The sequence below is a fragment of the Pelobates fuscus genome, chromosome 1 (genome assembly GCF_036172605.1).
Source record: "Pelobates fuscus isolate aPelFus1 chromosome 1, aPelFus1.pri, whole genome shotgun sequence".
Classification (NCBI taxonomy): domain Eukaryota; kingdom Metazoa; phylum Chordata; class Amphibia; order Anura; family Pelobatidae; genus Pelobates; species Pelobates fuscus.
Window position 1 is genome coordinate 162,580,683 of NC_086317.1, and position 72,089 is coordinate 162,652,771.

At 44.7% G+C, this 72,089-nt stretch overlaps 1 protein-coding gene across 1 annotated transcript; it reads right to left on the bottom strand.

The window, feature by feature from the left end:
- Positions 1-16,885: 16,885 nt before the first annotated feature.
- On the bottom strand, positions 16,886-40,763 carry LOC134608604 (acidic mammalian chitinase-like). The gene is made up of 11 exons (XM_063451566.1): positions 40,709-40,763; positions 38,841-39,042; positions 38,020-38,076; positions 37,777-37,942; positions 35,509-35,633; positions 35,086-35,209; positions 29,190-29,372; positions 21,067-21,183; positions 19,948-20,077; positions 17,229-17,258; positions 16,886-17,186 (listed from the first exon to the last, which is right to left on the bottom strand). Exons 1-11 carry the CDS (start codon positions 40,761-40,763, stop codon positions 16,903-16,905), a joined length of 1,473 nt encoding a protein of 490 aa, XP_063307636.1. The 3' UTR covers positions 16,886-16,902.
- Between the last annotated feature and the right edge of the window lie 31,326 nt (positions 40,764-72,089).

Genomic DNA, 72,089 nt, shown 5'->3' on the forward strand with positions numbered 1-72,089 from the left:
TCTATGCTACAGACCACTAAAAATGTATATATTACATGATATATCACTTTGCCTCTTACATTGCTTTAATTAATATGTAGGCCATTACGCTAGTCTCATTAACTCAATGTTCATAATAGTGCAGTGGCATCTTGAGAGAGGGGTCTGCCGCCACTTAAAAAATGCTCCAGCTGGTTTACTTACTGTCGTTGGAACGTTTGATTGCATAGAAGGCGCTATAGGCGTGGGGCTACCTAAGCCTGCTTAGATATAATCGTTAAACGCATAACCTGGACAGAGTGTATTACAAATGCTATAGACAACGCTTGCATCTTATATGTTATGTTTTCCCACTGTCTAACCCTCGTACCATCAAAACCAAAAATCTGTGCTGTCTACTCATTATCATCTTAGGGGGCGACGCAACGATAGACCAAACAGGATCGATGTCATGAGTAAAATTCACCCTATGCAAACCTGTACACTTAAGTTACAGGTTACGCAACACTACAGGCTACACGTACCATTACTGTTCAGTTACTATTTTTGCAACTTGTTTTTTTTGTTTTTTCTTCAATACCAAGCTACAAACTAGATAACGTAGCCATATAGCTAACTAGTCTAACATGTTTATTGCAAACTAGCGAGGTCTCATAACCAGTCTTTATTCAGGGGCTGAACAAAAATGTTACTGTTTAAACTGCTAAACTTCGCGATGAAAATCTTGGTACTACTTATTGTCTTATATAAATGGAACGTAAACCTGAGAAACGAGGATGCCTAAAGGTAGACCTAGCGTATACAGAGTTAGAGCTCCTCATTCAGCTGCGTAGCCTGGAATAATCATAAAACCCTAGATAGGTGGCAAGGAATGAGGAAACCAAAGAGAGGCTTATTTATATGTACTTATGTTCACTACATCATTGTAAGATTCTCTCCAAAGAGGGCTTCTGCGCAAGCCTAAACATTACAAAAAATCTTGCTGTTCCTATCTTGTGTAAAAACGAAGAATTATAAAAATGTAAAATCCTTGATGGGAGGCAAGTGATACAGGAAGTATAAAGTGGCTTGTCAGGTGTGCTGATGTTAATTATTATGTTTACACAATTGTTCTTTGTATTTCGGCTTCTGCGCAAGCCTCACAGTTGTATTCCTCTTGCCTTACCTATCGTGTGCAAAAATAAAGAATTAAAAAAAAAAAAATGGAACGTAAACCTATACTGTCAATTTCCTTACCAAAAAATGTGCAAATAGGCCCATTGATTTAAAAAAAAAATTTTTTTTTTTTTTTACACACTACTCTTAGGGTTGCCAGGTATTTCTCATGTATTTCTTATGGTTGCCAGGTATTTTTCAGAAGTATTTCCCAGGTATTTGAGGCTGCCTAGCCGGTGCCGGTATTGCAGTAATACCGGCAATACAAATGTCTGTCTCAGTATAAACAGAGTTTATTCTGCAATACCAGCGCCGGCCAGTAGGGGTCGGTGTTTGTGTGGAGAGAGGCAGGGATAAGAAGTTACAGTATCTCCCTCCCTGACTCTCTCTACTCACTGATCCGCAGGGGAGCAGCTCTGCACAGAGAGTCCAGACAGCAGTTTCAAGCCTGCGAGACATGGGGACAGTGAGAGACTTGGGGACGCTGAGACATATGGACACTGGGAGACATAGGGACACTGGGGAACATGGGGACCCTGAGACACTAGGGACACAATGGCCCCATGTCTCCCAGTGGCCCCTAGTCTCTCAGTGTCCCCATGTCTCCCAGCCAGTGTCCCTAGTGTCTCAGTGTCCCCGTGTCTCCCAGTGTCCCTGGTGTCTCTGTGTCCCCAAGTCTCCCAGTGTCCCTGGTGTCTCCCAGTGTCCATAGTGTCTCAGTGCCCCCTAGTCTCTCAGAATCTCCTAGTATCCCAGTGTCCCCATGTCTCACAGTGCCCCCAAGTGTCTCAGTGTCCCCTAGTATAAAATAAAAAACATATCAGGCACTCACTGTGATAGATTTAAGCAGGTGTATTGGACACTGCAATGTTTTGACCTGTACCCAGGTCTTTATCGAGTCTCCAGTGTCCCCTATATATCACAGTGTCTCAGTGCCCCATGTCTCCCAGCAGGGCCGGACTGGGAAAAAAATTAGGCCCAGGCATTTTTCAATCAGAACGGCCCTCTAACGGGGCGGGGCGAGAGAGGGTGTGTTTTGTCATCACTAATTACAAGCACACCCCCTCTCAAAGTGAGCATGTTGGTTCAATGCACAGAGCCGCGCTGAAGAGCTCTGGCATTAGAAAAAGGCCCTGAATTTGTTCTGCGCAGCGCAAGCAAATTTAATAACATGCTTGCACTGTGTTTGCTTCTAAATTGTCTCTGGTGTCTCCACAAGTGGGATACCAGAGGACAAAAGGGCCAGGAAAGTGTATGGTGCATGTGTTTGGAGCCTGCTTGAGGGATTGCGTGTGTGTACAGTGTGGTGTGGTATTGTGTAAATAGGTCAATTTAATTTGTGTTTGTGGTGTAATATGTGTGGCTAGAGGCTGTAGAGAGTGTGTGTATAGAGGGCATAGTGTTATAGAGGATGTAGCGAGTGTGTGTATACGGGCTGTAGTGTGTTTGTATAGGTGACGTAGTGTGTGTAGGGGTTGTAGAGAGGGTGTGTTTAGAGAATGTTGTATGTGTTTGCTGACAAGGAATGCAGTGTGTGTGTGTGAGTGTGTGTAGGAGTTCTAGTGTGTAAAGGACCCAGAGTGTGTATAGGAGATTGTGTGTGTGTGTGTGTGTATAGAGGATTAAGAGTGCATATATATATATATATATATATTTGGACGTATTGTATGTGTGAGGGGCGCAGTGTGTGTGTATGTAAGAGGGGTGCTGTGTGTGAGGGTGTTTTTATCTGCCGTCACATTCTAGGTTTTGAATTTTCTTTGTTAACTCACTGAGGGTTATTTTATATATATATATATGTGTGGGAGTGTGCTGTGTGTGTGAGCGAGGGTGCTGTGTTTGAGGGTGCGCTGTGTGTGTCTGAGGGTGCTGTGTGCGTCTGGGGGTGCTGTGGGCGTCTGGGGTGCTGTGTGCGTTTGGGGGTGCTGTGTGCGTCTGGGTGCTGTGTGTGTGTCTGGGTGCTGTGTGTGTGTCTGGGTGCTGTGTGCGCGTCTGTGGGTGCTGTGTGCGTCTGGGGGTGCTGTGTGCGTCTGGGGGTGATGTGTGCATCTGGGGGTGATGTGTGCGTCTGTGGGTGCTGTATGTGTCTGGGTGATGTGTGTGTCTGGGTGCTGTGTGTGTGTCTGGGGGTGCTGTGTGTGTCTGGGGGTGCTGTGTGTGTCTGGGGTGCTGTGTATGTCTGGGTGCTGTGTGTGTCTGAGGGTGCTGTGTGTGTCTGAGGGTGCTGGGTGTGTCTGGGGGTGCTGTGTGCGTCTGGGTGCTGTGTGTGTGTCTGGGGGTGCTGTGTGTGTTTGGGGGTGCTGTGTGTGTTTGGGTGCGTCTGGGGGTGCTGTGTGCGTCTGGGGGTGCTGTGTGTGTTTGGGTGCTGTGTGTGTTTGGGTGCTTTGTGTGTCTGGGAGTGCTGTGTGTGTCTGAGGGTGCTGTGTGTGTCTGGGGGTGCTGTGGGTGTACAGTGTGGTGTGGTATTGTGTAAATAGGTCAATTTAATTTGTGTTTGTGGTGTAATATGTGTGGCTAGAGGCTGTAGAGAGTGTGTGTATAGAGGGCATAGTGTTATAGAGGATGTAGCGAGTGTGTGTATACGGGCTGTAGTGTGTTTGTATAGGTGACGTAGTGTGTGTAGGGGTTGTAGAGAGGGTGTGTTTAGAGAATGTTGTATGTGTTTGCTGACAAGGAATGCAGTGTGTGTGTGTGAGTGTGTGTAGGAGTTCTAGTGTGTAAAGGACTCAGAGTGTGTATAGGAGATTGTGTGTGTGTGTGTGTATAGAGGATTAAGAGTGCATATATATATATATATATATATTTGGACGTATTGTATGTGTGAGGGGCGCAGTGTGTGTGTATGTAAGAGGGGTGCTGTGTGTGAGGGTGTTTTTATCTGCCGTCACATTCTAGGTTTCTAATTTTCTTTGTTAACTCACTGAGGGTTATTTTATATATATATATATGTGTGGGAGTGTGCTGTGTGTGCGAGCGAGGGTTCTGTGTTTGAGGGTGCGCTGTGTGTGTCTGAGGGTGCTGTGTGCGTCTGGGGGTGCTGTGGGCGTCTGGGGGTGCTGTGTGCGTTTGGGGGTGCTGTGTGCGTTTGGGGGTGCTGTGTGCGTCTGGGTGCTGTGTGTGTGTATGGGTGCTGTGTGTGTGTCTGGGTGCTGTGTGCGCGTCTGTGGGTGATGTGTGCGTCTGGGGGTGCTGTGTGCGTCTGGGGGTGCTGTATGCGTCTGAGGGTGCTGTGTGTGTCTGGGTGCTGTGTGTGTCTGGGGGTGCTGTGTGTGTTTGGGGGTGCTGTGTGTGTTTGGGGTGCTGTGTGTGTTTGGGTGCGTCTGGGGGTGCTGTGTGCGTCTGGGTGCTGTGTGTGTGTCTGGGGTGCTGTGTGTGTCTGGGGGTGCTGTGTATGTCTGGGTGCTGTGTGTGTCTGGGGGTGCTGTGTGTGTCTGAGGGTGCTGGGTGCGTCTGGGGGTGCTGTGTGCGTCTGGGTGCTGTGTGTGTGTCTGGGGGTGCTGTGTGTGTTTGGGGGTGCTGTGTGTGTTTAGGTGCGTCTAGTGGTGCTGTGTGCGTCTGGGTGCTGTGTGTGTGTCTGGGGGTGCTGTGTGCGTCTGGGGGTGCTGTGTGCGTCTGGGGGTGCTGTGTGTGTCTGGGTGCTGGGTGTTTCTGGGTGTGCTGTGTGTGTTTGGTTGCTTTGTGTGTCTGAGGGTGTTGTGTGTGTCTGGGGGTGCTGTGTGTGTCTGGGGGTGCTGTGTGTGTCTGGGTGCCGTGTGTGTCTGGGTGCCGTGTGTGTGTGGGTGCTGTGTGTGTCTGGGTGCTGGGTGCATCTGGGGGTGCTGTGTGTGTCTGGGGGTGCTGTGTGTGTCTGGGTGCTGTGTGTGTCTGGGTGCCGTGTGTGTCTGGGTGCTGTGTGTGTGTGTCTGGGGGTGCTGTGTGTGTCTGGGGGTGCTGTGTGTGTCTGAGGGTGCTGTGTGTGTTGTGTGTGTCTGGGGGTGCTGTGTGTGTCTGGGGGTACTGTGTGTGCCTGGGTGTGCTTTGTGTGTCTGGGTGTGCTGTGTGTGTTTGGGTGCTTTGGGTGTCTGGGGGTGCTGTGTGTGTCTGGGGGTGCTGTGTGTGTTTGGGTGCTGTGTGTGTTTGGGTGCTTTGTGTGTCTGGGAGTGCTGTGTGTGTCTGAGGGTGCTGTGTGTGTCTGGGGGTGCTGTGGGTGTACAGTGTGGTGTGATATTGTGTAAATAGGTCAATTTAATTTGTGTTTGTGGTGTAATATGTGTGGCTAGAGGCTGTAGAGAGTGTGTGTATAGAGGGCATAGTGTTATAGAGGATGTAGCGAGTGTGTGTATACGGGCTGTAGTGTGTTTGTATAGGTGACGTAGTGTGTGTAGGGGTTGTAGAGAGGGTGTGTTTAGAGAATGTTGTATGTGTTTGCTGACAAGGAATGCAGTGTGTGTGTGTGAGTGTGTGTAGGAGTTCTAGTGTGTAAAGGACTCAGAGTGTGTATAGGAGATTGTGTGTGTGTGTGTGTATAGAGGATTAAGAGTGCATATATATATATATATATATATTTGGACGTATTGTATGTGTGAGGGGCGCAGTGTGTGTGTATGTAAGAGGGGTGCTGTGTGTGAGGGTGTTTTTATCTGCCGTCACATTCTAGGTTTCTAATTTTCTTTGTTAACTCACTGAGGGTTATTTTATATATATATATGTGTGGGAGTGTGCTGTGTGTGCGAGCGAGGGTTCTGTGTTTGAGGGTGCGCTGTGTGTGTCTGAGGGTGCTGTGTGCGTCTGGGGGTGCTGTGGGCGTCTGGGGGTGCTGTGTGCGTTTGGGGGTGCTGTGTGCGTTTGGGGGTGCTGTGTGCGTCTGGGTGCTGTGTGTGTGTATGGGTGCTGTGTGTGTGTCTGGGTGCTGTGTGCGCGTCTGTAGGTGATGTGTGCGTCTGGGGGTGCTGTGTGCGTCTGGGGATGCTGTATGCGTCTGAGGGTGCTGTGTGTGTCTGGGTGCTGTGTGTGTCTGGGGGTGCTGTGTGTGTTTGGGGGTGCTGTGTGTGTTTGGGGTGCTGTGTGTGTTTGGGTGCGTCTGGGGGTGCTGTGTGCGTCTGGGTGCTGTGTGTGTGTCTGGGGTGCTGTGTGTGTCTGGGGGTGCTGTGTATGTCTGGGTGCTGTGTGTGTCTGGGGGTGCTGTGTGTGTCTGAGGGTGCTGGGTGCGTCTGGGGGTGCTGTGTGCGTCTGGGTGCTGTGTGTGTGTCTGGGGGTGCTGTGTGTGTTTGGGGGTGCTGTGTGTGTTTAGGTGCGTCTAGTGGTGCTGTGTGTGTCTGGGTGCTGGGTGTTTCTGGGTGTGCTGTGTGTGTTTGGTTGCTTTGTGTGTCTGAGGGTGTTGTGTGTGTCTGGGGGTGCTGTGTGTGTCTGGGGGTGCTGTGTGTGTCTGGGTGCCGTGTGTGTCTGGGTGCCGTGTGTGTGTGGGTGCTGTGTGTGTCTGGGTGCTGGGTGCATCTGGGGGTGCTGTGTGTGTCTGGGGGTGCTGTGTGTGTCTGGGTGCTGTGTGTGTCTGGGTGCCGTGTGTGTCTGGGTGCTGTGTGTGTGTGTCTGGGGGTGCTGTGTGTGTCTGGGGGTGCTGTGTGTGTCTGAGGGTGCTGTGTGTGTTGTGTGTGTCTGGGGGTGCTGTGTGTGTCTGGGGGTACTGTGTGTGCCTGGGTGTGCTTTGTGTGTCTGGGTGTGCTGTGTGTGTTTGGGTGCTTTGGGTGTCTGGGGGTGCTGTGTGTGTCTGGGGGTGCTGTGTGTGTTTGGGTGCTGTGTGTGTTTGGGTGCTTTGTGTGTCTGGGAGTGCTGTGTGTGTCTGAGGGTGCTGTGTGTGTCTGGGGGTGCTGTGGGTGTACAGTGTGGTGTGATATTGTGTAAATAGGTCAATTTAATTTGTGTTTGTGGTGTAATATGTGTGGCTAGAGGCTGTAGAGAGTGTGTGTATAGAGGGCATAGTGTTATAGAGGATGTAGCGAGTGTGTGTATACGGGCTGTAGTGTGTTTGTATAGGTGACGTAGTGTGTGTAGGGGTTGTAGAGAGGGTGTGTTTAGAGAATGTTGTATGTGTTTGCTGACAAGGAATGCAGTGTGTGTGTGTGAGTGTGTGTAGGAGTTCTAGTGTGTAAAGGACCCAGAGTGTGTATAGGAGATTGTGTGTGTATAGAGGATTAAGAGTGCATATATATATATATATATATATATATATATGTATATATATGGATGAATAAGAGATGCACTCACAGGTCTTGATAAATAAAAATAAAAAATCAGTATTTTATTCTCCAAACAGGGTACACATTGTCCGATCGATGTTTCGACCCCTTAGGGTCTTCCTCAGGATCCTGAGGAAGACCCTAAGGGGTCGAAACGTCGATCGGACAATGTGTACCCTGTTTGGAGAATAAAATACCGATTTTTTTTTATTTATCAAGACCTGTGAGTGCATCTCTTATTCATCCATATGTATACTACAACGTGGGATAGCACCTAGGCATCTTAACTATTTGTTTTGGAAAGGGTGAGTGCCAAGGTACATACTTTTTTATATATATATATATATATATATATATATATATTTGGACGTATTGTATGTGTGAGGGGCGCAGTGTGTGTGTATGTAAGAGGGGTGCTGTGTGTGAGGATGTTTTTATCTGCCGTCACATTCTAGGTTTCTAATTTTCTTTGTTAACTCACTGAGGGTTATTTTATATATATATATATGTGTGGGAGTGTGCTGTGTGTGTGAGCGAGGGTGCTGTGTTTGAGGGTGCGCTGTGTGTGTCTGAGGGTGCTGTGTGCGTCTGGGTGTGCTGTGGGCGTCTGGGGGTGCTGTGTGCGTTTGGGGGTGCTGTGTGTGTGTCTGGGTGCTGTGTGCGCGTCTGTGGGTGCTGTGTGCGTCTGGGGGTGCTGTGTGCGTCTGGGGGTGATGTGTGCGTCTGTGGGTGCTGTGTGTGTCTGGGTGATGTGTTTGTCTGGGTGCTGTGTGTGTCTGGGGGTGCTGTGTGTGTCTGGGGGTGTTGTGTATGTCTGGGTGCTGTGTGTGTCTGAGGGTGCTGGTTGCGTCTGGGGGTGCTGTGTGCGTCTGGGTGCTGTGTGTGTTTGGGGGTGCTGTGTGTGTTTGGGTGCGTCTGGGGGTGCTGTGTGTGTTTGGGTGCGTCTGGGGGTGCTGGGTGCTGTGTGTGTGCCTGGGGGTGCTGTGTGTGTCTGGGTGCTGTGTGTGTCTGGGGGTGCTGTGTGTGTCTGGGGGTGCTGTGTGTGTCTGGGTGCTGTGTGTGTCTGAGGGTGCTGTGTGCGTCTGGTGGTGCTGTGTGCGTCTGGGTGCTGTGTGTGTGTCTGGGGGTGCTGTGTGTGTCTGGGGGTGCTGTGTGCGTCTGGGGGTGCTGTGTGCGTCTGGGGGTGCTGTGTGCATCTGGGTGCTGTGTGTGTGTGTGGGTGCTGTGTGTGTCTGGGTGCTGGGTGTTTCTGGGTGTGCTGTGTGTGTTTGGTTGCTTTGTGTGTGTCTGGGGGTGCTGTGGGTGTTGTGTGTGTCTGGGGGTGCTGTGTGTGTCTGGGTGTGCTGTGTGTGTCTGTTTGGGTGCTGTGTGTGTTTGGGTGCTGTGTGTGTCTGAGGGTGCTGGGTGCATCTGGGGGTGCTGTGTGTGTCTGGGGGTGCTGTGTGTGTCTGGGTGCCATGTGTGTCTGGGTGCCATGTGTGTCTGGGTGCTGTGTGTGTGTGTCTGGGGGTGCTGTGTGTGTCTGGGGGTGCTGTGTGTGTCTGAGGGTGCTGTGGGTGTTGTGTGTGTCTGGGGGTGCTGTGTGTGTCTGGGGGTACTGTGTGTCTGGGTGTGCTGTGTGTGTTTGGGTGCTTTGGGTGTCTGGGGGTGCTCTGTGTGTCTGGGGGTGCTGTGTGTGTTTGGGTGCTTTGTGTGTCTGGGAGTGCTGTGTGTGTCTGGGTGTGCTGTGTGTGTTTGGGTGCTTTGGGTGTCTGGGGGTGCTCTGTGTGTCTGGGGGTGCTGTGTGTGTTTGGGTGCTTTGTGTGTCTGGGAGTGCTGTGTGTGTCTGGGGGTGCTGTGGGTGTTGTGTGTGTCTGGGGGTGCTGTGTGTGTATGGGTGCTGTGTGTGTGTCTGAGGGTGCTGGGTGCATCTGGGGTGCTGTGTGCATCTGGGTGCTGTGTGTGTGTCTGGGTGCTGTGTGTGTCTGGGCGTGCTGTGTGTGTCTTGGTGCTGTGTGTGTTTGGGTGTGCTGTGTGTGTTTGGGTGCTTTGTGTGTCTGAGGGTGCTGTGTGTGTCTGGGGGTGCTGTTGGTGTTGTGTGTGCCTGGGGGTGCTGTGTGTGTTTGGGTGCTTTGTGTGTTTCGGGGTTGTGTGTGTGTGTGTGTGTGAATGTATTTTGTATTTAAATTAAAATATATATTTTTGTATTAATAATAAAATATGGGTGCTGTGTGTGTTTGGGTGCTGTGTGTGTCTGAGGGTGCTGGGTGCATCTGGGGTGCTGTGTGTGTCTGGGTGCCGTGTGTGTCTGGGTGCTGTGTGTGTGTGCCTGGGGGTGCTGTGTGTGTTGTGTGTGTCTGGGGGTACTGTGTGTGCCTGGGTGTGCTTTGTGTGTCTGGGTGCTTTGGGTGTCTGGGGGTGCTGTGTGTGTCTGGGGGTGCTGTGTGTGTTTGGGTGCTGTGTGTGTCTGGGAGTGCTGTGTGTGTCTGAGGGTGCTGTGTGTGTCTGGGGTTGCTGTGGGTGTTGTGTGTGCTGGGGGTGCTGTGTGTGTCTGAGGGTGCTGGGTGCGTCTGGGGTGCTGTGTGTGTGTCTGGGCATGCTGTGTGTGTCTGGGGGTGCTGTGTGTGTCTGGGTGCTGTGTGTGTTTGGGTGCTTTGTGTGTCTGAGGGTGCTGTGTGTGTCTGGGGGTGCTGTTGGTGTTGTGTGTGTCTGGGGGTGCTGTGTGTGTTTGTGGGTGTTTGTGGGTTGTGTGTGTGTGTGAATGTATTTTGTATTTAAATTAAAATATATATTTTTGTATTAATAATAATAAAAAAAAGTTATATCCCCCCTCCCTTCTTACCTTTAGACTGGGAGGGGGGGAGCCGTTCTGCCATGATGGGAGCCGTTCTGCCATGAGGGGGGGGGGGACCATGATTCCTTCCCTGGTGGTCCAGTGTTGAGAGTGAACTCTAACCTGCAAGCTATAGTTCACTCTTGCGAGATCTGAGAGTTGCCGTGGTTACCTGTACTTGTATATGCCACATGGAGATTTTAGGCTTACTAAAGTTTGAGCCTAGCTGAGACTATGTGAGCATTCTAGCAGCTGAATCTTATGAATTCTAAGAACTCATTGACCTGACTACAAATTATTTATCTTTGGGCTAGAGGCTCATATCTCCAGATGGCCAATATGTGAGCTGCTTTTCCTTTCTATAGTGCTTTCAATAACACTACGTATGGACCAAATTATTAATGGAATCAAGCAGGGTAGTAAGAGGCATAAGATAACAATAAAAACTTAATGAGAATCTTACTATACGCTCTTTAGAACAGTTTATGTTAGAGATAAATTTACGGCAATGGTATAAAAATTGTAACTATAAGATAAAAGATCTATATACTGGACAGCATTTGAAAAGTTTGGAAGCTCTTAGGACGGAGCTAGATTTACCCTTTAAAGAAATATTTAATTATCTAGGTCTTAAGAGTTTTCTTAAAGATCATATTATTTCCTTAGATGATGAAAAGGGTAACCTGTTCAGGAAGATTTTTTTCAGGCTTAGATGTAAAGAAGGTATTCTCTCTTGCGATAGATTTGATAAAACTCACGGGGGTCCCGGATATACCTAACAATAACTGGTGCAAAGCGTTTGTGTTGACGAGGAAACATATACATAACCTGAATATCCTTGAGACTTTCACAAAAATTTTGTTTAGATGGTATTTGGTCCTTGTAAGACTTTCTAAAATATCCATTTCTAACCCCCCAAATTGTTGGCGGTGTTTCCACCCTGAACCTTACTCCATATCTGGTGGACTTGTACCAGAATTAAACCTCTATGGAATATCATATTTGATCTCATTTTTAGAATTGGAGGTATTCGTCCTGAGTTTAAAGTGGACTTTGCACTACTCCATCTCTTTGGCTTAGAAATACAAGGTAATCTAGAATTGATGATGGTTCATTGTTTAATGGCAACTAAACCTCTAATTGCTAGATTTTGGAAAAATACGGAGATTCCAATTAAAGCTCAACTATTATATCAACTTGAGATGGAGAAGGGCCTACTCTTGAGTAATAACTTCTATAATGAGGGGCTTTGTGAGTTTTATTCTAAATTTATTGTAGACATTACAGGCTGGTAACGGAATTGAATTTGGGTACTACGTGTTTCAATTTTTGCCAAGCTGAGACGAAAGCAAGATTAGGATAGATCCTTATGATCTCTCTGATCTATTAGTAGATATTAACCCCTTAAGGACCAAACTTCTGGAATAAAAGGGAATCATGACATGTCACACATGTCATGTGTCCTTAAGGGGTTAAAGTAATTTGTTTATGGGTAATTTGACTCTTCTTTTTTTTTTCCATGTAAGACCAATTGTGAGTGTCATGTTTGTAAGCTATAGCCCATCTTTGTCCTTCTGTGTAGATGCGGTTATGCTTATTTTTTTCTAATATTGAATTTAATAGTGTAATTTGATACTTTCTGTCTCAGTTGTTGTTTGTAAGGTATTGTATGTTACTTTCGGGTTAAAATGCCTTTTTTTGTGGCATCTTGCTCGGCTATGTGATATGTTTGTGTTTTTATAATCTTTCAAAAAAACTCAATAAATATTAAAAAAAATATATATAATAATAAATACTACTCCTCCTACCAGTGCTTTTAACCCTTCAAACTGTTTGTACCAGCTTCCAAACCAACTACCTGGATAAAACCCGATCCGGATCTGAGTAGGTACGTGCATTAATTTAACCATGTAGCTAGTAAGGTCAACCACAGGTTGCCCTTGGTCATCTATATATAGACAGCAATTACTGCGATTACATTTTCCGCACACACCTCCTTTTACCGCTAATAAATAGTCAAGGGCCAGCCTATTTTGGTAAATGTGAAAGAATACTCCAGCCTCTGGATGAAAGGTCCAGAAGCTTAGGGTATGCTCTGGAAAAATCTAAAGTAAAGTCTATGTAATAATATTAATGAATAAGAAGTAACTTGCAATACAGCATCAATGTTCATAGATAGTCAGAGTCCCATAAGTGATAAAAATCTAGCCTAACGGCTACAATCTAGCCTAATGGCTACACCTCCAAATATCCTAGTTAACAAAAAATCTATATCCCCACACTGCTACAGACTGCAGACTTTAATAATATTGCGTAGGGTCTAATGTCTGTGAGCTAAGGGGTTAAATAATCAAATCCCTAAGGAAAAGGACATACAGAAATAACTAGGAGACTGGTCAGACGGCAAACAACTAGTATAATTAAGTGACACTATCGGTAGCTGTAATGTACATACAAAGGCTACCTTGTAAATGTCAGTATACTAGAGTGGGTAAGAAGACAGGCTTAGAGACAAATGTCTACAGAAGTTCCAGCACGACCATAATCAAAGCTGCTACAGTTACATCACAGAGTCAGATATAGCTATAAAATGTATCTAATAAACGCAGTAACAATTTCAAGTTTAAAGTCTATGCTGATACAATTTATTGTACCATAATGTCAGCCTACAGTGCTATATTACCCACATAGCAGATCAAAACCAGTAAAAGGAGGTGAAAAAAATAGAGAGTGAGTTAGAGTGTACTTATGTGCAGAACCATACTTAGATGTGTTGGTTACCTGCACATATCGACAGAGTGCCCTAGTGAAATGATAGTGATAGAAAGAAAAAGAAGGAACCTGACGCGCGTTTCGGTGCTTCGGTAGTGCACCTTCGTCAGGGGCTAGGACACTTCTGGAGTGTCCACTTAGGTGTTTTTTCCACAGGTGGAGTTGGCACCATATTTGGACCATCACCACTTGCGGGTTTTCTCACTATTTTGGTAAATGGCTGACCTCATAAGGGTATTCTGTTTTGCCAGGAGGTTAAGTGCTTCAGCTGTCTCATTGGTTATGATCTCAACCACCGCCTGTAATCTTATGATGTAGTTGAGCATGTAAATTGGGGTTCAGTAGCCATAAGTACTATCTTCAGCCCAAGTAGCATGTCCATAGTAATTAATAATTCGATGGGGTGGCCATTAATTATTTTTCCAATTACCTATTTTTAATGGTGCTTGCTTCTTCCTATGGTTTACAACATAGACCTTAACTACCAAGATCTCTCCTGTTTGGATTGGCAACAAGAAGAAGGATGGTTTGAGCATATCTAGCATATAGGATATAGAATGCACACCATAACAATCTCAAAAAAATATTTAAATTTTATTATGTACAAAAAAGTACCAGAATGTAAACATATAAGAAAAAATAAATATAAACAAAGTAACAGAAGTAAAGGCAGATACAATAAAATAATAGTAATAAATTACCACAAAAATCCTTACAAGCCTCAGACAGAAACACGAGTCACCAAACCCCCCCAACGTTTCGGCACCAACTGGCTGCCTTTATCAAGGGTAATTCTGAATACACCTTCTTTCCACAAATCCAGTATAAATTTTCTGGGGTTCTCCAGTTAGATGTAGCCGATAGACAGTGGTGTATTATGGTTTTGTGCTGCCCAAGGCACACACTAACAGACAAACACACACACTCACTAACAGACACACACACACTCACTAACAGACACACACACACTCACTAACAGACACACACACACTCACTAACAGACACACACACACACACACACACACAGACACACTCACTCACTAACAGACACACAGACACACTCACTAACAGACACACAGACACTCACATTAACATACTCACTTTTTTTATTTTTTTTATTTAAACCCCCAGCCTCCTTACCTTTGGGAATTTGGTGGGGATTTCCCCTCTCTCTGGGGTCTAGTGGGGCTGTTGGGCGGTCGGGCAGGTGGCGCTGGCGAGGGAGCACTTTCCTCTGAGCTGTCTGCTCAGCTCCCTCGCGCCCCGCAGAGTGATGCCGGGAGCCGGAATATAACGTCATATTCCAGCTCCCTACATCACTCTGCGGAGCACGAGGGAGCTGAGCAGACAGCTCAGGGAAAGTGCTCCCTCGCCAGCACCGCCCGGCTTGTCAGTTAGCCACAAGGCTAAAAAGACATTTGCCCTGGGCATTTGGGGGCGGCTGTTTTGGCCATGTTGTACGTTAAAGGACCACTATAGTGCCAGGAAAACAAACTTGTTTTCCTGGCACTATAGTGTTAATAGGTCCCCTCCCCCCCCCCCCCCCCCCTCCCGCCGGGCTGAAGTGGAAGGAAGGGGTTAAAATCTTACCTTCTTACTCTCCTCCTCCTTCTGACATCATCGGCTGAATGCGCATGCGCGGCAAGAGCCGCGCGCGCATTCAGTCAGTCCATAGGAAAGCATTTCTCAATGCTTTCCTATGGACGCTGGCGTCTTCTCACTGTGAAAATCAATGAGACAGCCACTAGAGGCTGGATTAACCCTCAGTGTAAACATAGCAGTTTCTCTGAAACTGCTATGTTTACAGCAGGCAGGGTTAACCCTAGATGGATCTGGCACCCAGACCACTTCATTAAGCTGAAGTGGTCTGGGTGCCTATAGTGGTCCTTTAAGGATCAGGACTGTTTTAACACTTTTGTGGTGTTTGTGCTAAGCTGTGATTTTCCTCTCTCTCATTTACTGTTCCCATACAAGTTATATATTGGTGGTTTTTCAAGACAAAAAGGGCTTTCTTTACATACCATTATTTCTATCATGTCATATAATTTAATTTTTACAAAAATAATAAAATATGGTGAAAAATTTCAAAAACATGATTTTTGACTTTTACTTGAAAAATCATCTACAAAAGCTAATGAAAAAAAACTAGATAGATTTAAAAAATTGTCCTGAATTTAAAATCACACAGTGTTTATATGCTTTTTTGCTTTTTTTTGGCAAGTTATAGGGCTATAAGTACAAATAGGAAATTGCTGTTTCAAAATATATATTTTTAAATTGTATCAATAGTGACATTGTAACACTGTTATCTGTCATAAATCTCTGAATCACACCTCTCACACCACACCATATTTTTCTAAACAACCCAGGGTATTCAATATGGGGTATGTGCAGTCTTTTTTAGTAGCCACTTAGTCACAAACACTGGCCAAAATTGGCATTCATATTTGTTTGTTTGTTTAAAGTGAAAAAAACAATTATGAACGCTAACTTTGGCCAGTGTTTGTGACTAAGTGGCTACTAAAAAAGACTGAACATACCCCATTTGCAATACCTTGGGTTGTCTTCTTTTGCAAATGGTATGCCATCATGGGGGTAATTCTCATTCCTGGGCTACCATGCGCTCTCAAAGGCAACATAACCAACCTGGCAATTTTCAATGTAATAACATTTGACCTTATATTTGACCCTGTAACTTTCAAAAAACACTATAAAACCTGTACATGGGGGGTACTGTTATACTCGGGAGACTTTGATGAATACGAATATTAGTGTTTTAAAACAGCAAAATCACAAAAATTATATCATCAGTGAAAGTGCCGTTTGTGTGTGACAAAATGCAAAAAAATCACTTTCACTGACAATATCATCGCTGTGATATGTTTTACTGTTTTGAAACACTAATATTTGTGTTCAGCGAAGTTTAGCGAGTAAAACAGGACCCCCTCCCCCCCCTCCCCCCCATGCACAAGTTTAAGATTGGCGGCGATCAGGTAAGTACATAATACCATTATGATGGTTCAGGGCCATCACCGGTCCTCAAGAGGATTTTTCAGATGACGGTCCTAAACTGTCACCAGTCATTAAGGGCATAATGTAGTTGTTGGGTCTATAGCATGTCTCTGCAGGCTTTTCAATGTAAACACTGGCTTTTCAGTGTTTACATTGCTGCCTAGTAACACCTATGGTGGCAGTCAATCAGGCTGCATGGAGGCCCTGAACATTCATATTTGTATTCATGACATAAGTCTTCCTTTAAGCCAGTTAACTCTTTCAGGGCCTGGTGCTTATCTTGTTTGCCACATCTATTGTGTATTATTAGCCCTTTGTAACATGGCAGTGGTAAAATGTTCTGCAGCTAAACTGGAGAGGGATTCAGGTTTTTTTAGAGGAGCTGCGATCCTGCAAAAACAGAGAAAGAAATGTATCTGTTTAAAATGTCATGAAATTATTTATGTAACTGTGATGGAAAAAATGAAAACTCAAAATAAAAGGGGTTCATATCTAGCAAATAGGGTCACTTTTATGATGACTGACCATGGACAGCACCTCTTCTAAGAAACAAACCAAGTAATATCTCTCTATATAGTAAAATGTATACTGTATTAGCAAGTATCTTTTGTTCCTTTTGAAAATTATGAGTAAAACTATATTCTGTGATTATCACACTTCATGCAGTGTTAAGTAGTTTTGCTTGGTACATGTAATCAAGCAGCGATTATGAAATTTAGATGTTTACTACAAATCCCAGCATTCTCAGACAATTCAGGTTTTGTAACAAACTGCATATGAAGTATCTGTATTCCCTATGTTCTCAGTTTACTCTCCTACCTTTCCACACACAGACACATGCTTCCATCCATCCACTTAGCAGTCATGCTTCTCCACTTAAGGAAGATAGCAGTATTTACATCACAGACGAGCAGACACATTAGGTTGCATATTGGTGTATAGGTTTATTGAAAAGAGTGCTCAGGGCCAATTGCAACATTTACAACTGTCATCGAATACTGTTCCAGCTGGACATTGGGAGGCATAGGTCTGGCCAGAAGCACACTGATAAAACCTGTTGGGGTTTACAGGATTTACATAAAAACCATCATTTTTACTAGCACAGAAGTTGGGGTCAATTTCAGTGGTTGATGGGGTGGTCACAGGTGGTGTATCAGTTACATCTGGAGGGTTCGTAACTGGGGGCGGTGTGGTTTCAACTGGAGGGGTCGTAACTGGGGGAGGGTTGGTCACATCTCCTCCACCTCCACCTCCACCTCCACCTCCACCTCCACCTCCACCTCCACATGGTTCTCCAGGGCATTTGGTGACTGAACCTATGAAGATGCACAAGAAAATACATTAGATTATACAAGAGAATATAACTGCAACATGTAGAGAGAGAAATATATATATAAAATTATGGAGATTGAACAGTTTGCAAAGGCTGCAGAATCTGTGATCTTTACAAATGTATCCACATATGTAGAAATTTGTTGTCTCTGCCTCTCAAGAGCAATTCCCTGCACTGTCAGTACTTTTTTCCTTAACCCCTGTTAATGCTACTCATGTGTTTCATGGGGTGAGCAATGCAGCAGAGGTTAATAAAAAGTCTACTTAGCTCTGCTACACATTAATGTTTTGAGGAGAGTTCACTGTTCCATGATGCCTTCTGTGTGTGCATGCATGTTCATATATCAAATGAAGAAATGCTATACAAACACTGTATCACAAAGAATAGCTAGCTTTTATAAGCAGTTAGGTTGTTCAAAAACTGGGGAATTGACCGTTCCCATTTCAGTCTCTGTATGGAATCAGCACCTGGGATTAAAACATTTATAGAATTTCAAATTTAGCCCTTCTAAATTACTTCTAAGGCTGGAATTGCTAGTATACGATTTTACCTTCTAATGAGCTAATAAAGCTGTACCAATATGTGTATTGAGTTAGCAATTATTTGAAAGCTTACATTCAAAGAAACAGTGGTTAGAGTGATCAGTGGTCCTCTTCCCCTCATCCTACATTTCCCATAGACAACACGTTACAATACGACATTAGAGCGCGTTACATGATTTCTTTTATCTTGCGGTTTTATGGTTTTTTTTTTAAATCACCTCCACCCTTTATTAAGCTGTCCATTTGGCTGTATATTATCCTTATTTTAATATATTATCCATTTGAATTATTTCCACATAGTGATCACGTAAATATGACATAATTTTTACTGAGAATTAAAAAAAATGTCATTGTTTTTTCACCCTATATGCCAAGTACTATTGCTATTCCACTTGATAAAGTATTTTTATAATGAGAAACACGTTGTGGATTGTAATCTTTGACTCTGTTTTTATTTATTTCATTAGTAATACAGCAAGGGATTATTTGGCTTCCAACTTCTGGTATTGATATATATATATATTTTTGTAATTTTATTATTATTTTTACTTTTATTTCTAATCTGGCATCTTGGAACTATTTTCTGCATCGCAGACGTTTGTACAAGGAATCCAAGGTGGGGATTATACTACCCACGCTGTACACATAAAGCAGTTTGGCTGCTCTAAAAAAATGTAAGTAAGGTTTTAATTATTTCTTACCTATACAGAGAGCACTACATTGCCTTATTTTGCTTTACATGGTCTTCACTTTGCTGCTGAATGTCACACCCAGACATTGACCAAGACATGTATCCATAAGTGGGCATTTTACCACTACACTCTGTAAACACTGGAGCTGGTTTTAAGCTCCTTTCCATGTGAGTTGGCAATTATGCATATATGTATTGTGTGTGTGTTCCATTTGTTGATACATACTGCACTAATGGATCCTTCCTGCCCCTTGTTTTATTCATATGTACTCATGAACACATCTCAAGCAACTTTAAGACGCTCAATCTTTTCTCCCAAAAAAAGAATGAAAAGTATACCTAGGACTGAACTTATTTTTATTATTGCATTGTTTTCTGGCCTAGACTGTACCTTTTATACTATTGTATTGTTCTCTTTGTTCCATTTGACTAATTATAATGAATATATTGTTCATTAGGAGCACCCCGATTTCCATTTTTATTGTTGTGGTTAAGATTCCAGGAGTCCCTGGCACCCAGGAAAAGAGTCAAACTATTTGGTAATTGTGTGACACCTATTTCGGTCCCTTAGGCACCCGCAGTTCTACAGGTCTTATCCTTACAATACAAGTTCTTATTCCACTTTAGATATATTCATTTTGTACAACTTTTCAAAGCATTCACTGACTGAGAGTGTCAGCTGAGATGCACAAACAGATGGGCTGGAGTAAGAATTCTGGCAACATAACCAAATTGAGTTGGGATTTTTTTCAGAATCAGCTGTTTGCCATCCAGAGTTTAATTTCTAACAATTCAGAATTTGGTGAATAAACTAATCTCCCAGAATATGTGATAGCTACCAGAATTCTTTTCACTTAATGAATAGGAGTTATACTCCGTCTCCCTTTGACAGTAACCAAAACAGGTCCTTTCTACAGCAGAGGCTAGAAGTAGTTACTCAGGCAAGACAGTTCAAGGCAGCATCTATAGTTAAACATGTGATTGATAGTCAAGTAATAATTTTTCAGGTGGAAGAATGTGGCCTACTGCTCTTAAATCCTCCATAAAACAGCAGTAGGAAACACGGCTTCTCAAATAATATTTTCCTAGAGCATCCAACAAGATACACTTGGCACCAGCTGCATCTTGTTGGACTTGTTTTTTTTTTTTTTTTTCTTAACACAAGATTGAGGAACAGTGTTGCTGAGTATTGCTTATTGCTCAATCATAAGCAGTAAGATAAGGAGTTCAATATGTTGTGCTGCTTGAGTAATTTCTCCTGCGTAATAGTGTAGCTCCATTCTACTAATTCACTGAGGTGCAATCCATGTGAATGGATCAGACACAGTCATCTCCAGCAGAACAGGTGAAAACAGAGCAATACATTTAGATTATTGTGCTGTTAGAAGAGATGTCTGTAATGGCTGTGATGTTATGTACCATTCTTTAAATGCTATTACCTTCTAGCAAGGATTTCAGGTGGCTGATCAATGGGTATTTTCCTTCATTGCAAAATGTTCCCAGGAAATCATCCAGGTCAATGGCCCACACCATGGCTCCCCCAAATCCACCGTCCTTTAAGAACTTTACCTGGAGATAGAAGCAAATATTATATACAACATAGCTATTAACAAATGGTTGCTAAGACAATGATGCCATGTAAGGACACCTGTGAAAAATGCACATTTAAATAAATCTTACTTATTCACACTTTTTTGGCATCCATAAATGAAAGACATTGGAGCTGTCCTAAAAGGACACGCATGACCCCTAAAACACTTTAGCTTGCTTTTTTTCATTTTACAAACAGTTTCAGCTCTTAATTGAAATTGGAACTTTTATAAATGAACATAGCTTTGCATACACTTCTCATTAAGCTGCACTGAGAAGTCTCTTGTTGGACAGCCACAGAAAGTCTGGGCAGAGTTAGAAGGGGAGGGATTGCAAAGGCTGTAGACAAGAGATCTGTGGCTTTTGCAAGCAGTTTTGGGGAAAAAAATGCATATGCATGTTGTCATTTAAAGTACATCTAAACATTGATAATATATATTTCAAATACTGCCCCCAGAGAGCATTTGATTGACGCAATACAGTGAATTGCATGTACATTAGCCTAAAAATGGATTGGTTGAGATAATCAATCTTGATGATCTAAGTCAGGGAGGCGGAGTGGCCACCGCAAAGCCAGAGCAGCTAAGGAGTAAAGGTAATAAAAACTCACCTTTGAAACACTCATGGGAGGGGGTGGACCTAAATAGATACATGTTTGCATTCCTAACACTTTAATGTTCCTTCAAAGGAGTTGCATTCTAATGTGCATCATTACACTTCATCCACAATAGCATGATTCTTATTACTAAGATTAGGAGGTACTAAAAAGATAGCGGGTAATTAACATTAGGGAACATGGGGGTCTTTTGCCTTGTTGAGAATGATGGAAGCTACAGTCCAATGTTCAAGAGGATAAATGGTACAACAGTGTACTCTACATAGTGGGGACATATGACATAAAAAAATGGCAGTAATGATTGCAACATTCTTTTAGCTTTGCTTTAATGACGGCCAACAATTGTACTTACTTTACACTCGTAACTCTGTTTGTTATCATATCCAACCCACTCATTGCCTTTGCAGGCATAAAACACCTTCTGTTCCTCATCCCACTTGCTTGATGCTCCATTCAGCCAGGTGCAGATCTAGTGAATAAAACAGAAATATGAGCAACCCTGTTTTCCAAGAGAACCGAGCATAGGACTGCGAAATGAATTAATGGTCATTTATTTGACAGCATCAGCAAAAATATAAACTAAAAATGCTATATATGATAAATATTACATATTACTCATGACTACATTATAGCTCAGTGTTGTGGATATGGTGCAAGGAGTCCTCTGGCAAAGTCCCATTATTTTAAAACGGCTTGATACCTACCTTGGTCCCCTGGACATATATGGTCTGTCAAACTGATCTGTCCCCTGGACACATATGGTCAGATATCACTAAAGGATGTTCCACTTCCACATTAGTAATAGGAATACTACAATACTGTAGGTAATTGCACAAGTTCTGATCAAAACAAAATGTAAAAGTAGACAACCCAAAGTATTCAATATGGGGTATGTCCAGTGTTAGCCACTTAGTCAATAAAAACTGGAAAAGTTAGCGATTATATTTGTTTGTGTGAGAAAAATACTAAAAGAGTGGCCACTAAAAAGACTGTACATACCCAATTTGTAATACTTTGGGTTGTCTACTTTTGCAAATGGTATGCCATTATGGGGGTAATTCTCATTCCTGGGCTACCATACGATCTCAAAGGCAACATAAACATCTGGAAAAATTTTATGAAAAAAATGAAATGGGCTAGCCTTGTATTTGACCCTGTAGCTTTCAAAGACACTATAAAACCTGACCATGGGGGATACTGTTATACTCAGGAGACTTTAGCAAAAATGATATCATCAGTTAAAGTTCTGTTTGTGCGTGAAAATTGCAAAAATGTAACTTTCACTGACAATATCATTGTTAAACGTTTTAATGTTTTGAAACACTTATATTGGTGTTCAGCAAAGTTTCCTGAATAAAACAGTACTCCCCATGGGCAGGTTTTATGATGTCTTGGAAAGTTACAGGGTTAAATATAGTGCTTGCAAAATAATTTCTCTGGACTTTCTGCCTGGGTTATCAGGCAGGTCCCTCAAATTGCAATAAATAAAATTACTTAATTTTTTTAGAAATATTACATAGATATGCACATATATATTTGGTATGTTATATGAATTGACCCCAGCAGCACAATGGATTTTGTGTGTTGTATGAATTGACCCTAGCAGCACCCTATAACGTATCCTTGCTATCAATATGCATACATTTATTTGAGATAGAGATATATATATATATATATATATATATATATATATATATATATATATATATACACACACACACACACACACCTATCTATCTATATATATTTCCTGGCTAAACATGGCAGCATATACATCATGGGTTAGCTCCACCCCTTACAGTCAATAGGACAGGAAAAAACACTCAAACCTTTGAAGGAGGACCCATTCCTAGGATCCCCAGTCTTTTTCCTGTTCTACAGCACTTAAGAAGGAGTTCCTACCTCCCTACAAGAAACGTTGCTTCTATTTTAATTTTAATTTTATTTACATTAGTAGTTATATATTAATTAGGATTATGTCAATTTCTGGTTATTGGGTCCTTACCTGTCCACTCTTGAGACTTTAACATGGACACCTACTTTTTTCCTCGGTACCTGTGTGTATTCCTGGGTACCTGGCAAGTGCCCCATGCCTCCTGTACTAAAACAGAGTGTTCCTACCCAGTCTTCAGGCAGGACAGACTCGCAGCAATCAGCAAACGCATACGCAATAGCTCATTCTTGTGGCCGAGTCCTATGGCGTTAACTACAGGCATTTTGCCTCGCGGCTGCCATCTTGAGTATAAGCAAAGCCTGCAAATCTTTCCCAACACCTGAAACAAAGGTCTTTAATGATCCAGAATGCACTAGGCAAGTGCCTTGGTGTGTAATTTTGCCTAAGTGTATACTAGAGAGTAGCTTATTGTATTTTAGGAGTTTCTGAAAGTGCCATTAGTTCAATATTCTTTTACCTCAGGTAACTTTAGGTTTCTCTCATAGTATTATTATCTATTCTTTATATTTAGCTTTCGGATGCGAGACTTTTTGCATGTTATTTTTCTCTTATAGTTTTCCCATTATGGCTTCTTCACCTAGGGTACACTTACCTAGCACTGCTCCAAGTATGGTAAATTTACCAATTTATCTGCATATGTAAGTGTTTGAGACTGTTCCTTTATTACATTCCAGTAGTGAGGAAGAGATCATATCATCTCCTCCCAAGAAAAGAAGGGAGAAATCTACCCCCTGCTCAGGCTGTGAAGGAAATGTGGTAGAAGGTAAACAACTCTGCATGAATTGTCTCCAGAAGGTAGCGGCTATTTCCTCCACTACGCCAGCCCAATCACCAGACATACTGGCCTGGATAAGAAGAGAGGTCATTCATTCTTAACGGTAAGACAGTGAGGAGAAAAGAGACCCAGACAGAGACTGGACTCCTCTAACTCCTGATTCAGAAATCTTGGAACCCATGGGGGATTTTGACATTTTGGATCAGGTGGATTCCAGTGAGAGTGAAGGTGAAATGCTCTTGGAGTCCCTGGATACCAAATCAGTGGAAAAACGGATATTGATGGTGAGGAAGACACTTGAAATTCCGGAAGATACACAGAGTGGAGGTTTCAGATAAACATTTTGCTGACCTGCACCAACACAATTTGGCCTTTCAACTACATAGAGCCACTAAAGAGGTAGTTATATCTGAATGGAAAAGACCTGAGAAACATCTTCCCTTCCAAAGTAAACTAGCAAGACTATCAGTTGAAATAGGAGATTTCTAAGATGTGGACAAAACCACCTAAGGTGGATGCTCCTACCTTAAGAGTAGCTAGAAAGACAATGCAACCTCTGGACAGTTCCACTTCACTGAGGGAACTCATGGACTGCAAATTGGATGCAGATTTATCCAAGATCTATACAGCTGCAGGAGCACACTGTCACCCAGCAGTGGCCCTAACGGCTTTGTCCAGGTCCAAGAAAAGAAAAGCTGGTTGAGAGAATTGGATTCGGGTGTGGAGAGAAGTGTCAAGCTTCAAGATCTCCATGATACAATTTGGGACCTGCGTATGGCAACAGAGTACCTGGCGGAAGCATCATCAGATATTACAAAAATATTTTCACGAACCATGGCCTTCTCAGTAGCTGCCAGAAGAGCCTTATGGCTATGTTATGGGGGGGAAAAACCTAAGAAGATTTTATAAAGAAAGCTGCAGAAGACCGCAAAGTGTTTTTGCCACAACAGAGAGGTCAAACAGGCGTCCTGCTAAGGACCAATATTTCAGGGACTCGCAAAGCTACCCACCTAGTAGAGAGTATAATCGCAGAAGCCAGTGGCGATGCAGACAAAACTCTTTCCAACGCTCTTATAGAGCCAGGAACCAGACCTTTCATCCTTTTCAGCAAGGTCTGGACTACATTCAGGACACATGGGTACTTTTTATTGTCCTGGAGGGCTACAGGCTGGAATTCACTCGAAGGCCAATGAGAAATGTCTTTCTAGCAACTCATATTCCTACAGACGGGCTAAAAAGAAGATGTTTGAGGGAATGTGTGGACAATCTCTTAAAATAAAGAGTCAACGAACAGGTACCTCTGGAAGAACAGTTTCAGGGACATTGTTCTCCGCTGTTTCTTATCCTAAAAAGTGAAGGCAAATGGAGACCTCTTTTAGACCTGAGATCCATCAACAAGAGGCTCAACATCAGGCCTTTCAGGATGGAGAAAATCTGCTTCATTACTCCTGTCAATGATTAAAAATCATTGTTTAGTGAATAAGTGAGTGCTCTGGATTGTGTATTTTGTATGTTGTATATTCTGGACCTGGCAGCACCCCCTCTTGGTTTCATTTATATGTATATATATTTATTATTGTCTAAGTATGCACTACAATTTATGCGATAAAAATATATTTTGCACATGTATAATTACTAATCACTTTTTACAGCAGCGGGGGGACTGCCTGAAAGCTCAGACAGTCCCACTGTAGGCAGCTCTATGGCCGGCTATTGCTGCCATGTGATTGCTCTGTGAAAGCAATCACATGGCCCGCGGGGGGTTTGATTCGATGGAGGGGGACTGTCTGGGCTTTTTAGGCAGTCCCCCCAAAATGTATTGCAGGTGACACTGGGGCTGAAAGACGCTTTTAAGGCCATTATTATTAGGATGGCATGGTATACCATGACGGCGTTATCGGGTAAATACATTGGCTAGGAGTGACAGCTGACGTACTTAGCCAAAGAAACCAGGCCAAAAAAGGACAACGTTAATATATGTATTGCAGAAGGGGAATTTACACTTCAGCAATATCAGATAAAAGGTATGGACTGTGGGTGCCCAAGGGATGCTGGCAAGTAATAAACTATTCAAAAATGATTTGATTCCTTACCATAGGATTGCACCATGGAACTCCTGACACCATAACCACTAAAGTGAACTATAATAGTCATGTTGCTCAAAGTGTCCCTTGAATTTCACAATTAACAAAAGGACAGTAGAGTCTAGTCCAGGTTTTACCAAGTCTGGCTGTTTGTATGATTTCAAATAACAAAAGTCTGCTGCTACTGAAAATACGTACATCAAGGACACAAAGCACCAAAACAACCTTAGCTGAGTGAAGTGGTTTTGGTGTATAGATTATGCCTCCGCAGTTTCACTGCTCAGTTACATATCACATCATATTAAATGGATTGCACATCTAATCCAATCAACCCTTAGTCTTGCAGTTTAATACTATTATGTTTTAGTCCTGCCCTAACACAAATGTCCTCATTTTAACTGCTAAATTACACTAACCTTCAACTCCTACATTAATATAACACCAGGCCCGGACTGGCCATCGGGCACACCGGGCAAATGCCCGGTGGGCCGCGATGGCCGTGGGGCCGAGGCCGGCAGGGGAGATCACAGGATCTCCCCTGCCAGCCCCAGCAGGGCCAGCGCGCTACCCGAGCGCCGGCCCTGCTCTGAGCCTCCATGGGCCGGTGGGGAGATCAAAGATCTCCCTCACCGGCCCAGAGACACTGACAGGCGGCCGCCGGCTGTGGGGTGTGAGGGAGGCAGCAGAGAGGACCGGCGGAGCTCAATCCAGCAGCTCCGCCGGGTCCTCTCGCGAGGTCTGAGCGTTGCCGCGGTAACCGCGGCAACGCTCAGATCTCGCGAGAGTGAACTCTAGCCGGCAGGTTAGAGTTCACTCTCACCACTGGACCACCAGGGAAGGAAGCTGCAGAAAGGATCCGCCCCAGGCAGAACGGCTCCCCCCTCCCATGCTAAAGGTAAGAAGGGAGGGGGGGATATAACTTTTTTTTTTTTTAATTATTAATAATATATTTAAATAAAAAAAAATAATTAATTATTAATATATTTAAATTAAAATATTTAAATTAAAAAAAATCACACCAACAGCCCCCTCACACACACAGCCCCCCCCAGACACACACAGCCCCCCCCCCAGACACACACAGCCCCCCCCCAGACACACACAGCCCCCCCCCAGACACACACAGCCCCCCCCCAGACACACACAGCCCCCCCCCAGACACACACAGCCCCCCCCCAGACACACACAGCCCCCCCCAGACACACACAGCCCCCCCCAGACACACACAGCCCCCCCAGACACACACAGCCCCCCCCAGACACACACAGCACCCAAACACATACAGCACCCCCAGACACACACAGCCCCCCCAGACACACACAGCACCCAAACACACACAGCACCCCCAGACACACACAGCACCCAGACATACACAGCACCCCCAGACACACACAGCCCCCCCCCAGACACACACAGCCCCCCCCCAGACACACACAGCCCCCCCAAACACACACAGCCCCCCCAAACACACACAGCACCCCCAGACACACACAGCACCCCCAGACACACACATCACCCCCAGACACACACAGCACCCCCAGACACACACAGCACCCCCAGACACACACAGCACCCCCAGACACACACAGCACCCCCAGACACACACAGCACCCCCAGACACACACAGCACCCCCAGACACACACAGCACCCCCAGACACACACAGGCCCCCCCAGACACACACAGCCCCCCCCAGACACACACAGGCCCCCCCAGACACACACAGCACCCCCAAACACACACACAGCACCCCCAAACACACACAGCACCCCCAGACACATACAGCACCCCCAGACACATACAGCACCCCCAGACACACACAGCCCCCAAACACACACAGCACCCCCAAACACACACACAGCACCCAAACACACACAGCACCCAAACACATACAGCACCCCCAGACACATACAGCACCCCCAGACACATACAGCACCCCCAGACACATACAGCACCCCCAGACACACACAGCACCCCCAGACACACACAGCACCCCCAGACACACACAGCACCCAAACACTCACAGCGCACCCAGACACACAGCGCACCCAGACACACAGCGCACCCAGACACACAGCGCACCCAGACACACAGCGCACCCAGACACACAGCGCACCCAGACACACAGCGCACCCAGACACACAGCGCACCCAGACACACAGCGCACCCAGACACACAGCGCACCCAGACACACAGCGCACCCAGACACACAGCGCACCCAGACACACAGCGCACCCAGACACACAGCGCACCCAGACACACAGCGCACCCAGACACACAGCACCCATCACCTTCAGACACACACAGGACCCTCACTCACAGACAGGACCCTCACTCACAGACAGCACCCTCACTCACAGACAGCACCACCACTCACAGACAGCACCCTCACTCACAGACAGCACCCTCACTCACAGACAGCACCCTCGCTCACACACATACACATATATAAAATAACCCTCAGTGAGTTAACAGACAAAGAAAATTAGAAACCTAGAATGTGACGGCAGATAAAAACACCCTCACACACAGCACCCCTCTTAAATACACACACACTGCGCCCCTCACACATACAATACGTCCAAATATATATATATATATATATATATATATATATATATATATATATATATACATATATACACACACACACACACACACACTACAGCACCCCTCACACTGCACCACCACACACATTACGCTCCAGATACACGCTAGATCCCTTACCCTATATGCACTCTTAATCCTCTATATATACACACACACACACACACACACACACACACTCTCCTATACACACTCTGGGTCCTTTACACACTAGATCTCCTACACACCCTCTCTACAACCCCTACACACACTACGTCACCTATACACACACACACTACATCCCCTATAACACTATGCTCCCTATACACACACACTATCTACAGCCCCTAGCCACACATATTACACCACAAACACAAATGAAATTGACCTATTTACACAATACCACACCACACTCTACACACATGCAATTTCACAAGCAGGCTCCAAACACATGCACCATACACTTTCCTGGCCCAATTGTCCTCTGGTATCCCACTTGTGGAGACACCAGAGACAATTTAAAAGCAAACACAGCGCAAGCCTTTTTCTAATGCCAGAGCTCTTCAGCGCGGCTCTGCGCATTGAACCAACTTGCTCACTTTGAGAGGGGGTGTGCTTGTCATTAGTGATGACAAAACACACCCTCTCTGGCCCCGCCCCCTTCTTAGGGGGCCGCTCTGATTGAAAAATGCCCGGGCCTAATTTTTTTCCCAGTCCGGCCCTGTATAACACTAATTATTAAACTCTACATTCCCTAATTCTGGCCAAAAAATATAATTTAATATTATAATAAAGGAAAGACTAATATGAAACATACATAATGGTGAAGTGTGTATTATAGGAAAATAATGCCAACTTTGAGGTCTGCAGTTACCCACAATTTCTTATAATACACAGTTCACCGCAGTGTACTATAGTTAGTGTGATAAGGGAGACTTTGTATGCAAAAAAATAATACAGGTTTCACAAAAAAAATATGGCAATTAAAACACATTTTGGCCTATGGAACTTTGTACAAATTATGCTGATTAGTTAATAATAAAGTTTTTTAATGCTAATAATGCTATTAATGCATACCTCATAGTAGGCCCAGAATCCTGCCTCGCGGGTATATTGTCCAGCAGATCCCGCTCCAGACGCAGTCATTCCTATCTCACAGGTGGAACTTGAGATTCTGAATGTTCTGCCATACGTTGGAAATCCAACCAAGAGTTTTTCTGCAGGAACGCCATTATCTTTCCAGTAATTCATAGCATACGCCTGAGTGGAGGAATAGGAAGAATACAAATAAAGGGGGATCAGGGCCTGCACATATTTGCACTTTAAACCCCACTCACTAATTTTTTGAATAGGAAAAGAGAACTCCCCCCCAAAAAAATGACCGTGGCAGAAATAGCCACATGTGATCATTTAAATAAACAAAACTGGTACACCACTGAAAAACCAAGTACCTATGACATGATCAAAAATATAATGATCACAAACAATCTTTTTTGAATGTCACAGCTAGCTTTTAGTGTTTTTTTTATATATTAAAATTACAGCTTTCCATGTGCCCTGTGTTAATTGATCTGCTAAAAGCTTTGTTTTTTTAAAGATTCAGGAAAAAAAGCATTATTTGTCAAATGACAATGTCATTAATTCACAACTGTGACGCAAGGCAGTATGTAACATGCAGAACAACATGCAATACTTTAATTAAGGAGCAACTTTGGCTGTTTGCCATCTGCCTTACACAGACTACCCACACAAAAAAATAAAAACTTTTTTTTTTTTTAAATCGCAAGTCACACAGTGTTAAATTGCTATTAATGACTTAACTTTAAAGTGCCTCCCCCTCTAATGCAGTGAATAGATAATTTATAGAAGATATATTCAATGTAAAATATCTAGATATAAATTCACCTCACCTCCTTTCATTGTACTGCTTGCCACACTTCTCTGAGCATTACAAAACTCCTACATAATACCAGCACACTGGCTTCCTTGGTTTTTGAACAGAGTGACATTAGTCACTCCATTCCTATACTCCGTAGCCAGAGCTAGCATGCACTGTGGTCACTTTGTGGGCAGTCCCGCCTGCTCTCCCAGTCAGTCATTTCTTCAGCAATGGATTCTGTGCCAAAGAAGTAATTAAAGGGACACTATAGTCACCTGAAAAACTTTAGCTTAATGAAGCAGTTTTGGTGTATAGAACATGCCCCTGCAGCCTCACTGCTCAATCCCTTTGTCTATGAACCCTAGTCACACCTCCCTGCATGTGACTTGCACAGCCTTCCATAAACACTTCCTGTAAAGAGAGCCCTATTTAGGCTTTCTTTATTGCAAGTTCTGTTTAATTAAGATTTTCTTATCCCCTGCTATGTTAATAGCTTGCTAGACCCCGCAAGAGCCTCCTGTATGTGAATAAAGTTCAATTTAGAGATTGAGATACAATTATTTAAGGTAAATTGCATCTGTTTGAAAGTGAAACCAGTTTTTTTCTTTCATGCAGGCTCTGTCAATCATAGCCAGGGGAGGTGTGGCTAGGGCTGCATAAACAGAAACAAAGTGAATTAACTCCTAAATGACAGTGAATTGAGCAGTTAAATTGCAGGGGAATGAGCTATACACTAAAACTGCTTTATTTAGCTAAAGTAATTTAGGTGACTATAGTGTTCCTTTAACCGGTGAGAGAAAAAAATATTTTTATATATGTTTTCCTCACAAACCATTTGCTAGCTATTCTTAAAATGAGCACAAGTTGTGTGCTCCATGACAGGTGCACTATAAATTGTGGACAGATTTTACTTGTGCTTTATGCTGATTGATCCTTACCTGTGTGTAAGTAATACATTATTTTTTATACTTTATCCATCCTTTCCTGTACTTCAATTTGGATGCATCTTTATTTTACATACTGCTGAGATCCACAAGACCAGCCATTGGAAGCAAGGAACTGCCTGAATGCTCCATTTGATTACTGCATGCCCTACTTTATCAGTTAAAGTGTGAGTGACCATTTGGCCATATAGTTATTTTTTAGTGTCATACAGAATTGCACTATGTTATCTTTTGTTTCCCTATAGTTGGATAAACCCTATTGTGTTTTGCCTTTACACTATAAATTTGTTTTAATATTTCTCATACCCCCTAGAAGTTGAGAAATTAAAATTCTGTATGAGAGAAATAAGCAATACCTGATTTACTCAACAACCACACAATAAACAGTGGTGTTCGTATACCGAACACACTCCCGAGCAATTGGAGCACCCTGGGGAGTCGTGTGCTTCCAATTAACCCTTGTGACCCTTATTCTCACCTCCTTAACCGCACTTAACTAAACGTTCTAAGCGGTCGGCTGGGTGGTTGCCCTTCGTATGTGTGAACACGTGTAGGCAGCCATCTTTAGCCGCAAACACGTACAGCTGTGTTTGGTCGTCGAATGTATGGAACTATATTCGGGCACTCAACGGCACGAACACCGCTGGGACTTCCATCCCTACGTATGTTCAGTTCCGTTCGTATGAGAAGAACGGCGTTTCGTGGGACTTTGTATTCCTAGTACTATAGTTTCCCCTTAAAGGGATTCTCTAGTGTCAGGAAAACAAACCGGTTTTCTTGGCACTGTAAAATCTTATAGTGCCCCCCTCCTTTCCGCCCCCCATTCCCACGTCGCTGAACGGGTTAAAACCCCTTCAGTCACTTACCCGAATCCAGCCATCGGCGCTGGTCAGGCTACATCCACGCTCCTCGCCGTCTACCGGTGGGGGAAACCTAATGCGCATGCATTAGACCTCCAGCCTCATACTTAGCGTTAGGACATCCAGTGTCGCCACTAGAGGAGGTCTTAACCCTGCAAGGTAATTATTGCAGTTTATAAAAACTGCAATAATTACACTTGCAGGGTGATGAAAATTGGCACCTAGACCACTTCAATGGGCTGAAGTGGTCTGGGTGCCTACAGTGTCCCTTTAACTCTGGTTTGGTCAGTGTTATGGTTTCTAAGCAAACAAGCCCAGTTAGGTATTTTCCAGGTGTGGCATTACCAGGATGACCAGATTTTGAAAATAAAAAACTGGGACACCCATTAGCGATTAGGTCCTCTGGCTGCAGGCTGACTACTCTCTCTTCCCACGAGTACAGTGCAGTGTTGGAGCAATGCTATGGTAACGCTCCGACATGCCTGCTCGTGAGAGGAGCGTGTTGCCTCCCAGGCCCAGCTCCCTTCCTCTATGTGCAGCTGCAAACTGCCTTGGGGCCGGTAAAGGAGATCTTTGATCTCCCTACTGGCCCGAGAAGGCATATAGCAAAGTCTGCTCTGCATGAGGCTGGCAGGGGAGATGAAAGGGTCTCCCCTGTCAGCCTCAGTACATGGGAAAAGGAACTGGCTCTGCAAAACCAGGACATTCATGCGTCCTGAGAAAGAAACAGGTGAAAACCGAGACGATCCAGGTAAAACCGGGACGTCTGGTCACCCTGGGCATTACTTACCTGCGCCGAGCCGTGCAGACCCCTCCTGTCGCACAGTCTGTCCGCTCCACACGACCACGCAGCACACTGAGGGAGACTCACCTCCATTCATTGCCCTATCGTGGTTTCTGTTAGATCCTTGTTTAGTGCACCTAGAGATTCCCTTGTGATTTCCTGTGTTTCACCTCAGCTTTGTATTTGACTTGTGTTTTCTGGTACCCTGACCTCAGCTTCATATTTGACTCGTGATTTCTGGTATCCTGACCCTGGCTTCGTATTTGACTTGTGATTTCAGGTATCCTCATTCGGCTTTGTCTTGACTCTGAGTATTCCTGTTATTCCTGTCCTTGATTTATTCTTGACCCTGTTTCTTGTTGTATATTTACGTTAAGTCCAGCCATTCTAAGGCTCGGTAACATCTTTTGGATCCACCTTCTGTATTTTCCTCTTTCCTGCGTGTTGGGGTACGACTCCCGTGTGTCACAGTCTTACCTTGGGTGGAGTCCGAAGTGCAGAGATGTTTGCTCACCCTTGCAGATAAACACAACCTACTGTAACCAGGTAAGAAGCTACCTGGGCTGTGAATCTGTGCACAGGGGCTTGACAGGAACAATAACCGGTTACGAGGAAACAGAAAAGGGTAAATCCAGGAGAGTAGTCAGGCAAGATTCCAAAGGTCAGGGCTGGCAGCGAATAGGCAATAATAAAGATCCAGAAGCAGGGGTTACAAGCCAAGTCAGTCTAAAGCAACAGGATACAGGATACAATGATCTGACACTGCATTTAGGGGGAGGCAGTGTTATATAGCTGGATAACAATCAGTCAATGTGCAAGATGCCACCGGTGGACTTAATCAAAGGAGAAGTCCACCCCTAGTGCTGCAGACAAGACCAGGTAAACAGGGCTAGAACTGTACGTTCAGAAGTAGTTCAGAGACAGGTGAGCAGGCTTAGTATACAAACGGACCCAGGATCAATTCCCCTGTAAGGAACCTGTGGGGTGGCCACGCCTAGCCATCTGGATGGCACGGGGAGGACCGTGACAGCACCCTGCCCTCTGGGCATGAACTGGCTGCCCCATAGCATTCCTCCTCATCCACATCTAGTCCAGTAACAACTTTATTGGCATTCTTATGCCTAGGGCAGCACAAAACCAGGATACACCACTGGGTGTGGTGTTGGTACTGGGTTTCCCTGTCTCTGGGAATCTTGGATCCTCTGGAACGTGGAGCAGACCTTGGAGCGGTAGATTTTCTATAAGTTGTGCACTGTGAGTCCATTGCAGTCACGAAGGACCCCTAGCTGTTGAGGACAGGACTCTTCGCCAGCAACATCTGGTGTGCCCATGTCTTGATCAATCCAGACAGTAGGTTGATAGCCGCACAAACTATGATAAAGTCACTGGCATATGTCCGAGGCTTTAAGGCAAATACAATTTTGCAATCCACCTTAAAGTACTGGAAGGATGCACGGCTACCGTCGAATCTCTCTGGCATAACAACAAACGGCTCAGAATATACAGGTTCCGGGCTGGGCATACGGTGCAGCTCCGAAACAGTCTGGGCCAGGCTGGACACTTGCTGGGTAAGCATCTTCCCCATCTCTGCAGACTCTATGAAGGTCAGTTCATTGTTCCTGGTTGACATATTTAGTTCCTGTTATCTTGTCTCCTGAGCTTGTTCTCCAGACTGACTCTCCAGACAGCTTCTGACTTTGGCTCCACTCCTCGCTTATCCTGACCTCTGGCATCCTCTAACTACGGCTATTCCTCGACTATTCTTCAGCTTGTGTCCTTGCCTGTACTGCAAATTAGAGCACTTTTCCTGCAAGGCCCTCGTGCACAGATCCACAGCCCAGGTGGCTTCTTACCTAGTCACCTTGGACTGTTTTTTATCTGCAAGTGTCAGCGTACATCTCTGCACTTTGGACTCCAACCCAAGTAAAATCCTGACACCGTGTCACCAGGAAAATATGTTCGATACTTGTAACATATTTAGCCTGTCTTTTTTAATGCAGATATGTCTCATATTTGACTCCACCAAATAAAAGGCTAACTTTTACTTGTAACATTTATTTTTCTTATATTCTTACAGTGATATACTTTCACACTGATGGAATAACTGCTTAATCTACTCAATTTAGTTCATATATATATACACACACGTCTGTTTTTGGCAAGATTTCGGTCTCATCTCTGACTGCCCAGATCAATTCCTAGGATAAACTCTTATTAATTAATATGGATTCCTCTATATAAGTTGGAAGGCGCTGCAAAAACATGATGAATCATGGGAAAAGTAATGTGATTAATATAAAGAGCTGGAAAATCTGATCATTCAAAATGGTGGCACCCATAACTCAGTCCAGTAAGCAGAAACAAGGTGATTTTCTTTTATACTCTTATGTTTGACGTTAACATACCTATATATGGTAAACATTTTTACTGGCAATAATTCACAAAAATAAAGCAATAAAACAGAAATGTGTTTAGTTCTCTGTAAAGTATTTATGCATTTTCTTACAATGTGGAAGTATTTAAAGTCGCCATAGTCCTTTGAACCCAAACACAGAGGGCTGTTGTGGCCAGTAACGGAATCCCACCCACCATGGAAATCGTAGGTCATAACACTGATAAAATCCAGGGTCCTGAAAAAGAAAGACATCTTGGTCAGTTAATGGCAGGCAATAAAAGACATACTTATTTCTTTCAGAACTATTTTTTCAGACATCAAAAAAGAATATAACTTCAACTTTTTTATCTGTATCTGCTGTATGTTAGTAATAGCGTAACATTGTTATACATTGTATGGTGTGTTGTTTAAAGGTACAGTATTTGCTGTTAATGGATAGCATGGTTTAAACAGATATATTTAATGAAAAAATAAATAGTTGTACAAGACTGTTCGTGTTTAAATCTGTCACCATAATTTGTTTCCCCTACTCACTTTCCAATCTCTGCAATTTCATATCCAGCATCAATGGTTCCCTTTCCTGCGGACACAGCTGCAGTTACTAGGAGACGTGGACGATTTGTAGCTGCTGCTTCATCTTCGAAAGCTTTAAGCAACTCCTAGAAAATAGCATTCATTTAAAAAAATGTATAATGGGAGTCAAACACTGTGGAAAATTTACATTTGTGTAAGCTATCAAGAGATACTTAATCCTAATTTATTCTCTCTTCCATAACATTAATCTGAATATACATCCATAACACCATTAGAGTGTATTCTAATGTTTGATGTTATACATACATTACAAGGCAGACAGGGCTGTTGCGTTTGTGCTGAATGTGATAATGAAAGCTAACAAAACAACCAATTTGTACAGCCAATGGGAAACCAAATCTCTGTCCTTCATCAAACTCATTGGCTGCAAAGTATTCTAATTTAGAACCCTGACACAAGCATACAGACCATTTCAATTTCACACTTAGAGAATCAATAATTAATTACCTGACTCATATGAAAACTTTGGCCTTCCACTTTTTACTAAATCATATTTCCCATAATTCTCAAAAAGTCAGTTGGCAAACTATGGGAAACCTAATCCACAACTCTGTTGTGCACCACTCAAGTATGTCATACAACATTGCAAACCCTTTTTTTAAATTTATTTTCTCAGGTAAGTTTTTTTAAATTTATATAAAATATATATTCATATACATTAACAACCAATATATAATGAAAACAATGGAAATAAAATATATTTCTATTAATACAGCAGTATATATAGTATTACAGCTCAATTGGTACAACATTCTGGACACAAAATATTCATTTAAAAAACATTTTACGAAGGGTGCATTGAGATTTTTCTCATTTCAAGTATGTCTAACTTACTTTGCTTTATATAAATAAGCTATTATAGTGTTTACGGTCTCTATTATATATTTCTGAGCAAAGGAATTTAAAGAGAATTGGTCTCCTTTCAGTTTTGGCTTTTTAAAATACTTTCACAAACATTTCACATCAGCTTTCCTCAAAGGGGTGCTCAGTTGTTTTATGTATGTTTTGGGGTGTTTTGTGTGTTGTTCTCTCTGTGTCCTGGAGATAATTGGCTTAACCGATATCTGACGTAGAGGTGCCTGGGCGGGTTTATGTTACAATACAATGGAGACCCCATGCTGGTGGTCTGTGTATAAATTCAGTATGCCTTGCCTTTATAAATCAGTTCTACTTCACCAAGTCTCGGCTAGTGCTTGGGTGAGACAGCTATACAGCTATATTCTCTGCAGGAGAGCTTATTCACTTGGAGCTGCAACACAGGACCCTGTTCCAGGGTGGGAAAATACAGATAGACCCCAGCCAAGCTATGGGTGTCCCGGTTCTAGCTAGCAAGCATGATTGGCAGAGGTGCTCAGCCGGGGTGCCTGGTGGTCCGTCACAAGTGGAATAATCAATGCAAACCACTTCAAGATGGCTGCCCCATAAGGAAAGCATTTGAGAAGTACACAGTCCCATTCTTCTTTAAATATAAATTATTTTTTTATAGTATTTACTATTTAACCCCTTAAGGACCAAGCTTCTGGAATAAAAGGGAATCATGACATGTCACACATGTCGTGTGTCCTTAAGGGGTTAATACAATAAGGAAAACAGTTTTGGGCATTTGATTTTGATCGTTTTCAAAACGGTCAACCTAAAACTGCAGAAAATGTATATTTAAAGAAATGTGTTATTAGTAAACAGGCCATTAAACTTTGTAGTCCAGGAGCAGAAATCCCAAAAACCTCATGAGCTAAGGGGGAGTTATCTTATCAAAAATAATCACAGATGGAGCAGCCCAAAACCAGTCCTGTTTACACTTGCATTTTATACATTTACAGTCTTTATCTCACTGTCTCCAGAATACAAACTAGACTTTCCTAATTGTTGCTGAGGAGGATATGTTAACTCAGTCTCTACCTAATCATTATTTTGATCATCGCTACCAAACTGGAATAATAGCAGAATTTAAGAATCTTTACAGTATGACTATTTTGGCCTTAAATTAAAATTTCACATAATTCCTGACGATTCTCATTTCACTAAATAACCCTGTTTGTGTCTACAAATAAAGGACACATTCTTTGGAATATTATTTGTTAACATCTAAGTTTATTAATTGTTAAAGCAAGGAAAGCACACGCCTTCCAAGAACTGGAAATAACGTGTGAACGTGCATTGCCATACATATGAAAGTCTAAACTAATTTATAGAATTCTGGCTCCCTACCTGTGTAAGGGTGGTAAATCGTTGTTTATCCTCTGCTGGACTACCTCGCGATCCAGGATATTCAAAGTCTAGGTCAATGCCATCAAAGTCGTATAGCCGGAGATATGCAATAACAGAATCAATAAATGTTTTGCGATTGGCAGCAGTTGACACCATCACTGTGAACCTAGATTAGAGAGGAAGTGTGAAGCCGCAATTCTTTAGAGCAAGATACCTCTACTAGTTATTTGCAGTGTTACTTACTTCTCTGTCCCAAAATTCCACCCACCAATTGCCAACAATGTAACCAATTTTGGATTCCTAGGGGAAAAAAAAACAACAACCTACCAGTCATATGTTATAATAGGATATATTAGAAATTGAGCTATGGAACAGTTTATCTTTCACATTTACGTTAACAGAATTGTGAGTCAAGCTTGTTGGAATGAAGTCCACCTTTCCTCATTCTACAGCAATATGTGTAAGTCAAACTTAAATTTTTTTTCAATGTTACATTCGAGGAACTAGGGAGAAATCTGAATATATCGAGTACATTATATGGATTTGTCCAAGTCAGCAATAGCAGTATGTGGTGCACAATATAGCATAGATGCTTAGTTTAACTGTACCTACTATGTGTTGGTGTTATACCCATTTATTAACATTTTGGTATCATGATCAGGATGCTGGTTTCCCAAAAATGCATTTGATTCTTTACAAATTACAACTTTAGCGAGTATCTGACAGAGTTTATTGCTGCTTGTGGGTTAATATTTTAGACCCTACTTGAAATATTGCAAGATAATATATACTATATATGTTCATAAATATTTCATCCTTCGAGTATATCTGTAAGGCATTAAAAAATAAATTTAAAAAACTAGAATTGTGCAAATTAACATTATTTTACTTTATTAAGTCTCCTGAAACAGACTCATGCCCCAAGCTGCAAGTTGACCTATGGTTAAGTGCTACTCATACATCACAAGCTTCATATCAAGGCTATGCTTAACTTTTTTAAATAAAACATTTGTTGGTAGTGATTTTGAAGCAGCTAGCAGATGAGCTTGGATCAGTATACTAACTGTGATTTCAAGGCGTTGTACTGACTGTACAACACATCGTCATTCCATTCATAAGGTGCAATCTTGTTGTTGCTCATGGTGGCGAAGGCGTATATGAGGTGCGTGCAGAGCTGCGGGTCAATGTTCCCTGGCATGTACTTTACAGGTTCTGGTCGATACTGGGACCAATTGGTAAAATAGCATACCAGCTTATAGGCAAAGCCTGAAACAAATAAATGACAAAATATAAATGTTTTCTTCCCTATTACACCTCTTCATTTCCCTTGTGCCTTCATTCTTTCTTTCACTGTATCACCCACCTCATATTACTTATTTGTCTCTTCTTTTACAAATCCTCCATCTCTGTAAATCAATATTTAACCCCTTAAGTACCAAACTTTTGGAATAAAAGGGAGTCATGACATGTCACACATGTCATGTGTCCCTACGGGTTTAAAGGAACACTATTGGGTCAAGAACACAAACATGTTCTCCTGACCCTGTAGTGTTAAAAAATACTATTTAGCCCCCTGGCACCTCTTTGCCCCTGTTAAATATAGTAAAAAGTTACCTTATTTCCAGCTATGCCACTGATTAGCAACTTTGGCTGACATCATTGGAATTGAAGAACTCGGTCAATCCCAATGCTTAGCCATAGGAAAGCATTGGATTGGCTGAGATCGTCGACTCTGATTTAAACAAAGAGGTAGGGTGAGGGGTGGAGCCAAACACAGCCCCGGCCAATCAGCATCTCCTCTTGGAGATGCATTGAGGAGATGCACACTATGCAGCACTGACCCAGTTAGCACCTTTACTGGCCGTCTAGTGACCACTAGGCTGTAATGTAAACACTGCCTTTTCTCTGCAAAAAGCCTGCAGGGACATTATATAGACACCAGAACAATTACAATAAGCTGTAGTTGTTCTGGTGACTATAGTGTCCCTTTAATCCTTGTTTAAACTTTTAGCCATAGGGAACTAACTCAATGCCTATTTTACACATTGAATTAGAGACATTGATTTAAAAACAATGTAATGACCTGTAATCTTACCATAGCGCCATGCTTTCTTTCTTAAAACTTCATACCACAATTTTTTTGTTAGCACCCAAGTTACATTCTACTTTCTAAATCTGTTCTTCCATGTTTTCATCTTAAGCATATGTTACTTTTTCTGCTTTAAAGTGGCAAATTCCTACATCAAACTGCAATACTAAGTAACTTGATTAAAAGCTCTTCTTGGTCAATCTATGCAGTATTCTCTGTGAAACATCTCAAGTATGGACCCATATGTTCAATGCAAAATATATTGTTAACTTATTTGATAGTCTACTTGGAAGAATCAGTCAAGTATAGCGAACAAAAATATTTTACAATATGATCCAAGGAAACCATTACAGCTTGTTGTAGAAGCTTACATTGCAAAGAGGCTATGGATGCAATCTCTTCAGGACCCCAACGACATTCAAAGCCTCCTTGTATCTTATTCATTACAATAAGCTGCAGTTGTTATGGTGCTTGGGATGTCCCTTTAATTCAGTTAGGATTCTCCAAAAATGAATTCAGAGAATCAGAGAGAGGCCTAACAAACAGTGAATTTGACAATCAATTTGCATCTTGATGTTTGCATTATTCCCTTGCTTGACACTGGATCTTAGTAAGGTTTAGTGTTTTTAGCTTAGACAATAGACTGGGGTAGGCAACATTCGACATTCCAGATGTTGTGGACCACATCTCCCATAATGCTCTTACAGCCATTATGCTGGAAACACATCATGGAAGATGTAGCCCACAACATCTGGAGCACGGTAGGTTGCCTACCACTGCAATAGACCATGACTATTTCCACCCATGCCACATGTATGTTTGTCATGCAAAACAACTTCTTACCCAGCTGTACGTTCAGCAGCAGGAACAAACCTGTGAAGAGAATGATAGTACCCATTATATTGTTTCCACAAAAAGTCCTAAAGTTATAACTCCGTTTTCAATTCTCTTTATTGCACACATAATCCCCATTACTGCTGCTGGTTGTCCCATGTCTATTTAAACATCATGACATAGGAATTTAAGCAACAGATACTTTTTAACAGTAGCTGTCCCTTAATTTAACATTATGTACATTCTGATAGAACAGAGCAAATGTGAAATTATGACAAGGAGAAATAGAAAAAGAAGACAAAACAGCAGCTAGTGTAAGTATAGTACTCACCCGCCCAGAGCAGCATCTTCCCCATGTTTTTGTCCGTCTCAGCAACGAATGGGAGATAAAGATGCCTTTATATAGAGGGGACTGTTAATTAATCAGTGTGTGAACAGCACAGCAGGTAGATGGAGATAAAACGTGTAATCTTGGCAAGGTGAGAGGAGCAGCTGTAGGTAGATAGGGTAGATTGGCAAAGGGGAAAAACTGGCACAGTTGTTTTAACCAGGTCGCTACTACGAGATTAGGGTTACAAAACAGAAACATGTAACACAGCGAGTAAGGAGACTAGGTCTAAGAGACTAGGTTTCACAACCTAAGACCTGCATAACTGGGAAGCCTTACAGACACAATAGGAAGAAATGTGGTTGACACCATGACAGCTACCGTATATAACTAAATATAAATTTCTAGAAAAAAAGTTCGCAAAACAGTGAAACTATTTTGTCTATTTTATTTCTGTATTCCCCCCCAAAAAAATCAAAACTCGTATGACATGTTCACTAGTGATGTCGCGAACATAAAATTTTCGGTTCGCAAACACAAACTTCCGCTAATGTTCGCGAACCGGCGAACCGGGCGAACCGCCATAGACTTCAATGGGCAGGCGAATTTTAAAACCCACAGGGACTCTTTCTGGCCACAATAGAGATGGAAAAGTTGTTTCAAGGGGACTAACACCTGGACTGTGGCATGCCGGAGGGGGATCCATGGCAAAACTCCCATGGAAAATTACACAGTTGATGCAGAGTCTGGTTTTAATCCATAAAGGGCATAAATCACCTAACATTCCTAAATCACAATGGATATGGATTGACACCAGACATATGACATATTGACACCTTGACATATGGATTGACACCTGTCCTCAGAGACCCTGATACACACTGACACAGAGCAGAATAGGGACTGTTCCCCCTACATAGGGTCACTTGGCAGATATGGATTGACACCGGTCCTCAGGGACCCGGATACACACTGACACAGAGCAGAATAGGGACTGTTCCCCCTACATAGGGTCACTTGCCAGATATGGATTGACACCTGTCCTCAGAGACCCTGATACACACTGAAACAGAGCAGAATAGGGACTGTTCCCCCTACATAGGATCACTTGGCAGATATGGATTGACACCTGTCCTCAGGGACCCTGATACACACTGACACAGAGCAGAATAGGGACTGTTCCCCCTACATAGGGTCACTTGGCAGATATGGATTGACACCTGTCCTCAGAGACCCTGATACACACTGACACAGAGCAGAATAGGGACTGTTCCCCCTACATAGGGTCACTTGGCAGATATGGATTGACACCTGTCCTCAGGGACCCTGATACACACTGACACAGAGCAGAATAGGGACTGTTCCCCCTACATAGGGTCACTTGGCAGATATGGATTGACACCTGTCCTCAGGGACCCTGATACACACTGACACAGAGCAGAATATGGACTGTTCCCCCTACATAGGGTCACTTGGCAGATATGTATTGACACCTGTCCTCAGAGACCCTGATACACACTGACAGAGCAGAATAGAGACTGTTCCCCTTACATAGGGTCACTTGGCAGATATGGATTGACACCTGTCCTCAGGGACCCTGATACACACTGACACAGAGCAGAATAGGGACTGTTCCTCCTACATAGGGTCACTTGGCAGATATGGATTGACACCTGTCCTCAGAGACCCTGATACACACTGACACAGAGCAGAATAGGGAATATTCACTAAATGCCAAACATTGTTATACAGGGGAATATTCAGTAAATAAGGATAATGGGGGGGGACCCACTGTCCTCCTGCCCGCCCCCACCTGTGAGCGGTGGGTGGGGGCCATAAAAATAATGAGGGGGGACCTACTGTATGATGTTGTATCGATCAGGTAGCGTAAGGGTTACGCCCGCTTCACAGTGACAGACCAAACTCCCCGTTTAACGCACCGCAAACAACCGCAAACAGTTCATTTGCACAACCGCAAACTCCCCATTTGCACAAGGTTGGATACCAAGCTAGCCATGTCCGTTCCTTGTCCTCACTGATGTCATTAAAGGTCTCTTCCTCCACCCAGCCACGTACAACACCAAGGGTCCCCGAAAGGTGACATAAGCCCCCTGGGACGCCTGCTGTGTTTGGTCTTCCACCTCCTCAAAGCCACCTTCCTCCTCTGACTCCTCTTTTTAAGACTCCTCTCTCTGCGTTGCCTCTCTCTGCATTATTATAAGGTGTGTTAAGTAGTACTATTCTTATCAGCTTAATCCCTGTTACGAGTAGAGGACTATTTCCTTGTTTCGCCAAACCCCTTCAAAGATGGAAAAAGAGGTATGAGTGGAAGAAACGAGGAAATGTGGTCAGGTGGTGGTGCCGGCCCCACCGAGGGCTTGTACCCAGGTATGCTAATAAACTGAAAAAAGAAAAAATCTCCCAAGAAGGAGATCTAAAACTGGCATAGGAAAAGGTTAGACAACTATAATAACATGATACCTACAAATCCTAGTGAGCATATGTGTATAATAGAGTGAGAAAGGGAAAGCAGAGTAATGCTTCCTAATACCGTGGTTAGTACCCTTTGTTAAAGTAAATTGAGTAATGGACAAAAGTCTTTATTGTATCATTTATAAATAACAAAGGGATACTATACTCATTCCCCTATAGTGGCTAATTGTGTAATAATGGTAATACTATTACCTATTATATAATATTGCCAGGGGCAAGGGAATTCCCTCTAAATAGATGGGTATAGGCAGAGAGTATGGAGACCGGAGTGATGCTGTCATAAAAAGTGTCAATAAGGTGATATAAAGTTAAATGTATCACAGACACACAGCCACCCTTTCTCTTAGCTAGTTTCCAAAAATGCTGGATAGGTAGAAGGGCTATAAAGACTCAGAGAGGTCTAAGAAGAATCCTCTAAACTAGCCCTAATCTCCTTAAACACCTTCAAGGGTGTTCTAAGCTAAAGCTCAATCTAAACGTTTAGATGACTGCCTGATTTCCCATCACAGATGCTGGCTAGGAATAACACTGTGCAAGACAAAGAGTGGGTCTAAGTGCAGTAAAGTGAAGTGTCCCTAGTGAAGTGAAAAAGAGAATAACGAGCTGGCGCCCAAGAGAATAACGAGCTGGAGCCCTATCAGGGGACGTGTATATGGCATCGATTTTAGGAACCGGGAGATGGAAAAAGATGCTTGGTCGGTCCTCCTACTTCAAATTTGGGGCACTGCGCGTGCAATCTAATGTGCCACCAGATAGGAGTGGTGTGTTAAGTAGTACTATTCCTATCAGTTTAATTTCTGTTATGTGCTTTTTTTTTGTTTGGTTTTTGAAGCCACAGTGCAGCACCAAAGGCCCGAAAAATTAGGCATGTACACATGCCTGAAAAATTAGGTATTGTTGCAGCCGCTGCTATAGCAGCGGGCAGAAAAATTGATGTTTGTTTCCCAGGCAGAAAGTGCCCTAAAACATTGCGGCTTGAACCCTAGTTGGTGGGGGACAAGTCACACAAGTCAACCGGCATTCAGAGCTAAAATACAGCAGCATGTGGACCATTTTTAGCCCAAGGCAGCTCATCTCATCAGGCCTTTTTTAGTCGAATGTATCACCCAGTGTCAGTCCCTTCGGGATCCATCTCTCATTAATCTTAATAAAGGTGAGGTAATCTAGACTTTTTTGACCTAGGCGACTTCTCTTCTCAGTGACAATACCTCCTGCTGCACTGAAGGTCCTTTCTGACAAGACACTTGAAGCGGGGCAGGTCAGAAGTTCTATCGCAAACTGGGATAGCTCAGGCCACAGGTCAAGCCTACACACCCAGTAGTGAAGGGGTTCATCACTCCTCAGAGTGTCGATATCTGCAGTTAAGGCGAGGTAGTCTGCTACCTGTCGGTCGAGTCGTTCTCTGAGGGTGGATCCCGAAGGGCTGTGGCGATGCGTAGGACTTAAAAAGCTCCGCATGTCCTCCATCAACAACATGTCTTTAAAGCGTCCTGTCCTTGCCGGCGTGGTCGTGGGAGGAGGAGGATTACTTTCACCTCTTCTCCTGTTAGATTCCCGTTGTGCTGTGACATCACCCTTATACGCTGTGTAAAGCATACTTTTTAATTTATTTTGCAAATGCTGCATCCTTTCCGACTTGTTGTAAGTTGGTAACATTTCAGCCACTTTCTGCTTATACCGGGGGTCTAGTAGCGTGGACACCCAGTACAGGTCGTTTTCCTTCAGCCGTTTTATACAAGGGTCCCTCAACAGGCACGACAGCATGAAAGACCCCATTTGCACAAGGTTGGATGGCGAGCTACTCATTTCCCGTTCCTCCTCCTCAGTGATCTCAATGAAGGTATGTTCTTCCCCCCAGCCACGTACAACACCACGGGTACCAGATAGGTGACAACGAGCACCCTGGGATGCCTGTTGTGGTTGGTCTTCCTCCTCCTCCTCAAAGCCACATTCCTCCTCTGACTCCTCTTCCTCACAATCCTCTTCCAGCGTTGCCGCAGGTCCAGCAAGCGATGCTGATAAGGCTGTTTCTGGTGGTGATGGTGACCACAACTTTTCCTCTTCCTCTTCACGCTCATCTACGTCCTGATCCAGCACTCTTCGAAGGGCACGCTCCAGGAAGAAAACAAATGGTATGATGTCGTTGATGTGCCTTCGGTGCGACTGACTAGGTTTGTCACCTCCTCAAAAGGACGCATGAGCCTACAGGCATTGCGCATGAGCGTCCAGTAACGTGGCAAAAAAATTCCCAGCTCCCCAGAGGCTGTCCTAGCACCCCGGTCATACAAATATTCCTTAACAACTTTTTCTTGGAGCAGGAGGTCGAACGTTAGGAGTGTTGAATTCCAACGTGATGGGCTGTCGCAAATCAAGCGCCTCACTGGCATGTTGTTTCGCCGCTGGATATCTGCAAAGTGCGCCATGGCCGTGTAGGAATGCCTGAAATGGCCACACACCTTCCTGGCCTGCTTCAGGACGTCCTGTAAGCCTGTGTACTTATGCACAAAGCGTTGTACGATCAGATTACACACATTAGCCATGCACGGCACATGTGTCAACTTGCCCAACTTCAATGGCGCGAACAAATTTGTTCCGTTGTCACAAACCACTTTGCCGATATCCAGTTGCTGCGGAGTTAGCCACTTTTCCACCTGTGCGTTCAGGGCGGACAGGAGTGCTTGTCCGGTGTGACTCTCTGCTTTCAAACAAGTCAAACCCAAGACGGCGTGACACTGCCGTATCCGGGATGTGGAATAGTACCTGGGGAGCTGGGGGGGTGCCGTTGATGTGGAGCAAGACGCAGCAGCAGAAGAGGACTCAGCCGAGGAGGTTATGGAAGAGGATGGAGTAGGAGGAGTAGAGGAGGTGGCAGCAGGCCTGCCTGCAAGTCGTGTCGGTGTCACCAACTCCTCTGCAGAGCCACGCATTCCATGCTTGGCAGCCGTCAGCAGGTTTACCCAATGCGCAGTGTAGGTGATATACCTGCCCTGACCATGCTTTGCAGACCAGGTATCAGTGGTCAGATGGACCCTTGCCCCAACACTGTGTGCCAGACATGCCATTACTTCCTTTTGCACAATTGAGTACAGGTTGGGGATTGCCTTTTGTGAAAATAAATTTCGTCCGGGTACCTTCCACTGCGGTGTCCCAATAGCTACAAATTTTTTGAACTTCTCAGACTCCACCAGCTTGTATGGTAAAAGCTGGCAGGCTAATAGTTCAGACAAGCCAGCTGTCAGACGCTGGGCAAGGGGGTGACTTTCTGATACTGGCTTCTTATGCTCAAACATGTCCTTGACAGACACCTGACTGTGGGCAGATGAGCGGGAACTGCTCAAGGCGAGAGACGGAGTGGCGGATGGTTGAGAGGGGGCAAGGAGGACAGCAGTGGTTGTTGTGGCTGAAGATACTGGACCAGGAGGAGGATGGCGGCTTTGAGTTTGTGTGCTGCTTGTACTCATGTGTTGATCCCATAGGTGTTTGTGATGTGCGATCATGTGCCTACGCAAAGCAGTTGTACCTAGGTGGGTGTTGGACTTCCCACGATTCAGTTTCTTTTGGCACAGGTTGCAAATGGCATCGCTGTTGTCAGAGGCAGACACACAAAAAAATTCCACACTGCTGAGCTCTGCAATGACGGCATTCTGGTGGTGGACACAGCATGCGTTGATTGGCGTGCTGTCGGGCTGACCCCGGGTGCCAATGCATGCTGTCTGACTGTGCCATTAGCTCCTTGTGATGACCTCCCCCTGCTTCCAACTCGTCTCCTCCTCCTCTCTGTCTCCCGATCTGAACTTTCAATCTGTTCTTCTTCTTGCCGAGCGGGCACCCACGTGACATCCATGGATGCATCGTCATCATCAACCGCTTCACTTGTATCTGACAACTCAGCAAAGGAAGCAGCAGTGGGTACAACATCATCATCATCACACCGTACGTTTATGTGTGTAATGCTGCCTGCCTTAGACATATCCCTGTTATCTACATCCTCTGGCAATAATGGTTGCGCATCACTCATTTCTTCAAACGGATGTGTAAATAACTCCTCTGACAGATAAAGTGAAGCGGCTGTGGTGCTAGTGTTGGTGGTGGCGGCAGGCGGGTGAGTGGTATCTTGAGAGGTGCCCGAAGCTAAGCTGGAGGAGGATGGTGCGTCAAGGTTCCGAGCGGAAGTTGTCGAAGATTGGGTGTCCTGTGTTAGCCAGTCAACTATGTCCTCAGAACTTTTCAAGTTCAGGGTATGTGGCCTCTGAAAACTGGGCATTATTCCAGGGCAAAAGGGAATCACAGCACCACGACCACGATGGCCCCTGCGGGGTGGCCTGCCTCTGCCTGTCATTTTTGGGGGGATTAGTGGTACTATGCGTGCAAGCTACTGTGAGACCAGATATGAGTGGCACTGTGCAGTGGCAGAGGTTGGCAGAGTACACGCTGTAGGCCTGACACACCCGCTTGAAGACAAACTGCTATTCAATCTATAACAGTGAAAAAAGTTTTGGGGTTTTTAAATGCACGCTATTGTGACACCAGATATGAGTGGCACTGTGCACTGGCAGAGGTTGGCAGAGTACACGCTGTACGCCTGACACACACGCTTGAAGACAACTAACTGCTATTCAATCTATAACAGTGTAAAACAATGTTTGGGTTTTAAATGCACACTATTGTGACACCATATATGAGTGGCAATGTGCACTGGCAGAGGTTGGCAGAGTACACGCTGTAGGCCTGACACCCGCTTGAAGACAACTAACTGCTATTCAATCTATAACAGTGGAAAAAGTTTTTTTGGTTTTAAATGCACGCTATTGTGACACCAGATATGAGTGGCAATGTGCACTGGCAGAGGTTGGCAGAGTACACGCTGTAGGCCTGACACACCAGCTTGAAGACAACTAACTGCTATTCAATCTATAACAGTGAAAAAAGTTTTTTGGTTTTAAATGCACGCTATTGTGACACCAGATATGAGTGGCAATGTGCACTGGCAGAGGTTGGCAGAGTACACGCTGTAGGCCTGACACCCGCTTGAAGCCAACTAACTGCTATTCAATCTATAACAGTGAAAAAAGTTTTGGGGTTTTTAAATGCACGCTATTATGACACCAGATATGAGTGGCACTGTGCACTGGCAGAGGTTGGCAGAGTACACGCTGTTGGCCTGACACACCCGCTTGAAGAGAACTAACTGCTATTCCATCTATTACAGTGAAAAAAAAAATTGTTTTTAAATGCACGCTATTGTGACACCAGATATGAGTGGCAATGTGCACTGGCAGAGGTTGGCAGAGTACACACTGTAGGCCTGACACCCACTTGAAGACAACTAACTGCTATTCAATCTATAACAGTGAAAAAAGTTTTGGGTTTTTTAAATGCACGCTATTGTGACACCAGATATGAGTGGCACTGTGCACTGGCAGAGGTTGGCAGAGTACACGCTGTAGGCCTGACACCTGCTTGCAGACAACTAACTGCTATTCAATCTATAACAGTGAAAAAAGTTTTTGGGTTTTTAAATGCAATCTATTGCGACACCAGATTAGAGTGGCAATGTGCACTGGCAGAGGTTGGCAGAGTACACGCTGTAGGCCTGACACACGCTTGAAGACAACTAACTGCTATTCAATCTATAACAGTGAAAAAAAATGTTGTTTTTAAATGCACGCTATTGTTACACCAGATATGAGTGGCACTGTGCACTGGCAGAGGTTGGCAGAGTACACGCTGTAGGCCTGACACACGCTTGAAGACAACTAACTGCTGTTCAATCTATTACAGTGAAAAAAAAAATTGTTTTTAAATGCATGCTATTGTGACACCAGATATAAGTGGCAATGTGCACTGGCAGACGTTGGCAGAGTACACACTGTAGGCCTGACACCCACTTGAAGACAACTAACTGCTATTCAATCTATAACAGTGAAAAAAGTTTTGGGGTTTTTAAATGCACGCTATTGTTACACCAGATATGAGTGGCACTGTGCACTGGCAGAGGTTGGCAGAGTACACGCTGTAGGCCTGACACCCGCTTGCAGACAACTAACTGCTATTCAATCTATAACAGTGAAAAAAGTTTTTGGGTTTTTAAATGCAATCTATTGCGACACCAGATTAGAGTGGATATGTGCACTGGCAGAGGTTGGCAGAGTACACGCTGTAGGCCTGACACACGCTTGAAGACAACTAACTGCTATTCAATCTATAACAGTGAAAAAAAATGTTGTTTTTAAATGCACGCTATTGTTACACCAGATATGAGTGGCACTGTGCACTGGCAGAGGTTGGCAGAGTACACGCTGTAGGCCTGACACACAGACGCCTGCAGACAACTAACTGCTATTCAATCTATTACAGTGAAAAAAAATTTCTGTTTTTAAATGCAAGCTATTGTGACACCAGATATGAGTGGTGGCACTGGGCAAGTGGGCACAGTATCCACTGTGAGCCTGATACAGAAGCTGGCAGGCAGGCAACTGCAATTAGATTACACAGGAAAAAAGCAGACTGATGTTCTAGCCCTAAAAAGGGCTTTTTGGGGTGCTGTCCTTACAGCAGAGATCAGATGAGTCCTTCAGGACTGTAGTGGACACTGAATACACTATCCTAGCTATCCATGTCCCTATCAAATGAGCAGCAGCTACACTTTCCCTCCTCTTTCTAAGAATGCAGCTTCAGAATTAATCTAAAATGGATGCTGTACAGGAGGTGGGAGGGTCTGGAAGGGAGGGTCTGCTGCTGATTGGCTGGAATGTGTCTGCTGACTGTGAGGCACAGGGTCAAAGTTTACTCAATGGTGACGAATAGGGGCGGATCGAACCGCGCATATGTTCGCCCACCGTGGCGAACACGAACACGCTATGTTCGCCAGGAACTATTCGCCAGCGAACCGTTCGGTACATCACTAATGTTGACACATTCCTCAAATTCTCATGAGAACCACCAGCTAACTCTACATCAGTATCATGAAATAGTAGCTTTCCCTACAATGTATAGTACAACTTTCATACTAGTAATCTTCCCCCAAACAAGGGAATAAACATTACACATAAGCCAACTGGTCAGTGCTGGAAAGCTGAAAAACTAGCAGTGAATATGCAGTGACTTCCCCTCTTGCCTGAGCTAGAAAACAATGCCTAATCACTTGCTTTCAACTGCAGAACAAACCTAACATATAAATGCCCCCAATTTTATTACATAATATTCCTTGGGAATCTGATACAATATCACATGTAAGCTATAAATTTAGTCCTGTTATACGCTAGCATCTGATTTTTAGCCCAGTATGCTAAAACCACTTCCGACACTTTAAAGCAACTCTCTAAACATCTGAAGTATTTCAGTTTACTGAGAAGAGAACAATAAAGGCAAGCACAGGCAGACGTATTACCGGACCTTAAAGTGGCCGGAATTAACGTAGGAATAAGAGATAAGAAAAGTCAAACACGCCAAGGTCAGGGATACAGAGATACAGGAAAGCGAATAGACAGAGCCAAGTTCAGGGAGCCAGAAACAAGAATAACCGAATAACAAGCCAAAGTCAGAAACCAAAGAAAAGACAACTACTCAGAACGCACTCTCGGGCTGTAATAAACCACGACAGGGCAAGGAAGTGATGTCAGGAGGAGGTTAATATAGGGCAAGGTGTATTCTGATAGGCAGGGATAGAAATGAGGGAGGATATAAATAGATAGTAGCAATAGGCTAATGTCACGTCCCCCTGTCGGCTACCGTGTGCGTGCGCGCACGTCCTCGGACGCCCTTCCAGATGCAGACGCCAGCTGGAGATCCGCACCGCCCGGCAGGAGAGGACGGACGGTGGGACCGGGACGGCATGGGACACAAGGTATGACACCTGGGCATGGAATCAGGTAGATATCACGGGCGTAAGACCCAATGCAACCGGTCTACCAGCAGCATATCGGCTGTATTCTCTGGGACGTAGGCATTGAGCAAGCCTCTAACATAGGCAGGCAGGTCTGCTGGAAGCATAGACTCGGGCACCCCCTGCAGGCAGAGATTGTTGCGCCGCACTTGGTCCTCTAAGCCAGCCAATTTGACCTCGGTATATTACACTTTTGTGTCCAGATTCTCTATGTGGCTCACCAGATCATTATGCACCTTTAAGCATCCATCTTACTCTGTGGTTGGCCATGCCCCTGCTGGCTGTTTTTTTTAACCTTGCCACGGACAAGTGTCATGGCTGGCTTAGGTGGTTGATGACAGAAAACTGAGTATGTGGTCTTGCCCCAACGCTTTCTAGTGATGCAGAGCGCAGTTTCCAGGATTCCCAGAATGCATTCTGAATCACTCAGTGCTGGACAGCACAGGAGCAATTACTGTGGTCTATAAAAAAACAAAAGTGGATTTCTTGTGTAGTTGGGAGCACTGGCGGATCCAGAACCTTATCTCGGCACTCATATATTATTTAAAGAAATAATCCAGGCACAGTAACCACTACAGCTCTCTGTAGTGGTTATGGTGCCAGGAGTGCCGTGATGCCCTCCCAGAGTAAATAGTCAAACTGTTTAAGAACAGTTTGACAATTTACCTGGGGTCTGCCAGGATAGGGGCTGTAGTATGATTCATTGGCAGATGAAATTTAATGTTGAAAAATGCAAAGTTATGCACTTTGAGGTAAAGAATGCACAAGCAATGTATACCCTTAATGGAAGCGAATTAGGGACAACAACACACGAAAAGGACTTTGGAATTGTTATAGACAACAAACTGTGCAACAATGTGCAATGTGCATCAGCAGTGGCTAAGGCCAGTTAGGTAATGTCATGCATGAAAAAGGGCATTCATTCTCTGGATGAGAATATAATTTTGCCTCTTTATAAATCACTGGTAAAACCACATAATGAATATGCTGTGCAATTTTGGGCACCTATTCTAAAGAAGGATATTATGGCACTAGAAAGAGTGCAGAGGCGGGCTACAAAATTAATAAAAGAAATGGAACATATCAGCTATGAAGAAAGGTTAACAAATTGAAACCTCTTTAGTTTAGAAAGACGTCGCCCGAGAGGGGATATGATAATATTATACATATATATTCGGGGCCAATACAAACCTTTGTGTGGAAATCTATTCACAAACCGGACTTTACATAGGACACGAGTTCATGCGTTTAGACTGGAAGAAAGAAGATTTCTTCTAAGGCAAAGGAAAGGTTTTTTTTACTGTAAGAACCATAAGGATGTGGAATTCTCTGCCTGAAGAAGTGTTTTTTATCAGAGTCCATACAGCTGTTCATAGAGCAACTAGATGCATACTTGCAAAAACAGAATATTCAAGGATATAATTTTTCAATGTTATAGCTTCTTGATCCAAGGATAAATCTGACTGCCATTCTGGGGTCAAAAAGGATTTTTTTTGCTAGTTTGTTGCAAAATTGGAAGTGCTTTAAACTGGTTTTTTTTTTTACTTCTTTTGGATCAACCGCAAAAAAACAAATGTGAGGAAGGCTGAAATTGATGGACGCAAGTCTCTTTTCAGCTATGTAACTATGTATAGTATGGGGTAGGGCCTCTAGGTGTGTGTGTGTGTGTGTAGGAGGGGCAGTGTGTGTTTGTGTGAGGGGTGTAGTGTGTGCATGGGAGCAGGGCCGCCACCAGAAATTTTGGGGCCCCTAACTCAGCTCAGGGTCTGCCCCCCCTGGGGCCCGCCTCCAAATACCGCCCACAGGATCCGCCTCCAAATACCGCCCACAGGAATACACACACAGACACAAACACACACTGATAAAAAAAGGACACAGATACATACTAACAGACACACATACTGAAACAGACATACACGCATACAGGCATACATAGTGACAGATAGACACATACTAACATACAGACAAACACACATGCATGAGGACATAAAGACACATACATACATACACACTGACATACATACAGACGCCGACATACATACACACACACACACAGACATTCATACAGACATACTGACAGACATACAGACACTGACATCCATACACACATGCATTCATAATGGCATACAGACATACACAGACAAACATTCATAATGGCATACATGCATACATACAGACATACATACAGGACATACATGCAAACAGACATATATACATACATACATACATACATACACACACACAGCTCATTTTCCAGCCACCCTCCTGTTTCTTATCTTTTCGTTGCAGGAGGGTGGCTGGGGCTGATGGGACTGGGAGTTGGCTGGCTCTCCCTCACTGCCGGGTGTGCGCTCCTCCCGCGCGGAGTAAGCTGGGAGGAAGCGACCACTTCCTCCCAGCAGCACTGCTGCGGCTGCTTTTTTTTTTTTTTTTTTAAAGGGGCCCGGTCGCACTATACCACGGCCACAGCGCTGACTGGGCCCCTGAAGATACAGGGCCCATCAGGTGGTCCTAAGTGCGTGGGCCACCCGATGGGCCCATCAGCATATGGGCAATTCCGCTGCTACACGTGGGGCCCGGGCAGCTGGGCCGGGTGACAACCATTATGGGAGTGCAGTGTACACCCTGTTCCAAATTATTATGCAAATTATATTTTTTTATTTACCTAAATAATTGATGTAAATAACAGTCAGCATAATTCTCATGTTCTCAACTATTAAGAGTACAATTCAAATGTTATTGAACAAACCTCCTAATGATAACAGTATTTTTTTTAAACATAAACTGTTCCAAATTATGACGCACAGTAAGTTTCAAAACACTTTATAGGTTGTAAAGAACTGAAAATTGTAATTTGCTGTGTTTGCAGCATATTTACTGAAATCGAAAGCTATTTCAATCAAACTTATAACAAAATTTTTACTTTTTAAACATTTTAACAGGTCACGTTACATTTTAACATAGGACCCCTTTATTTGATAGCAGCTTCACAAGTCTTGCATCCATTGAACTTGTGAGTTTTTGGACAGTTTCTGTTTGAATTTGTTTGCAAGATGTCAGAATAGCCTCCCAGAGCTGCTGTTTAGATGTAAACTGCCTCCCACCCTCATAGATCTTTTTCTTGAGGATGCTCAAAAGGTTCTTAATAGGATTGAGGTCAGGGGAGGATGGAGGCCACACCATGACTTTCTCTCCTTTTATCCCCATAGCAGCCATTGATGCAGAGGTATTCTTTGCAGCATGAGATGGTGCATTATCGTGCATGAAGATGATTTTATTACAGAAAGCACCAGCTCTCTTCCCATGATTCCGGCCCAAAACATGACTCCACCACCGCCTTGCTGACATCGCAGCCTTGTTGGAACAGGGTGGCCGTCCACCAACCATCCACTCCATCCATCTGGACCATCCAGGGTTGCACGGCACTCATCAGTGAACAGGACTGTTTGAAGATTAGTCTTCATGTATTTTTCTGCCCAATGCAACCGTTTCTGCTTGTGAGCATTGGTTAGTGGTGGCCGAATAGAAGGTTTATGCACAGTTGCAAGACTCTGGAGGACTCTACACCTTGATGTCCGTGGGACTCCAGAGGCACCAGCAGCTTCAAATATCTGTTTGCTGCTATGTAATGCTATTTTAGCAGCTGCTCTCTTGATCCAATGCATGGATCCTCAATGTGCCTTTATCTGCACAAACCCGTCTGTGCTCTGAATCAGCCACAAATCTCTTAATAGAGCGATGATCACGCTTACGTTTTCGTGAAATATCTAATGTTTTCATACCTCGTCCAAGGCATTGAACTATTTCACTCTTTTCGGCAGCAGAGAGATCCTTTTTCTTCCCCATATTGCATGAAAATGGTGCTCTGCTTAATAATGTGGAACACCCTCCTTTAGTAGTTTTCCCTAAATTGGGCTCACCTGGCAATCCAATTATCACAGGTGTCCGACATTGTTTTCATTGGTCAAAAGAGCCATGAGACACAAAGCCATCCATGAGTTAAACTGAAAAACAAAATATTTAATCTTTGTGACACTTAAATAGGATTTACATAATAATTTGGAACAGGGTGTATATATGGGGTTCCGTGGGAACACTGTGTATGGGGCCAGTATGTTTATGGGAGTGTAGTGGGGGCAATGTGTGTATGAGGGGTGCAGTTTGGGCAGCGTGTGTATAGGGGTGCAGTTGGGGCAGTGTGTGTATGATGGTGCAGTTAGTGCAGTGTGTATGGGGGAGAAGTGTGTGTGTATGGGGGTGCAGTGGGTGCAGTGTGTGTATGGGGGTGCAGTGTGTTTATTGGGGTGCAGTGGGTGCAGTGTGTGTATGGGGGTGCAGTGTGTGTATGGGGGTGCAGTTGGGGGTAGTGTGTGTATGGGGATGCAGTGGGGGTAGTGTGTGTGGTCGGGCAGTGTGTGTGTAGTTGAGGGAGGGGGCTGATTAAAACAAATAAGTGTTGTTTTTTTAATTACAAAATATGCTTTATCCCCCCTCCCTTCTTACCTTTGCCCAAGGAGGGGGGATATAAAGCATATTTTTTAATAAAAAAAAAAAACCACAACACTTATTTGTTTTAATCAGGAATTGCTGTTATAAATAGTATCCCCCCCCCCCACTCCTTTCTTACCTTTGCCCAGGGAAGGGGGATATTAATTGTGAATCCCTGGCGGTTCTAGTGGGCCGTGAACTCCAGCCTCCTGGGCTAGAATTCACTCTTCGCGAGAACGGAGCATTGCCATGATAACTGCGGCAACGCTCCGTGTTCGCGAGAGGAGACCCAGCGGAGCTGCAAGCTAGAGCTTCTGGGTCTCCCTCCCGTGCTGGATGCCCAGCAATGTGCCAGCAGACTGGTGAGGAAGATCTCTGATCTCCCCTCTGGTCCGTGAAGGCATACATGCAGGGTGGAGCATCGGCTCTCGGAGGGGCAATTGCCCCATTGCACCCCCTGGGTCTCCCAATGGTTGGGAGAAAGGGTAAGTCCACTGTTGCTAGGCTATTAACCCCTTAAGGACAACAGGTGTACTATGCTGTCCTTAACCCTTCACGAAAGCTGACGTACCAGGTACGTCCGACAAAAAATGCAAATGTGAGCGCTGGAAGCGATCGTGATTTCTTCCAGCCACTCTTAGGGTATTGCAGTGATGCCTCGGTGTCAAGGCATCCTGCAATACCTCTCCTGTTGCCGGGCGCGCCAGGCAGTGCTGCAGAATGTAGCAGAGCATCGGAAGGCTTCCAATGCTCTGCCTGTGTGCTGAGTTTTTTAATTAAAAATAAATGAAATACAGTGGAACCTCGGAACTCAAACTTAATCCGTTACAGAAAGCTGTTCGAGTTCTGATTTGTTTCGAGAACCGAATCAACATTTCCCATAGGAATTAATGTAAATTTGTTTAATCCGTTCCAGACCCCCCAAAATTACATAGATGGGGATAGGTAACTGTTCTTCTGGCATTACATACAAAAGCATATAAAATGGCTGTATCAGGTTCAAAATATCTAATACCCCTCTTTCCTCTGCTTATATCCTTATGTCTATAGTCCCTCTTCTCTTACTCATATCCGTCTCCTCATATTTTCCTCTTTCTCCTTGCATAATAATTCTGTCCAGATCCCTTCACCCTTTACTTGTGTCCCTCTGCCCTCTGGTTTTCCTCTCCCTATATTCCCCTCTATCCCTTTATATAGTCCATCTGCCCATATTTCCTCATCTCCCACTTGTATCCCATGCTTCCCCACACTTGTGTCCCTCTGTGAATGCCGCGTGATGTGTTCGGGTACCGAGGATTGTTCGCTTACCGAGACATTTTTTACGCAAATTTTTTGTTTGACTTCTGAATCGTTCGAGAACGGGAACGTTCAAGTTCCAAGGTTCGACTGTACTGTATATGTATTAACCCTCCCCCCAGGATCTCAGATGTACCTAGTACGTCTGCAGTAATCCTATTCACTTACCCGATCGCTGACGTTTCCCCGCCAGCAATCAGAGTTCCTCTCTGTCTAGGGTGACTGTCTGACAGTCCCCCAAAGGCAAATTAGGACACCAATTTGCGCAATAGGCGTCCATAGTGCTGCCTGTAGGGGAACTGCCTGAACTGACTGGTAAACAAATAAAATAAAAAGTGTTCTGCATCTGTAAAAAAAAAAAAAAGTTAATAAAACAAAATATAATTTTATATATATATATATATATATATATATATATATATATATATATATATATATATATATATATTGTGACCTTTTATGGGCAAAGCAACACAGTCCTCTAGGGTAACAGGTATAGAACAACAGTCTCTTATGCAAAAAAAAAAAAGGTGTGGTTTATTTACATTGTGCACAAAAATCCATGCAGCAATCGGTTTGTTCAAAACTGCAGCAAAAGAGAAAGGAAAACCTACAAAGTCCTAGCTCAAATTCGAGCACTAACTAAACATAAAGTAATGTCCCTTACTAAACCAGGGTAATAATCTAAACAAATCAACAAACTAAACATTGGTTTCACCAAACCTTTAGCACTTTTTCTGGTGCTGCTCTGCACAGACCTGCTCTCTGCAGGTCAGATTGTATCTCCTCCCTTTCTGCTCTGAGACCTGCTAATTAAAGCCTCAGCAGTTGCTAATTGGGCAGGTGAATGAGAACAGTCTATGGAGGATTTTGGGTCATAAATACCTTCCTTCTATTACCCTCCCAAAGACTCTGTCACATATACTCCCCGCCAGCTTAGACCCATCGGTCATAGTGACCTTTGACCACAAGCAATGGACTCTGGATAAACCATCTGCATTCCCCTGGTCTTTACCAGCTCTATGCTCCATAGAGAAGTTATATGGCTGAAGACTAAGGAACCACCTAGTTACTTTGGCATTTGTTTCCTTGTTTTGTCTCATCCACGTCAAGGGCGCATGATCTGTGACAAGTTTGAACCTTCTCCCCAATAGATAATACTTAAGTGTTTCTAGTGCATCTTTCGGACCTCTGCTTTAATGGCTTCTTTTATGGCCTCTGGGATTCGGTAGGGTTTCAAGTTAACCCCCTTTCCAGGTTCTGTAATTATGTCATGTTCAATAACATGAATCTTTCCTGGTACTGGAGCAAACACATCCCGATTTCTAGCAACAAACTCTCGGACCTCATTTTGCTGATGAGGTGCTAGATTGTTAGCAATGTTAACCTCTGGTACTTTGTCTACTTTGGTCTGAGGAACTTTGTCTGTCATGGCCATCAAGGACCTCTCTGTCTTTTCAGGGTTTAAGTAAATTTATATGGTATATTTGTTCGGGCTTTCTTCTACCAGGTTGTCTCACCTTATAATTCACCTCATTGACTCATTCAATGATCTCGTATGGGCCATACCAGTTTGCAAGGAATTTACTTTCTACTGTGGGGATTAGTACCATAACCCTGTCTCCGGGTTGAAAGACCCTAAGTCTAGCATTCCTGTTATAACTAGCTTTCTCGGCTTCCTGTGCTCTCTCCATATTTTCCATGACAATTGGCATTATGGCCTCAATGCGATCCTGCATTTGTGCCACATGTTCAATAACACTCCTATGAGGCGTGTGTTCCTGTTCCCATGTCTCCTTCGCAACATCAAGGAGACCTCTAGGATGTCTGCCATATAACAATTCAAAAGGTGAGAACCCTGTGCAAGCTTGGGGGACTTCTCTGAAAGCAAACATTAGATATGGGACCAAACGGTCCCAATTCTTACCATCTTTATCAATTACCTTACGGAGCATTGCTTTTAAGGTTTTATTAAATCTTTCCACTAACCCATCAGTTTGTGGGTGATACACTGAAGTTTTCAATTGTCTAATCTTCAACAAGTTACATAGCTCTTTCATCACTTGAGACATAAAAGGGGTACCTTGGTCTGTAAGTACTTCTCTAGGTATTCCAACCCAGCTGAACATAAACATTAACTCTCTGGCAATGGTTTTAGCTGAGGTATTACTTAAAGGTATAGCTTCGGGATAGCGGGTAGCATAATCTAGTACTACCAATATATATTGGTGCCCCTAGCGGATTTAAGCAAAGGACCAACCAGGTCCATAGAATTCTTTGAAATGGGACTTCTATGATTGGAAGAGGAATGAGGGGATTACGGAAAGCTTGGAATGGAGCCTTTCTTTGGCATTCTGGGCATGACTTGCAAAATCGCTCTATAGCAGAGTAGATTCCTGGCTAGTAAAATCTTCTTAGTACTCTCTCCCTGTTTTTTTCATTCCAAAGATGCCCCCCTAATACATGGCTGTGAGCTAGTTTTAAGACTAGGTTCCTGTGGGGGGACCAGTAATTGCTCAACCTCTTCAACCCCCCTCCTCTCTACTCGGTAAAGTAAATTATTTCTTTCTGCAAAATAGGGAAGGGACAATTGGGTTTCCAGGTTAACAGGAGTACTTTCCACTACCTGAACATTGTTATGGGCAGCTACCAAGGTTTGATCCTCCCATTGGGCAGCTCGAATATTTCCTGAACTAATACCTAGATGATGGAACTTTACCTCTTCCCTTAGATTTTCTACTTGGGAGGAATCACTTTCATTGTGTTCCCCTTCCTCACCCAAACATACTACAGCGGGTTCATTTTCACTATACTGCTCCAAATCAATCGTAGAAAAAGGGAAACATTCTCTAAACCCACTGTGTCTGCCTTTACCTCTGTATGCTTATCCTGTTTTATTGCAGTATCTTCCCATATTTTCCAAAAGAGGGGAAAATCACGCCCAATACAGCATCATAAGGCAATGATGGTACCACCCCAACTCTATGTTTTATCACCCCTACCCCAGTAGCAAATTCCACCTTGGCCGTGTTATACGTGTGGGTGTCACCATGTATGCATATCCAACACGTGAATTCTATCTACTTGCTCACTCTGAAGTAAAGATCTCTTTACCAATGAAACCTTACTCCCAGAATCTAAGAGTGCTTGCACACTCCTCCCCTCCATATTTACAGATCTGACATGGTTAATACCACCAGTACCTGTTAAAGCAGACATTTATGTGTATACCAACAATACACCATGTTTCTCCCCCCTCCCCAAATTACATTCCATAGGTTCATCAGTCTGTGGACAGTTACATGCAATATGTCCAATCTCCTGACACCTATAACACTTTATCTGTCTCTCAGTCTGGTCTTGTGGCCGGGTTGGGAACCTGGGCACCCAATTTTCCATGTAGTCAGTCTGTCTATGGGTCTGTACAGAATCTTTTTTTTCCATCTGTTTCTTTAAACCCTCCAGCATTCTTTGCAGGTTTCCTGTTACTTTGCAATTTGGCGTTGAGGTAAGGTTCTTTACTCTAGGTTTCATTAGCAAACCGGTATCTCTCTGTAAAGTTAATAATCCTGCCCACTGACCTGGAGACCATCCTTCTCAGGTAGCAATCCTTTCAAAGGTTGTCAGGTAAGCCTCCATGTCATCAACCTCACTCACGTTATGTAAAAAGTAATTAACTCTAATCCGGCGCCCCCTATCCATAGTAGGGGTAGTCACACATGACAGTATGGTTTGTTTCAAAGCACTTGTTAGTTTTACTCTGTCTTCCCGCTGTGTTTCCATAACGCAGTCTATTTGTGTGGTCAATAAGCGGTTTGTCCCCGCTTGTTTGATACTCGGTATTGCTGCAAAGCTACGCAATTGGATATATCGAAAATGGTCGAACGTCGTTAGGGAAGAGGATTCGTTAATATATGTGAATTGAATGGTTTCGTTGCCCTGATAAAGGAGTCCTATTCTAGAGATATCTCTTTGTTCGAACTTGGCGAAGTGTTTGGGAGTGAGTCCTGGGGGGAACAGTTTGTTCCTCCAGATCGGGGTCATCGGGGATAGGAAAGATGAGAGATCATATTTGTCTTTCGTCTTATCCCACAGGTCCAGTGCGTGATTGATCGCGCGTGCGTCGGCGGTGCTAGGGGTCTATGTGGTCTGGGTGTCCACATGTATAGGGACGGATGGTCCCGTCCAAAGATCAGGTGTTCTAAGTCTACCCATCTTTTCTTCCCAGGCGGTACATGCCAGTGCTGAAAGTGTGCTGCCGTATGATAGTGTAAGAAGTTCGGTAGGCCTAAACCTCCTGTTTTCTTGGGCACGTATAGCGTGCTCCTACGCACCCTTGGTTTATGTCCGTTCCATATGAACGTGTCAATAGCCAATTGGAGGGCTTTGAAATCTGATTTATGTAATGGGATTGGGAGGGTTTGGAAGAGGTAGAGGAACCTAGGGAGGAGATTCATCTTAATGGAGGTCACACGTCCCATCCACGATATTCCTAGGGGTTTCCACTTGATCAGGTCCTCATGTGCTTTGAGAAGTATGGGGGTGTAGTTCTTGGCATATAGGGATGAAACATCCACTGGCAATTGGATCCCGAGGTAAGAAATTGCCGAGCGGCAAATCCTAAGTGGGAATGTTTGGCGTATCCTTTCTAGGCTCGTGGAGTCTAGTTGTACAGGAAGTAGTCCTCCACGCTGGCGCGTACCTCCTGGAGCAGGGGTTCCAGGGAGAGGGCAAAAAGCAGGGGTGACAAAGGGCACCCCTGACGCGTGCCATTGGTGATGGGGAAGCGGGGGGTGGAATGTTGGGCAGTAGGAGTGCTCCTTGAGGGGCGTGGTACACATTAAGAATGAGGTGAATTCTGGTGGTAGTCCTGTGTGTGTTAGGGTTTGGTGTAAGAATGGCCATGTTAGGCGATCAAAGGCCTTTTCGAGTCATATAACTGCAGGTGGGATTAGTCTATGGTTGGCGAGCCATATAAGGTCTACGGCTCGTCGAGTGTTATCCGCGGCCTGTCTATGGGGGATAAATCCCACCTGGTCTGGGTGTATAAGAGATCCCAGGTGCGGGTTCAGTCTATTCGCCATGACCTTAGTCATGAGTTTAAGGTCTAAGTTAAGTAGGGAGATCGGCCTGTAGTGAGAGGGTTCTAGGTGGTCTTCTCCGGGTTTGGCTAGGAGGCAAATATGTGCGCCAGTCATGTCAGGTGGGAGGGTTTCCCCCCTTAGCGTGGAGTTGAATACCTTGCACAGGTGGGGGAGTAGGAGAGGGCTAAATTCCTTATAGTATAAGGCTGAGTAGCCATCAGGGCCCGGACTCTTGTTGGGTTTGAAGGATCCGAGGGCCAGTGCCATCTCTTCTACCGTTACTTTTTGTCCCATTGCGGCTTTAGCCTCCTGGGTCATAGTGGGTAGGGTTGCATTTTGTAGGAATCTGTCTATACGGGTGTGCAGGGATTCTACATTGTTTCGGGAGTGTCGGGTGTGGTTGTAGAGGTCGGTGTAGTAATCTTGAAAAATGCTACCTATTCGTGTTGGGCAATCGCTAATGTCGCCTTCTGTGGTGCGTATAACTGAAATCCGTTTGGCTTTAATTCGTTGCTTGAGGCGGCGGGCCAGCATTGTGTCCGCCTTGTTTCCTTTTTCATAAAATGTTTGTTTTAGCCACATCAAGGCTTTAGAGGTGTCTTTCTGTGTAAGGCTTTTGAGTAGGTCCCTAAGTGCTGTCAGTTCAGTTAGCGTGGTGGGGTGTGGGCTTTTTTTGTGTAAGGTTTCTAGACGGCAGAGTTCCGTCATCGCGTCGGTGATTTGCTGTTGTGCGCATCTTTTCTTATGTGAGGCTAAGCTGATGAGAGTGCCTCTGATGACCGCTTTATGAGCAGCCCATAATGTCGTGGGCGCGGTGTCTGCCTGTGTGTTTAGGTCAAAATAGTCTTTCAGCGCTTTGGTGATTTTATCTTTGATTAGTTTGTCATGTAAGAGTAGAGGATTCAGCCTCCATGTCCATTGTTTGTATTTTGTCGGTAGGGTCAGGGTGATGGCTATCTCTGCATGGTCGGACCATGATATGGAGCCAATTTCTGATTTGGTGATCTGGGGCACTAGGTTAGGGGTTACAAGGAAGTGGTCTATGCGTGAATACGTGCCGTGCGGGTGGGAGTAGAACGTGTAATCCCTGGTTATTGGGTGTTGTGCCCTCCATATGTCGATTAGGTTTTGTGATGTCAAGAATTGGTAGAATAGAGTGTCGTTCTGCGATGAACGGGTGCGCGTGGCATGGAGAGATGTCCTGTCAATGACCGGGGTGTGGACTGCATTGCCTATTATGAGGCGTGCAGTGGAGTAGGTGTTGAGGTGTGTTGTTAATTGTTGCCAAAATGAGGCGTCTGGTACTGTAGGTGCGTAGATTGAAGAGAAGGCGTAGGCTGTGGTGCCCACCTTCCCCTGTATTGGGACGTAGCGTCCCTGTGGGTCCCTGTTGCACACTACGTCGGAGAGGGGACAGTTGGCTTTTAGAAGAATGGTGACTCCTTTTGTTTTGGAGTCTGGGGAGGGAGCCATATAGCTTTTCGTGTAGTACCTATTTGTCAGGGGAAAGGCGCAGTGGGCTGTGAAATGGGTTTCTTGTATAAGTAGGATGTCTATGTTTTTTTTGTGTGCCCATCTTAGTATGCTGTGTCTCTTGGTGGGTGAGTTCAGCCCTTTTGCGTTAAAGGATACGCAGCGTAAGTGTAAGCGGATGTGGGCCTCGCACCTGAGTGGTCCAAAGCTGTGAGGCTGAAGGGAGGAGAGAAAAAGAAAGAAATGGGGGGGTGGGGATTTCAGCACCTTTATCCCTTTATTAAGGGGGGGGGAAGGTGGGGAGGAAGGACTGGTGAGGTCAGTGAGGTGAAGGCGAGAAATCAGAAGGGGTGGGCTACTGGGCTTATAACGTGGCCAGCAGTAAACGGGGGTGAGCGTCTAGCCGCTCCGTGGGTAGTCTTACCTGAGTGTTGTTGTGTCGTCAGGGGTTGGCGGTCTTTCTAGCCAGCAGGCATTTTGGATGTTGGTGTGTATACTTTGGTAGGTAGTGGTCGGTCCGTGTCTCTGGTGTTACCGTCGGGCCCATTGTTTCTCACCTCGTGTGAAGGTTCGAGTGTAGTAGGTCAATGCCGTCAGGTCGTGGTTAGATAGGTGCAGCGTCTTAGAGCTTTCTGTTAGGTCCGCTGTCCATGCTGTCCCTTGTTTCGGTGGGCCCCGTCCATTATGTAGTCTTAGCGTATTCCAGGAGGGAGGGTGCGTCACAAGAAATAAGACAGTTAAAACATAACAAGCATAACATTAACAACATGAGTATACTCTAATTCGATTTAGCTTTATAATCACTGTGTCCTAGTTGCTAAAGGGTCCCTTGTGGGGTTGTGAATATGGGAAGAAAGGTGTGCAGGGTTGTCTGGTGGTGGGTTCCCAAGTGCCCGCGCACCTTGCGGGGTAGTATCTAGTGTGTGTAGGTTATAGTAGAGTAAGCATGGATCATTAAGTTCTCGCATTCCCCTTCCCAGGGACAGCGGAGAGTCGCTAGCCTGTCTATTCTTTTATCCGAGTGGGAATCTTTCCGTCTGCCCTGGATCGGGGGTTCACCCGGAGTCTCGTGGGTTGTTTGCTTGCTTGGGGAGGTTATTCACCTAGAGTGGTCGACGTGCTGCACGTCTTTGCGTGTGGTCTGCAAAGCCTGTAGTCAGGGTATATCATTCTTAGGGGTGCATTGAGCTGTGTGGCCCTCTGGACCCATGCGTGGGACCTGCGTCTCTCAATGTGTCTGTTCGCCCGTCAGAGTGTGCACAGTCTGAGTTGCCCCTCTGGGGTCCCTAGGTATACATTTGCCTATGGGTACACCGGTGTCCACGCCTGGTGCCTGCTGGGTGTGTGTTTGGTACTAGTTCAGATGTCCCCAAATGTTACCTGTTTCTAGCTATGGGGACAGTGGTATACATCGCCAGTGTGTGCTTTGGCCCGTGCCTGCACCCATCGGGGGGAGGGGGGGTTGGCGGGGCCCCGCGCCTCAGGTTGCTAGGTAGTTTAGGCACGTACTGTCTTCCTCTAGTGAGGTCAGTGGTGGCTAAGGATCTGTACTAATGGATTAGGTCATTGCATATATCGAAGTGTTTTTTTTTTTGGGGGGGGGGGGGTGGTGTGAGTAGCTATCAGCATTAGCGAAACAAGGTGTCCCTATACTAGGAGCAAGTGTTGCATATGGGAAGTCTAGGAGAGGCCCAACGGGGCGAATGAGGCTTCCTAATTGGTATACAGTGTTAAAAGAAAGACCAAAACTGGGAGTCAAACATGTCCCTCCAAGCTGTCATATAATCAGGGGCAATGCATATATGGTCAGGGTAAAGTCATATCTAATCTGGTTCTTGACGGCAATCAGTCAGATAGTTCGCAGTCTTCTGGTAAGTGAGTCCATGGTCTCAGCGGTCTCAAAGGTGTATTTCCAGTTGTCCTGGTGGCTTGGCGTGGGTGAGGGTTGTGATAAGAGTAGCAGTCTGTCCCGTAATGCTATGTTCATTTAGTCGTGGTTAGTTGGTGGCTGGAGGGGGAGATCCACTGGAAGCTGGGGTCCCATTCGGGTTTGGTGGTGGGCCTCTGGGTTCTGGTCTCCCGATGGGTCGCCTGTCGGTCAGTTCGGCAGTGAAGTCGATGGTGAGGAGGCCCAGGCGTTCTGCGAATTCAGTGGCTTCCAAGATATTGTGCAGGGTGAGGATTCTGTTGTTCTGTCTGACTTGCAGCTTGAAGGGATGCCCCCAGGTATACCTTATGTGTCTTCTGGGTAGTTCCCTCCTTTTGCGTAGTGTGCTTGGGGCTAAATCTTGATAGAAGGATACTTGGTGCCCCTCTATCTGCAGTGGGGTGTCTCTGGCTGCTCGCATAAGTGCTTCCTTGATGTGGAAGTAATGCATGCGAATAATAATATCCCTGGGCTGGGCGGCGTTGGGGAGGGGGGCTTTGAGGGCCCTGTGTGCCCTGTCTAGTAGGAGCTCTGCTGGTGAGGCTTCTGGTAGCAGGCCGCAAAACAATTCTCTTAGTGTGGAGGCCAGTGTGTCAATTCCAACCGTCTCTGGCACTCCGCGAATCCGTATATTATTACGGCGGGAGCGGTTATTGAGGTCTTCTTGGGCCTACTCTAGCTGGCGTACCTGCTCTTGTAGGGCTGCAATGGCGTTCTCATTTGCCTTGGCCCGCGTGGAGGTGCGGTCTAATTGATCCTCAATGGCGGTAGTTCTGTGCGTGAGGTCATTGAGGCTTGCTGTAATACGTGCCAGGTGTCTGGTGAACTCAGCTGCCATATTCATTTTGATCTCCGGCAGCAAGTGCCGGAGGTCATCCTTTGTGGCTGCTATGCGGCTTGTATCGCTTGCCGCCGAATCGGAATCCTCGTCGCGGCCATCTTCCCTACGTTTGGAGCTCTCTGCGGGTGCGGAATATCGGCGCTACCTCCGCTCCGTGTTTGGTTTTTCTTCCTCCTCCCATGTCAGGTCGGTTAAGTGCCGTTGTGGACCGAGTGGGGAGTTAGTTCGTTGGGTATACTTGCTTTTAGAAGCTAATTAGATGCCTGCCGGCACGGAGCTCTAGAAGAAAGCAGCCATCCGCACCGGAAGTCAGGCGCCGCCCCCAATCTGGTGAATTTCAATGTGAAAAAACTGAAAAGTGTAACTTGCTATATTTGACCCAAAACACCATAAAACCTGTACATAGGGGGTACTGTTTTACATGTTTGACATCGCTGAACACAAATATGTGTATTTTTATGCAGTAAAAGCAAACAGTATTTTGACATTCACAGTTAAGATGTCACGTAGAACTAAGAAAAACTAATTTAAATCTTTTCTCCCATCTTTTTATATTTTATTCATATTAAATTATGTTCCATACCTAAATATTTGATGTTAAATGAAAGCCCTCTTTCCCCTGAATAAAATTATATATAATAAAGGTGGGTGCATTTAATATGAAAGAGGTGAATTACGGTTGGACAGACATATAGCGCAAATTCCAGTTTTTGTTTACGTTTTGTTTTGATCACAACTTGTACATTTGGCTCAGTCCTTAACCCCTTCAGGACGGAGTCAATAGTGCACATTCTGATAAAAAAAAAAAACAACTTAAAAACTGGAATTTGCGCTATATATCTGTTCAACCGTAATTCACCGCTGTCACATTAAGTGCACCCACACTTATTATATATCATTTTGTTCAGGAGAAACAGGGCTTTAATTTATCATTAACTATTAATATATGGAACATAATTTATTATGAATAAAATTTAAAAAAAGGGGGGAAAATTTCCGTCTGACATTTTAGCTGTGAATGTCATAATACTGTTTTTTTATAGCAGGAACGCCGTTCCCGTTTGTGGTCCTGCAGGCACTCGGGGGGCAGCAAAAAATGCCGCCCCCAAATGCCCCTGTGTTCCCCCTGTCATGGGGGGCCCAAGAAGTGGCCTAATGGCCACCTGAAGGCCCCCCCCCCTCCCCCGGGCCGGCTCTTGTCTCGCTGTCAGACGCGGCGAGGGAGCTGTGTTCTCTCTGTGTTCTCTATATGTATATATATATTATATACATAATATATATACATATTATATATATATATGTAACATCATACAAAGTGTATTTTAATACTAATATATGTACTTATATTAGTATTAAAATACACTTTGTATGACGTTACATATATATAATATGTATATATATTATGTATATAATATATATATACATATATTTTATATATATTTGTGTTCGGGGCATTCTCATATGATATGGAATACTCTGGTGAAGAGAAATACAATAAAAGGAAATAGTCGGTTGAGGTGTGCCGAAACCGATGTATGCTGTAGGCCGGTAAATAAAGTGGTCAAAAAGAGAAAAGCAAGGTAACCATTTATTCAGCAAACATAGTACATTATTACATATTAAGTAGACATCTTAATGAAAGCCCTCCTAATCTCTTGGACTGGCTGCGGGATGTAAGTGGCATAAGCTGAGGACTTCCAGCGACCAAGTGTCTTAATAACGTGAGCTGGTATGTCTTGGCTAGAGGTCGTGGAGGCCGCTACGATTCTAAAGGAGTGCCCAGAGTAGTTACTAGGATTTAAACCAAGTCTGGTGATACGCATCCGGACGTAAAGCATGAATTTTGCCGTGGTGAGAATTGCATTGTGTATCAATAGTAGGGGTTTTGAGGGGTGTGTCGGTGTTGTGGCTAAGAAAACGTCCAGTGCTTTCACCGGGCACCAATTGTCCCTGTGGGGTAGTAGGTTATGTGAACCGGTTCCCCCATCTGACTTGTTTTAGTCTTAGGTAGGGTCAGGACGTAGTAGTCTGTGTGTTTCGTGAGATACGACGTGGGGAGGCACCCTTGGCTATGGTGTTGGCCACTAATGGTGAAATCTCGTGGTCTAAGAACACATAAAAAGCTAGATACATGGCGGTTTTTAAAACCGTGTTCGTATTGGGTTCAAATGGTGCTTGGTCGAGTAGGTTGGACAAAGATTTGAACATTCCAATGTCAATAGCCAATCTCTTGAGTGTTGCTGGGCCGTCTGCTTTTGCTATGCCCTTCAGTAGTGTTCGGATGGGGTAAGAGGTTAAGAACCATTTGTGGTTAGGGAAGGAGCAATACATATGGTGTTGTATCCCCGTGAGGTAAAGCTTAATAGTGTTATGTGAGAATTTAAGTTTAAGGTGGCAAAAAGATGCAAAAGCTATCAGTGAAGAAACCTCAAACCAGTTGGTTAGGTGATGGTCAGACATGAATCGTTTGTACAAGTGAAAAGCTCTGTGATATGCGTGTTGAGTGCTGGTGGATAAAGCTAATTTAGTGAGATCGTGGCTGTGCTGAAGTAGTTCATCTACTCCATGATAAGGTCTTGGAAAGTTGGAGCTGGGGTTGCCACACGAGCTGCCGAGGGTAGGGACAGTCTGAAAGACTGAAATTGTAAGCGAGATAGCTGGTCAGCTGCCGTATTGTATATGCCGGGAACATGAGAGCATACAATGTGGAAGTGATGGGTAGCTGCCAGCCATGTCAGTTTCCTAAGGAAGTTCATAATTGCCAAGGAGGAAGAGCGACCCTTGTTGATAATGTTACATATTGCCAGGTTGTCAGAGAAGCAGCGTACGGACTGCCCTTTCCATAACCTACACCAAGTGACAGCTGCAGCAATTATCGGGGTATACCTCAAAGAGGGCTGAGTTAGTGTGAAACCCCTCAATGTCCTGTGTTTCTGTTGGCCAGGTCCCCCAGAGCCATTCCGTGCTAAAAATGACCACATATCCTGCGGATGATGCTGCGTCTGTCCAAATGACAGGTGACCGTGAATCAATCTGTGGGAGGAACATGCTCCTACCATTCCAGTCCGAGAGGAATTTGTACCACATCTGGAGGTCAGCGGTCGTAGGACAGTCCAAGGATATGCAGGCATAGTCGTTGGAGAAGGTGGGGAACAGGACGAGGAGCCTAGAAATGAAAGCCCTGCCCTGGAGATTATGCGCATGGCGAAATTTTGTGAACCCAAAAGTGATTGTAGTTCTTTACGGTTGCAAGACCCCCTGTACATTTAGTGGCTAATGTCGTGTAGGATGTGATCGATCTTTATTCTAGGGAGGCTGGCCATCATTGTTGATGAATCCAGCAGAATACCCAGAAAGTTTATGATTATGTCTGGTCCTTCGGTTTTAGTGGGTGACACGGGGACACCAAGTGAGGTGAATAGCTTGACTGCTTTGTCTAGACTACGTGGGGGGTTGGCCATGGCTTAGATGAACAGAAAATCATCTAAGTGGTGTATCACATTTGGGCACCTGCAGGTATTAAGGAGGAGCCAACACAAAGCTTCTGCGAACGTGTCGAAAATCCTCTGACTACTCTTGGCCCCAAAAGTGAGTTTTTAAAAAAAAGTAGTAGGCGTCTTGCCACTTAACGCCATGCAGGTGCCACAAAGAGGGGTGTATAGGTAACAATTTAAAAGCATTGACAATATCCGTCTTGCTAAGCCAGGCCCCCAACCCTGCCGATCTGATAGCTGCAATAGTGTGGTCAATAGTGGAGTATTGTAGGGAAAGCTCTTCAGTTGGAATCAATGAGTTTAGGCTGGGGATGACTGAAGAGTGGGGTGCAGATAGGTCAATAATAAGCCTTAGTTTCTCAGATTTTTTGCTGTAAACCAGCCCGATAGGGTTAGTTCTCCAGCTGGAAAAGGGGGGTTACAAAGAGGCCCGATGACAAATCCCTGGTCCACTTCCAGTTGTCGGAAGGTAGTGACTGCGGTAGGGTTATTAGTGGCTGACTGCAAATTGTGACACTCTAACACCCCTGTTGGCATGTAAATGAGCCCCGTGTGAAAACCCTGGGTGAGATCTGTGCATAAAAATTCCACAAGGTGTTTGGAGGCGTGAGTGGACAGCAGGGCTGGACTGGCCCACCGGGATACCGGGAAATTTCCCGGTGGGCCGCGGCGCCTGGGGGCTGTGCTGGGAATGTATGTGCCACCGGGTGGCCGGTCCGGGTGCACACACTCTGAGGGGGCCGGCCGGCGGCCGCATTCCGCGCTCGGCACTCCTGTCACTACTGCTGGGGGCTGAAGGAGGAGGGAGGAGCATGTCTCTCTACCATGCTCCCTCGCGGTTCCCACAATTCCCAGCACAGGAACCGCGAGGGAGCATGGTAGAGAGACATGCTCCTCCCTCCTCCTGCAGCACCCATTATTAGGAGTGCCGCCGGACTGGCGAGGCTGCAGCGTGGAACACGGCCAGCCCCCCTGACTCCTCTCAGGTGGGGGGGGGGATGGAGGGGAGAAAGACAGTGGGAGAATAGAGAGACAGAGGGGGAGGGAGAGTGCCACAGAGAAAGGGGGGAGAATAGAGAGACAGAGGGGGGAGAATAGAGAGACAGAGGGGGAGGGAGAGTGCCGCAGAGAAAGGGGGGAGAATAGAGAGACAGAGGGGGGAGAATAGAGAGACAGAGGGGGGAGAATAGAGAGACAGAGGGGGAGGGAGAGTGCCACAAGGAAAAGAGGGAGAAAGAGACAGAGGGGGGAGGGAGAGTGCCACAGGGAAAGGAGGGAGAAAGAAACAGAGGGGGGAGAATAGAGAGACAGAGGGGGAGGGAGAGTGCCACAGGGAAAGGAGGGAGAAAGAAACAGAGGGGGAGAATAGAGAGACAGAGGGGGGAGAATAGAGAGACAGAGGGGGAGGGAGAGTGCCACAGGGAAAGGAGGGAGAAAGAGACAGAGGGGGAGAATAGAGAGACAGAGGGGGGAAAAGAGAGTGCCACAGGGAAAGGAGGGAGAAAGAGACAGAGGGGGGAGAATAGAGAGACAGAGGGGGAGGGAGAGTGCCACAGGTAAAGGAGGGAGAAAGAGACAGAGGGGGGAGAATAGAGAGACAGAGGGGGAGGGAGAGTGCCACAGGGAAAGGAGGGATAAAGAGACAGAGGGGGGAGAATAGAGAGACAGAGGGGGAGGGAGAGTGCCACAGGAAAAGGGGAGAGAAAGAGACAGAGGGGAAGAGAGAGACAGAAGGAGAAAGGAGAGAGACACACAAGGGGAGGGGGAGAAAGGCGGTGGGGGAAGAGAGAGACTGGGAAGGAGAGGGGAGACGCCCCCCCCTCCCCCCACCAGGCTCTCCCCTCCCTCCCCGTAGAGAGACAGAGGGGGGAGAATAGAGAGACAGAGGGGGGAGAATAGAGAGACAGAGGGGGAGGGAGAGTGCCACAAGGAAAAGAGGGAGAAAGAGACAGAGGGGGGAGGGAGAGTGCCACAGGGAAAGGAGGGAGAAAGAAACAGAGGGGGGAGAATAGAGAGACAGAGGGGGAGGGAGAGTGCCACAGGGAAAGGAGGGAGAAAGAAACAGAGGGGGAGAATAGAGA

Excerpts from the sequence above, each read along its gene's own strand:
- LOC134608604 (XM_063451566.1), bottom strand. The coding sequence starts at position 40,763 with ATGGGTACTATCATTCTCTTCACAGGTTTGTTCCTGCTGCTGAACGTA. Across the intron at positions 35,210-35,508 it reads GAAATTGCAGAGATTGGAAA|GACCCTGGATTTTATCAGTG; the intron begins GTGAGTAGGGGA and ends TTTCTTTTTCAG. Across the intron at positions 20,078-21,066 it reads AACAGAGTTACGAGTGTAAA|GTAAAGTTCTTAAAGGACGG; the intron begins GTAAGTACAATT and ends TTCTATCTCCAG.